Source organism: Wolffia australiana, chromosome 1 (genome assembly GCF_029677425.1).
Source record: "Wolffia australiana isolate 7733 chromosome 1, ASM2967742v1".
In the NCBI taxonomy this organism is placed as follows: Eukaryota; Viridiplantae; Streptophyta; class Magnoliopsida; order Alismatales; family Araceae; genus Wolffia; species Wolffia australiana.
The window spans coordinates 22,983,746-23,055,834 of NC_135835.1; the positions used below are offsets into that span (position 1 = coordinate 22,983,746).

The 72,089-nt window shown below is 36.4% G+C and overlaps 4 protein-coding genes and 1 long non-coding RNA gene across 5 annotated transcripts; 4 read left to right on the top strand and 1 right to left on the bottom strand.

Annotated features, from left to right (window-relative positions):
* The first annotated feature begins 20,981 nt into the window (after positions 1–20,981).
* On the top strand, positions 20,982–24,094 carry DBE1 (debranching enzyme 1). Its single transcript, XM_078585446.1, has 2 exons — positions 20,982–21,272; positions 21,526–24,094. Exon 2 carries the CDS (start codon positions 21,537–21,539, stop codon positions 23,997–23,999), a length of 2,463 nt encoding a protein of 820 aa, XP_078441572.1. The 5' UTR covers positions 20,982–21,272; positions 21,526–21,536; the 3' UTR covers positions 24,000–24,094.
* Positions 24,095–27,309: 3,215 nt separating this feature from the next.
* Positions 27,310–30,461, top strand: LOC144711444 (putative serine/threonine-protein kinase PBL7). The gene is made up of 6 exons (XM_078585456.1): positions 27,310–27,827; positions 28,230–28,403; positions 28,715–29,106; positions 29,178–29,310; positions 29,822–29,911; positions 30,154–30,461. Exons 1-6 carry the CDS (start codon positions 27,531–27,533, stop codon positions 30,301–30,303), a joined length of 1,236 nt encoding a protein of 411 aa, XP_078441582.1. The 5' UTR covers positions 27,310–27,530; the 3' UTR covers positions 30,304–30,461.
* Positions 30,457–32,124, bottom strand: LOC144708515 (pentatricopeptide repeat-containing protein At5g66520-like). Its single transcript, XM_078581919.1, has one exon. It carries the CDS (start codon positions 32,122–32,124, stop codon positions 30,457–30,459), a length of 1,668 nt encoding a protein of 555 aa, XP_078438045.1.
* A 12,799-nt stretch (positions 32,125–44,923) lies between these two features.
* LOC144716774 (uncharacterized) lies at positions 44,924–46,304 on the top strand. Its single transcript, XR_013584989.1, has 2 exons — positions 44,924–45,281; positions 46,005–46,304. It is a non-coding gene; the product is annotated as an uncharacterized LOC144716774 (long non-coding RNA).
* A 19,555-nt stretch (positions 46,305–65,859) lies between these two features.
* On the top strand, positions 65,860–67,880 carry LOC144711454 (uncharacterized). Its single transcript, XM_078585464.1, has 2 exons — positions 65,860–66,265; positions 67,649–67,880. The coding sequence occupies exons 1-2, from the start codon at positions 65,956–65,958 to the stop codon at positions 67,672–67,674; spliced, it is 336 nt and encodes a 111-aa protein (XP_078441590.1). The 5' UTR covers positions 65,860–65,955; the 3' UTR covers positions 67,675–67,880.
* Positions 67,881–72,089: the final 4,209 nt, after the last annotated feature.

Consider the following 72,089-nt stretch of genomic DNA (forward strand, 5'->3'; position numbering starts at 1 on the left):
GCTATCGATCAGGTTGTTTCATATCACAGTTGTGTAAGTAGTCCTTTGACAGTGACCTACGATTCTCTAATCATGGAATTATAAATAGTCTTAGTTCATGTGCATAAAGTTTAGGAGGAGGACCGAGTGGTCAAGAGGGGATCGTCCACCCTTGACATAAGACGAGACAGCTCGAGGAAGTTGATGGGATGAAGTCCTTGGCCAAGGTAGTGAAATGTCAGAGAAGAGTTCTCTGATGATTTTCGAGCACATCAGTACTAACTTTGATGACCACTAGGGTTTGACATTTTACCATACCCTTAGTTATCATAGGAACGTCAAGTGGATGAGGGACTATACGTACAGAAAACTGATGACAAACAAGTTGCATGAGTATGTCGGTATACGCTCCTTTGTATCTTCTAGAGCATGAGATCTAGCTTCGCATCCCAAGTGTTGGACATTGAACCTATGGATTGGGTTAAATGGATCTGACATTAATTAGTCTATATGATGATATAGTTAATTAATTTGAAAGGTCAATAAAGGTTATTGGGCTGCTCAAGTCATTAACTAGACTGATACATGGGCCTAGAGGGTCGCACGCAAATGATCTTTCGGACATCGCAACATATACTAAATTTTGGAGGTTTTTATGAAACATACACACATAGTATGAATAGGGGAGGTCCCTGAATGAAATTCATCCTGGCTAGAATTGTTCAGGGGCCTTCCTCTTTTTCTCCCTTCTCCTACAGCTCGACTCCATTCCTATTGTGATCGAGATGGCGTAATGACGGTGACGAAAGTTGAAAGAAGCTCGTCAAAGTGGAGGAGATTCAACGAGATGAGGATCTCGTGGATACTTCTAGAGGCTGCTTAACTGAGCAACTCCACATGACTCATTCAAGGATCCAAGGAATCATAGATGTGATACATGCCGAGGTAATTCATTTTATGTTTTGCCAGTGTCATTATGATTCTGTTATAAGTCTTTCACTATATGGAATCCTTATTGTTTATCCAGATCAAGGTCTCTAGAACTGAACATTACATTATCCTGACATGAGTGAACCTGATTCATGTTTAGGTATATTACCATTTAGGGACTCATACATGTAAATTTAATGAACTCTTTCCCTAAAAAGCACCCATTACTTGTATTTTTTGGCTCTACACATGGTCAAAAGATCAATCATACTTATCATTTAAGAGCAATCAGAAAATTTTATTATTTTAAGATAGTTAAATGTCCATATTGATTATCCTTTACATAGGAATATTGATAATCTGTGTTTGAACACTAGTGACCACAATATTAGATTCTAAAAGAGAGTCAAACCGTAGGTCTTGAAAGTTGCGTGAATAATTTAGGAAGAAACAAAAACAATGGGGTACATTAAATTCTTATTTATGACATTATCATTAAAGGTTTTTCAGCATTTTTATTATTATTTCTATTTTATCCAGTTTCAGCTTCATTGCCATTTTCATTTGTTAAAGTGATATGGGACAATTGATGACGAATATATGATCTAGAAACTTTGAAAAAGATTAAAATGCACTTAGACTAAAATGAAATCAACACCTTTTTGTTGTAGACTGCCAAACCCTTTCTTGGGCGATATTTCTTTTCAAATATATTAATATAAAGATAAAATCACTATATAAAATACTTTCAAACTGCCTTATGACATCTCTGATGAACACTAAGTAAGTCATAAAATTAAACATATTTTAAGGCTATTTTGGGATCATTTTATGTGTATTATCTGCATCTTTAAATTATTTTTATATCATGCAGTAAACAGAGCCTTTGGTAAAACAATGCATTTTAATGTATTTTTTACATATTTTACTTTTTTCAAGTATTTCTAAGTAAAATGTTTTTAAAACATTGTTAATTTTAATGACATTAATGCTCCCTCTAGAAGGCCAGTTTATGCTTTTGCAGAAGGAAGTAAAAGTTGAAGAATGAAATAAAAAGAGATATATATATATATATATTACATAGTTTTGAGCCAAGGTGCAGCACTGCCCAAGCCAGCCATAGGTGGGCAAGCATCGGGCGCTCAAGCCTACTCGTAGCCGGCAAGCGCGAACCCGAGCACAATCCACTAAGGCGGCCACCAAGAAGCTAACATAGAGGCCCAAGCATGAAAGTTAGCCCACATGTGTACCGGAGATGTCATTCTATTTTTTTTATCATACTCTAGTCAGATTTATATAGCTCTCACTTTTTGGACATCTTCTAATATGAGATTTATCTGATTATTTCTTTCAGCTCCGCACTGGACTGGGCTAACAAGTGATGAGATGGATCGCAACACAAGGAGCCGCGATCCTAAAAACAAAGATGAAGAAAACTTGATTGGGTTTCGAGCTGACCAGACCTGAAGCTGCGCTAGAATTATTTTTAATTCTTTACTTTTATTTCTTTTGCAGCACTCTGATTGGTCACAACAGTTGGCGAGGACAACTGAACCTTGAACGATTAATCAAGAGGGATAAAATGGCTAACGAGGCTAATGAAAGGTCGTTAATGGGCATTGATGTGGCATCTGGGTGCACCAACACCGTCGCCGTCGTCGAACGAGGCTAATGAAAGGGCAGTTCCATAAATCTATGCCACTTGTCATCAACATCGTTGTCGAACGCCGCTTCCCAGCCTGCACGGGGAATTGCCAGAGCAATCTGACAGCCTGGGAGGACCCCCAATGCCATCCCACTACATCGACGTGCATGGGAGTTTCTAGCCAAGCCTTCAAAGGGGCTCGACGGCCCCTGGTTTGTTCATCTTCCAAATCAGATCTGAAGCAATGGCGGAGGACCCTTCTTGTGGCATTATAAGTTAGAGAAGGGGCGTGACACCCCTCCCATTGCTCTTAGTGCTCAAGACGGTGCTAGAGAAAGCTGAAGAAGATGAAAAACTCTGCCAGCACGCAAGAGGAAAAAAGGGGAAATTGCAAACCGAAGTTAAGGGCCGACAATTGGCATTCTTACCCCCTGATCTTTGATTCGGCACAGATTTGGTACTCTTCTTAACTTCATCTAGATGATAAACAGTTAGGAACTTCCTTATTCTTAAGGATTGTGATTCAGCTTGGAGATTGATTGAGTTTTGTTGATATTTGTTATGGCAGCCTCTTCGACGTATTTTATCGAACACCTGCCCTACATCGAGAGATTTTCCCTGATTTTTCACATTTCTCTGATGATTTCATACAATAAAATGTATAAAAATAGATAAAAATAAATAATTATATATTAAATATCATACTTACATAAGTCGTACCCTATTATTATAATATGCCTATAAATCATATAATTTTCACTCTTAATCAGTGTTATAAACTTTAACTATTCTTTCTGATCATCCCCCTTTATACCTAACTAAAACAGTCTTATAAATTAAATATTCCCTTCTTCCCCTGCTATATATTTTAATGTCAATCTTAAACTCTTAACATATACAAATACTTCTCTATCTCACTAATCTATACCTACTAAAATAATTTCTCACTAACCATCAAAGTTGTACTCCCTTTCTTTTTCATTCTTCTTTTTCTTACCTTTTTTTCAAATAAATATTCCTATTAGTTAAATCCTTGCACCTTAATAAGAACAAAAAACTGCTTCACTATCTAACTAAATCTTAATATCCATTATTATTAAATCTATCCCCCACCTAATATATAACTTTCTGTTAATTAAATAAATTACTTCGAACTCCTATTAATACTATTTTATACTTCTTCCACTTCCTAAATTAACACAGCCTATTATCATAATACCATTAATTCATTTCAAATATCTTACTTCTTTATTATCTCTAGTATATCTATAAAAATATATAAATAAGATATTATATTATTTCTCATCTCTAGTTCTCTCATATCATTTAATATTCATTACTATTATAAATTATTTTTATTCTCTTAATCATTAAATATTTTCTCCCACCTATTAATTACTTATCTATTACAACATTTATTGTCTTTATTATTTTTATTACGTCTCTTTAACTGTGACTCAACTAATAAAGTCCCCTCTGAAGACCACTCCCTATGGAGATGACCTCTCTCCTACTATATATTTGAGTAAGCATCTTTTTTATCAAATTTAGTTGATTCAGGCAAATTTGAATTACAACGAGGACTTAATGATGCAGGATGTCATCGGAATGTCATCCGATCGTCACCGAATTGAGTTGACTCGGTGTCGATAAGAATACGGTATCGGACTATGGTGGAGCGTCGTCCGACGATGTATGCAAACGAGCGAATAATAATGGAATGCAAAAGCGGTAAACTGTGGTACGTGCAAGTGCCGACACGTGGGAATTTTTGACATCCGGGAAGTCGACGAAGTCGCTCGGTGAGGTTGGGTAGACCCTCCGAACCTCGTCCGAGAGGACGAAGACAGCTACGACGCCGAACAGGGTAACCCCGCCAGGCGTTGCTATCACGGGACGGGCAAACCCGACTCGTACCAAACAGGTAAGGCGCTCTTGAGTTTGACATAATTCACTCAACCTTTCTCACTCACCTATGTCTAACCCGAGCGCGGTGGAGGCAACCAAAAGTGCACTAGAAAAGATAAGAGACAGGGAGGAAGGGACGTACCTCGTCGGGGTTCACCCCGTCGTTCCAGGCTTCCAGCGTGCGTCCAGGGGCAGCAATGTGGGGGACGGGTGGGAGGCGTTCGGCTAAGCGGGCACGTGACGATGAAAAGTTGGCGCGTTCTGAAGTGCGGCGGCGGGGACGTCAACGGTCCCGCGGCAGGCACAGGCACGCAATCAGGCCCAAGTGAAGTTGCTGCGGGAGCGCCGGTTGCCACGCGTGGTTTGGCAGATGACAGGCGCGGAGTTGGCAAAGGCGTCGAGCGCTAGTGGCGGTCGGTGCAGCCTGTCGGACGCCAGCGGTTTAAGAGCGTGAGGTGAGCGCGAAGAGGGGCCATATGGGCGCGGTGGCATGGAGCGGATGCTGCGTAGGCGTCAGGCAAAACGGAGCACGTTTTGCCATGCGCGCAGGGGCGGTGTAGCACGACACCAGTGTAATGTGATACACGGTTTGCGACAGACGTGTGATCGTGCACTCGGGTTGGTGGCAGACGCGTGCGCGCGAGGTGGACGGTGAGCGCGGGAGTCAATGGGGCAGGGCACCAGAGGACGACGACTGAACGCGGGGGGAACCAGCGGTGAGAGGAGGTGCGCGGAGGCGGCGGTCTCACAGACTAGCGACGACGCCGCATCACGAAATGGAGAGGAGGAGCGGTGGCGGTAAACGACCAACAACGACGCCCTCCTCTCTCCTTCCTTTCCTGTTCTCCCCTTTCTCCTTTCCCCTTTCTCCTTCTCTTCCTTCTTCCTCTTCCCTCTTCCTCTTCTTCTCCTCCCACGGATGTAAACGGTGACCCTCTCGTTTCCTGAACAATTCTCTTGAAAACACTTAATCAAAAAAAAATGAGGGTGTGTGTTTTAGGGTGCCATCCTGTCCCTTTTATAGGGGGGAATTGGATGGGCCTTACATACAGGCCTAAGCCCACAAAAGAAAGGAAAATAAAAGAAAGGGAAGAAAGAAAAACCAAAGGGGAAGAAAAGAAAAGGATGAAGAAGGGGAAAGAAATTGTCTACTCCTTTTGTGGTGGTGGAGGGGAAATCCTTATAGGATGGATTTCCCCTCACTACAGCATGTAGGGCGAGATAAAGAGGCGCAAGACGAAGATAAAAATGACAGAAAAGAAAAAATGACACACCAATGAAGTCCGAACGAAACAACGATTGGAAATACGATAAAGGGGCCCATTACCCGGTATATTTGAATCCGGGCGTGCGCGTCGTCGCTTTAGCTTGTCATGCGGGCTGGATGCGAACTTGCGGTGTGTCGCTGGCAAGGTTGACGTCTCCAAAGACAATTCTGGAGCCTCGGGCTGCGTTGCGCCATCACTTAATTAACATACGCAATTTTTGTTCATCAATCTGTTCCCCCAAAGTATTGGTAATTAAACAGATTAAATTTAGAGTGTTAACTTCTGATTGGTGATTTACTTGATCCATAAAATTTATAAGTCATCAATTCAAAAAAAAAAGATCATGATGAGGAAGGGTTTTTTTTCATAGGGAACATATAATAATGAAGTAATACCTTCTAAAAAATTAGGTGAGGGGTGAGAAGAGATACTTCATATGGTAAGAAATATTGTGGAATGAGAAGGTGACATAAAACTATATAATACAAGTTTAAAGATACAAATTTAGTTGATAAACAAGGGACAAATTGCATTACTATGAAGGAAAGACATGAATGGTGATTCAGATAGGTATACATAATAGTGTATATAAAGTGGGGCCATGAAGGATGAAGATAACGGGTGAATTAGATTTGGATGAATGGATGATATAGATGAGTATGTGTATTAATATGTGTGGATGGATGGTTTCTCAGAATTAGATAATAGATTAACTGAACAGAATTCTCAGTATATCATTATATTTCATGGGAATAATAGACTTCACAACAAAAGAGAGCATATGGGAAATATATGTCGCTTGAAAGCATATGACATATTCCATAACTAGTTGAGTGTTCATTAATGCACCATATTTTGTATAATTTTCATGTGATGTTTAAAAATGTATTTTGTATAGTTGAGTTTTCATTAACACATCTTATATCATACCATGATAATCACTTATCTTTTTACATTATTTTAAATACTTGTATTCAAAGAATACTCAAGATGGAGATTAAAATATCCAAAAAGAAAAGCAATTTCTATTATTGCTCATATTTTAACAAGGGGAAGCTCTCAACCAATGAAGAAAAAAGAGGCAAAATGGAAAGAGAATAGAAAATTCCCAAAGGGGTATTTTAGTAATCCTCCCAATGTATTGATACACTTTTCCTCCCTCCTTTCCCCTCATTTTGGATGTGCTCTAGCAAGTAGCTGGCCAGCAGGACAAGGCATTTTTCAGAATCTAGGTTGTTCAACCTGCTTAATGTAAGTTTATTTTAGGGCTTGGTAAACTTGCATTGAGGTTTTAGGAACCTAGATTTACATTTTCCTGTCATTATCCATCCATTTACCCTTAACTCTATGATTTTCTCACAGTAAACACTCATTTTCCCTACTTTATCTCTCTAGAATCATTTATTTATCTCTCTAGGACTTCATCCATATCCCTAGTTACTCTCCTAAAAATTTCCTACAAAACATTCTTTATTTGCACCTTCAAATTCTATCTCGAACTCCTCCACTCGTTCCTCATTTTCCTGCCTTGCAGCACTTGTGCAGTAGGGACACCCCTCTGTCCGCTGGTCCGCGCGTGGGCAGTGCATGCAACCGTAGGGCACAGGAGTGCTTTGTGGAGGACTTAGCCAAATCAGCTATGTCCTGACCATATTAGGTCAAGCCAAATACGTCTTACCCCATTTGGCTAAGTCCTGACTTAGCCAAATTGGGCTGAACATTCTTGGGTTGACCAACTAAGGCCAGCCCTATACAGGCCAGACCAGTCTTGCCAACCCATCCGTTCCTCCGATGCCACCGCCGTTGCCGTTAGTGATTGCCAGTGTAGGTAAATTCTCTATTTTTAGTATTTAAAAATTATATGAAAATAGGAAAAACCAAAAAACTAGGAAAAAATATTTTCTGCATTGAAAAAATTCAAACAAAATATGGAAAATCCCTAAAATTAATATAACCAATTTTCGGTGATTTTAACATTTAAAAAAGTCTTTAAAAAAAATCTTACTCTCATTTTTAATATTTCTAGTGGTTTTTGGTGTAAATTAAATTTCATAAAATTCTAAAATATTTATTTTTGATTTCTGTTGTTAATTAAAATTAGGAAAATAAGTGTAAAATATTTTTTATGTTTTTCTTTGTATTTCTGCTTCAATTTAAATCATAGGAAATTATAGCAATTAACTAAAAATCCAGAAAAATCCCAGAAAATGTATTTTTCATTTTTAAACTCATTTTCTTCATTCCCAGCTTGAGAAAATTCTGAAATTAAATTTCTGCCTCTCTATGGATCAAACCTTTACGTGCCCTATATTAATTATAGGGTATTTAAGTGGAAATTTTTATAAATATCGTTGGTTAAGTCTGAATTAAAACAACTATATTAAACCCCTATATTTGGACTTATCATTCCTTACACTTGAGACACCAAAGATAGCTTCTAAATGCATAGTTGTGTTTTGACTATGACCAAAAAGTTTCTAATCATGAGATTTGAAAGTGTCCTTTCAGGGGCTATGGTAGTGGACATATCATAGAAGGATTTTTAAGAGATTTTCTAAGGGACCTTAAACAGAGTACAAATATAGGAGGCAACCTCATTTGATTTCCCTGAGAGTCATTTTCAATACCCTTCCTTTATTCTCATCCTTTCTGGGGTTTCCAATGAGAGTAGATGGAGTTGAATTCAGGTTTCTGGTAGTTTAAATCAAGGAAAATAAGATGAGATCCATCACTTTAAAGATCTTATAAATATGTCAAGAGGCCAGAATCTAAACGTATTGATGATGCGCATTTAGGCAACCAAGAAATCACAAGTTTTATCTATTTAAATGTGCTTTTTTGGGTACTATGTATGTTTCACTTTGTAGATCTTTATTCAATTCAATATTCTGTTGTGGAATTGAGTTTGGATAAAGTAGTTCAAAAGTCATAAATCCCTCTAAAGCCATCCACTTCTATTCTACCTTGATTGTGTTGGGTTCTAGACGCCTTGACATGAATGAATAGAACAAAATGAAGCGCAGCGGAAGACTTTTGCGAATCGAACGACATCAACAAAAAACCATTAAACGAAGTACCTTTGCACAAGTCTCATTTGTGATTTTTTCGATCCCAGAGCGAGACGAGTCAAGCGGCTCAAGTGTGCAGCCTCTAGGCGTATCCACACAGTCCTCGGCACGTCGGATCTCCTCCTTCTCGTTGATGAGCCCCGTTCTATCTCCATCAGTGTCGTTACGTCATCCCGATCACATCAAGGATGGAGAGGGGGTGTGGGGAGAGTGGAGAAGAAGGGGAAAGGCCCCTGAAAAATTCTGGCCTGGGTGAATTTCGTTCAGGGCCTTCCCCTATTTATACTAAGTGGGTATTTTTCATAAAAACCCCCAACACTTAAGTATATCTTCCAATGTCCAAAAGACCATTTGCGTGTGACCCTCTAGGCCCATGTATCAGTCTAGTTAACGACTCCAGCGGCCCAATAACCTTTATTGGCCTTCCAAATTAATTAACTATATCATCATATAGATTAATTAATGTTGGATCGATTTAACCCAATCAATAGGTCGAGACTCCGACACGTGGTGTGCCAAGCTACACCTCGTGTCCTAGAAGATACAAAGGAGTGTGTATCGACTCACTCATGGAACATATTCATCATCGGTTACCGTGTATGTATAATCCCTCATCCACTTGATGCTCCTTGGACAACTTAGGGTATGGTCAACTGTCAAACCCTAATCGATCATCCTAGTTAGTACTAATGCATTCAGAAATCATTGAAGAACTCTTCTCCGATATTTCACTGCCTTGGCCAAGGACTTCGTTGCATCGTCTTCCTTGAGCTGTCACCTCTTATACCGAGGGTGGACGATCCCATCTTGACCACTCAATCGCCTTCGTGTACTTCTTGATGCACCCTAACTAAGATCGTTTAGAATCCCATGATTAGAGACTCGTTGGCCATAGCCAAAGTACAACCGTCCGTCCACAATACGTTTTTGGTGTCTCAGGTCTAAGGACCACTTACACAACCGTGACGTGAATCAACCTGATTGACAGTTCAGCATAATACCATTCAGGGATTCGTACGGATCAATTCAGTGAACTCTTTCCATTATAGAGCACCCACTATCTACCTTAGTTTCGCCACACTAATGGCTATGGGACCATACTCATCATATGAGTGAGGCTAGATAGTGCTTTTCTATCTGGATACTTCGATGTCCTTCTCGCGTATCCTTCGAATAGGAATGTTTAGAACACATGCCTAAACACTAGTGATCTCCGTATTATGATCTCATCATAATTCACTAAGTCCGATCATGTATTCATGGACTTCATTATACGCATCACACGTGCAATATAATGAATATGTTCTATTAATGAACATGGAATGCTATGTGGAATGTGTGATTGGCTTGCCGGCCACATATATTTCCATCAGATTGTTCAATAAATGATTTTTTACAAAGAAACTCAATTGGTCTAAAACACGATCCTAGTGTGCCAATGGAATTCTCAAAATTTTGAAATATTCTGCCATGTGTTTTGTATATTCAAATAACGCACCCAAAGATGATATTCCAAGGTGGCATCTGATAAAGCAAAAATGGGGTGTTAATGTGTCGTTGTTACTATTTTCAATCAAATAAAATTTACGAATTAGTAATCTTACTCATAAATGTACAGCTAAGAGTAAGGTCATCTTCCCAGGGCTTGGCTCTTATTTTTGGAATTAACTAATGAGTCAGGGAGTAGAGAGAAGGGATTTTAGAATGATAACAGTAATAAGGAATTTTATGATTATTAATACATCAATACTAGATAGGAAAATGTGGATGAATTTTCTGAAGATGGTTGACAAGAATATTAGAAGGGATTTAAGGAAGAGGGAAAGAGTAAGAAGTAAGAAATGAAGCACATTAGAGAGGATGAATAAACACCACTAAGTGTTTGTGGAAATGTCCAAGAGAGTCAAAGAGAATTTATAGGTGATTTTATAAAGAAACTTTACTCTAGGAATTTTATTTGGAGCTCCAAATTTGTATATCGAAAGTGAATATTAATTGGTGAATTTAGGTAATCTTTATAGAATTTTTTGAGGACTTTTTTGATGTAGAAAATTCAAAGTCAACTTTCGGAAAAGACTTGATAACTTGCAAATTTACATGTTTAATTGATGAATATTGCAAATTAACATGTTTAATGACCATATTTGCATGTTATCATATGTAAATGGAGATAAATGATATACATTTTGATTTTATTACTGTTTGTAATTTTTTAGTATTTTTTACATGGTATTTAACCTCATTGCATTGAAGAAATATTTTTTACAGGGCTTAAAATACTTGGATAAAGGTTGGTAAGTGTTTTCATAATTTTTATGGAATTTTTCCATATTTTTTAATAATTTTCTGACCAATATTTAGCCAAAAAATGATTTTACGAATTTAAATAATACATATTTTATTTATTTGACATTTTAAGAAAGCATTTTATAATTTATTTACATATATACCATGTGGCATCCACGTCATTCGCCCAAAATTTGGGTGAATAACTGGATGCATTTTTTAAATAATAATTATAAGACAAAGAGAGAGCATTATTTGCTCATTATGGCATCGCAATGCGCAATGCCATAATGAGCGAATAATTTGCTCAAAAGGAGTGGTGTGGTTGGCGAGGAAAGGGTATGAATCGATCTCCGCGTGCATTTAACACATACTTCCTCGTATGTGCAGTCGGTTAGCCGTGTGCATTGATTGCATGAGATCACCGACCCACGTTCATTAGTAAGGAAAAAAACCCCGTGCGCATTATTACTACGTGTATTAAAAGAATGTCCATAAGCTCACCACTTTTTTGATTTTTTATTTAAAAGGGCGCTGGCGAGGGCTACGTGGCATTTTGTGAGCCATTTTATTGAAGGATCATTCTCTAATGATTGCGCACTACGGACACGCACAACAACGTGTCAGAGCGCGATCCGAGAAGGGGGAAAACGAGAAAATAAGCGCCAACCAATCAGAAAATGCCATTTTATGAGATATTTTTAAGAGAGATAAACGATCCAATGGTTGAGATCAAACGCTAATAAAATGGTGATATCTTGGGATCTAGACGTCCGATTGAGCCGAAATTTTGAGGGCATGTTTGTCTTTTTACCTTGGTTGGATCTTTAAATAGAGGTCTGGAAAAAGGCAAAATTCACTTTTTGAAGCTCTCCCCAAGAATTTGGCCAGGAAGGACACAGGAGTTGCTTTGGAAGTTGACAGATCTTGATTCTGCATTCAATGTTGTAAGTTTCTGATTTGTATTTTGACCTTCTTCTTGAGAGATTCTAAAGCGCCTTGGCATGGGCGAAATGTACATGCCCTAGAAGTTGTTTTGAATGAAATTAGCATTGCAATTTGAGCCTGATTCGAGATCTGATTTTTAATCTTTAGTTTTAAATAGATTTGGAACCATTCTGCATTTTTAGATTTTTTTAATTAGGGTTGGATTTCACTCTTTCCCCAAAATTTTCACTTTCTCTCTCTAGGTTAAATTTTCTACTTTCTCAATCTAGATCTAAAAATTGATTGTTTAGAAAATTAATTCAATATATAAAAAGCCTATGTATAACATTTCATCCAAAAATTCATCCATCTGGAAGTCCAATTTCAAGAAACCCTTTCTTGATTATTAATTCCCAATTTTCATTCATAAAATTTTTCTTAAAATTTTATAATAATTGGGAAATTAGTAATCCAAATTAATCTGATCTTATAATTAAAATAATCCTATCTTGAGTGTTTTGACGGAAAATATTTAAAATCAAATTTAAGTTTGTACTTAATTTTGATTAATTAAATACATAATTAAATATAATTAAGGTTTATTAATTGAAAAATTAATTCATTCTTGAATTAATTTATTTAAAATTGGATAAAAATTCTTGCTTGTTGCCTCCCTGTGGTTCGATCCCTTGCTTGCTCTATACACAGTATTTAGTGATTAAGGGTATTTATAAATTTATTGTATGAGTCTAAAAGCCCAATCAACAACGTATTTACACATCATTTTTAGGCTTATCAATTGGCGCCGTTGCCGGGGAGGCATTGTTAGTATTTTAAATTGTTCATCGGGAATATTCTGTTCTAGAGTGATAAACCGTTTTTATACATTCTTGAATTGAATTTAATTTTGTATTTATTTTAGGAATTTTAAACGCATAGTGGAAATTGCAAATTGTCATTTCTCTCTATCTTATATTTGATTTTTCTTGTTCATCTAAGCTGATTGTCTTTACTATTTGTGAGATTGACATTGCATGAACGGTAAGAGATCCTTAAATCCCTATTTAGTGAATCTCGAGACGATCAGCAGAAGTCCTAGCCTTGGTAATATTTTTGAGAGCTCCAAAGGAGAAAATCAACAAATCGGTGAAAGAATGGTGGATAACCAAAATTGTAGAGCTGTATAAGGAATGAGAAGAATGATATTGAGAGAGTATTCTGATCCTACATAGAGTGAAACTTACACTAAAATTTCTGCTCCTCTACCTGAAAATGTTAACTTTAGGATTGACCCAAATATGATCAATCAACTACATACATTTTATGGACGATTCAATGAAGAACCTTATGAGTTTTTAGAATATAACCAGATGTGTTCTGCTTATAGCTATGCAGGTGTTCCTCAAGAAATTCTCAAACTTAGGCTATTCCAATTTGCTTTGAAAGATAGGGCCAAAGAGTGGTTCAAGGAGTAGGTCAAGAATTTCAATCATGGAGTGAGATGCAATCTAGTTTTTTAAAGAAATTATATTATTATGGGAAGACTACTTCAATTAGGAAGGCTATAAGAGATTTCTATCAAGGAACTGATACCCTTGGGAAGCATGGGAAAGATTCATGGCCCTTACAAGAAAGTGTCCACATCATGGATTAGTTCAATTTTTTTATGGGGGATTGAATGATCAGGAACGACACCTAGTAGATATATCTAGTGGAGGAATGTTCCGTGATACTCATGCAGATGAATCCATGAAACTTACGGAAAAGTTAGTGCAAGATTGGACATATTGACAAAGTTTTTTATACACTAACTGAAATGCAGGTCCAAAGCGTGGAGGAATCATTGACAACAAAGCAGTTTAACCAGAAATCAGAATGGATAAATTGGAAAGAGACATGAGCAAGATTGGTAAAACAATGGAAGATATGAATAATAATTCTAAATAGTTGCAGGAAACTAAGGGAAAGGCAAATGCATATGATGGAAACAAATCTTCTAACATCCCTTGTTGTTTTTGTTCTAGTGAAGAACATTGTGATGAATCTTGCCCATGGTTGAACAGGTTAATGCATTTGGAAGACAAGATGCAGGATACGCTCAATGGAATGCAAGACCTAATGTTGCCAATCAGAATTGGAATAAAGGAGCAAACAACAATTTCACATCAAAGCAATTTGCCTAGCAACAACATCCACACAATTTTCAAAACTACTCTAGACCTTTTTATTCTCATCCTAACAACAATAATGAAAATATTAACTCAAGTTGAATGGATTTTATTAGGGAAATGCAAGAAGAGAGAAAGAGCATGCATGAAGAAAGGAAAATGTTGATGCAAACTTTAGAAGAGCACAAGTGAGAGATTGAAATGCCCAAGCGAGGACAAGGCGCACAAGCACAACAACCTGCCCTCAGAATGAAAGGTAAATTTGAAGAAATCCTTCTAAGAGAAAGCCATCCAGGTCAACTCCCTACTCAGTCTAATATTAATCCGAAGAATATCATGTTGTGTGTAGATAGGAATTTAGAATTATAATGTTTTTTATCTTCTGAAAATATAAATGAATCTTGCATTAGTGAAGATACTAATTTTGTACATGCACTAGTTTTATGAATAATTTTTTGCATATTTTTGAAGAAGATATGAATAAACAAAATGAGGATGAGCAAGTGCATGCAATTTCAAAACTTAGAAATGGAAAAGTTCTACTAGATCCTCATGGAAAAGGTGTAGAAATGCACGAAGCTAAAGAGAAAGGAAATGCATAAATGGAAAATGATCAACAAAATGAGGGTTGCCAGGATGAAGAAAGGCATCCAAAAATGGTAGACCCTAATCCAGTTCATTATAGACCACCCATTCCATTGCCTAATGCATTAAATTTGACCAAGCAAAAACCAGAAAACCCTCATTTGCTTGAAATATTTAAAAATGCAACCATAACTATTCCCCTTACCGAGGCAATACAAAACATTCCTTCATATGCAAAATAAGTGAAGGAATTGTATACCCCTTCTAGGAAACAGAAAAGAGTACAACTTTATGAAAATATCAGTTCAATTCTATTGAATGATATTCCTAGAAAAAAAAGAGATCCAGGGGCTCCGCTAAGTAATGTGAAATAGGAAGAATGGTTTTTAGGCTTATCAACTATGAACATGAAGTCTGATGAATTGCCTAGAAAGAAGGAATGGAGTAATGTGATGTGTTTGTGAAGAATGAAGAGGAATGTTTTATGTATTTTATGGCTACTAAATCAGTAGAGATCAAAGTGTAAATTCGTATTGCTATTAAATATTTTGGGATATTTTTAATTGGTTTAGGAATATTAAGAACGTCGATTAAGAATTTGTTTAGAAATTATAGATCAATTGTTCGATGAAATGCTTACAAGATGTGTGTTTTTTAAAGACTGAGATCGTGCGATTTTGATGAGTTGGATTGAGGATGAATCCTCAATCTTGTTTCATATTCTATAACATATCAAGTAAAACTATCTAAAATTTGATTGTTTGCCTGAATTCCTCGCTGTTCGGGGGTCGCTGATGGCTTCCGATCCTCGTCCCGCGAAGTCTTTTTTAAGGTACAAACTCAATCCTTTCTTTGTTTCTGAACTTCTTGTTTTCTCCTTTCAGGTCAAGAAACTGTCACTTGTCTTGACCAAGAGATCTAAGAAGCTTAAAAACAGTTTTAAGGATTTTTTAATCTTTGATTTGTTCTGAAAATCGAGTTCAAAAATGGTCTCTCTGAATACTCTGTCTGATGAGTTAAAGGGCTTTTTATAGGTTAAGATTTGTCCAAGGATCCTCCTAACTGGTATCTAAGCATCTCCCCTTCCTCTTTGCGGCGAGTTGGAGGAGATGCACATTCTTGTCACGAGAATGACTTCTCTAGCGATAGAGCTAGTGGCCAGAGATAAAAGAAGGTCCCAACTTTTCTTGAGCTGTTAGATCCATGCTTTGGGGGTTCAACGGCTATGATTAAATTGTAACGTGGACCCCCTTAAGTTTCTGAGGTACATGCATAGTCAGCAAGGTATAGTCATCCTTTGACTCCAGCTGGCCCTTCTTCATTCGTCCATATCGCCGCCCGCTGCCACATCATCACCTAGAATAAAGATTAAGAGATATTAAAATAATCATTGATTTAGTCTGACCGTTCGATCTTCTTAGAGAAGATCAAAGGTCAGGATTAGATTGTTTGGTTTAAGAAAAGCCCATTCGGACTCGGGCTTCATGGAGGGTTAAATCAAAGCCCAATGTTGGCTTTCACTCCTAATCACTACTATGGCGGCCCGCGGGCCCAGTGAATGCTTGTCAAGCCTGCCTGCCCCGGCCCGATCTGCTATGAACTATGCTAACTTCTTAATCCCACATGAAAAGAACTAGAATCCTACATTTGTATATATATTTTAAAACATTATAACTATCAAATTAAAAGACAGGGAAGACAAACATGCAAGCGCATATCTGAAAGGCTACCATGGGAAGCTTTGACTCACCTTGACAGGTCCTTAAGGGGCCGCAATCTTTTTAATTTATTTGATATATACTTTTTTATACGTATTTTTCTGATATATATTTTTTTGATTTATATATATAATTTGGTATATATATATATTTAAAATTATTTTCTTGATATAATTTTTTCATATTTCAATATATATATTCATTTATAACTTTTTTGATATATATTTTATGAAACTTTTTTGATATATTGTTTGTTAATATTTTTTTGATATATTTTCAATCTAAATTTTTTGATATATATTTTTATAAAACTATAATTTTCATATATACTCTTTTGATATAATATATACATTGTTGTATTTTCTAATATATAAAAATATTTTTAATATTTTTTGATATACTTCTTTTGAATATTTTTTGATATATTTCTTTTATATATTTTTTGATATATTTTAATATATAAACATATTTTAAATTATTATTTAATATTTTTTGATATACTTTTTAAAAATATTTTTTCGATGGCTTTTCTGATATTTTTTTGATATTTTTATACATAATAATATTTTTTGATATTTTTTGTTTATATTTTATATATGTATTTTATTATATTTATATATATGTTTTCGATATTTATATATATAGTTTTTTGATATTATATATATTTGATATTTATATATATATTTTTGAAACATTTTTTGGGTATATTTTATTTATATATATATTTTTTGATAGTTTTGATAAATACATTTTTTATTTTTCTTCTTTTTTATATTTTCTTTCTACTTTATTCTTGAGTTACTTATTATATCATATTTAGGGTTGGACATTTAGGACTGAGGACCATTTGACTGGACCGAACCGGGACCGTAGGTCCTCCATTTGAGGGTGGACTGGTTTGTCAAATAGGTTTAGGTCCACGAGTCAAACCGGACGGGAACCGGAAGTATATTATTTAGTATCTATTTGATATCTTTTATAAAATCTTAAAAATAGCAAATCCAACTCGATGGAGAGATTTCTATTGAGCTCAGCGTAGACACACATATATTTCACCATCTGTGGGCAACCGCTTGATGTAAAGGATATTTAACATAACAATGAACATAATTTTTTTACCTTGACTTTGGCATTGAGTCGTCAACCTGACCAAACCGGGACCGGTCCAGACCAAGACCGAACAAGAACGGACTGGAATCAGACCAAAGCTTAGGTAAGGTTTAGGTCTATGCTAAAAATCCAGACCTGACTGGGACCATCAAACCCTAATCATATTCATGCTAAATTCATTAAAAATAAGAAAGTTCCAGAATGTATGAACAAATGCATCAAAGGGAATTTATGATGCATTACATATACATCATTTATTTTTCGAAAATGTGAAATTGCAAACATGAATTTGGATACGTCAGCATCCTAGGGGTGCACTATCCAATTGAAAACATCATCAAGGACAGCCCTTGTCAGGGACCATGTTATGATAAGTTGTGATAGACATCTCATAACCTTGTTTGGGAAAACATCTCATAAGTAAGTGGATGACTAAGTTATAGATAGGTAACATTTTCATGCATGAACTATGTGAACTCCATCGTCAAGTATTATTCTCTTCGATCGCATCGAAAAGTTTTCATATTCTTTCAGGTATGTAGAAACATACATCCCCATGTATCAACTACAAAAACTCATTGACATGTTCTCCACTTCATAAGTTTGGAGGCATGCGTACTTCACCCAAAAGGTACGATAAGCATCTAACAAATGATTCAAAATCAAATGCGCTAACTATGCATCCCATGCATCTTAAGTTCTCTACCTTTTGCCAATACTACGTATGCTCATAAAGATGAGCTTTCTTCACATAGTTCTTGCTCTTGTTAGGAGCAATATCACTTTGAGATAATGGTACGAGCCATCCACTAGAATTACTCCCTTTCTATCGATGTTGTTTTGATTATGTTACGTGTCTTCCGCTGCGTGGAATCTTCGTCTTCATCCAGATCTAGGCCTCTATAACCCAACACTAGGGACTACCAACCATTGGAGATTTATCATCCAATGACCCTTCCCATTGTCTCAAAAGGTATGCAGGAAACACATGACATGTCTCACATCATAGGGCACAAGTCGTACTCTTGAGATATGGGGGAGTTAATTTGCCAAGTCCCTGACCATCTTATCCTTGTACATGTGGAAAATTGTTCCTAGGTTAGGGCTTTATTCCATTAGATTTAGATGTGGAAGTTGTATTGAGGCTGGTAGGTATCCTATTGTATTAAAATATGTCCATTCTTGTCCTTGACGATTTCCCACAACTTATCTATGAATATCCCAAATTCTTTCACTTGCTACAAAAAGATTGAATATTTAATGATGGTTTCAATATCAAATTTGATGCTTAATTTAACTTCTATTGAGAGTTCAAGCCACCCCCTATTATTTATTATCACTCTTCCATATCATATATTTTCCTTCAGTTAATCTCCATCCTTAAAAATGAATGTTGATATCCGTGGTGTTTAGTAATTACCGAAAAATCCATAACTAAATTTTCCCATAAATGTTTTTTTTATAAAACATATTTTAATCATATTTAATAATTATTTTAAACTAAATTAAAATTTGTACTAAAATTACATCATAATGTACCTAGAACATCATGGTTTGAACACCATATCTTTTGAAGTACACATCTTTGCTCCTGTAATTAGTCTCATTTATTTCATAGCACTGTCTTTAGACTCAACAGACAAAGTTCTGTCAAGGCTTAAAAATTTTGTTCCTTGATGTGATTTTGAGAAGTCATGTCACTAAAGTTCAACTAATCCTCATTCTTCACAAAAATCTTTACCTAGGTCATGTAAGCCGAATATTAAAAAAATATCTTAGATGTTGCAATTTATTTTAGGTCTTTGTATGATGGTTAGAAATACATTTAATGGAACAATTTGCTTCAAACAAAAACTTGTTACCGTATGCAAGTTCTTTAGGGTTCTGAAATCGTTAAGCTGAGTAAATTAAATAAGAGATCCTGCTTTTAGTTTGCACTTTGAAATCTTGATTTATATATCATACCACAAAACATCTTAGACAAGTGTGTAATGCAAGTATGAATCAGGTTATATAACGGTGGTAGGAAGAAATTGAGTGGTTTTTGAACACTATCAAAGTCAATATTTGTAAACTTACATACTATCGCTTATAATTATTCATGGTGATAAATTATCAGATTATCATTTACAAATATATAATAAAAGAAGCATCCAGACGAGGCATCTAGTCTGGGATGCCGCATTTTACACCATATTTAAATTCATTGAATTTACCAGATTGTTATCTGATCACTATATTGAGTGTATGATGGCGTTAGGCCCCTAACTAGGTGGCATTCCCTGCCTAGAGGCCTGTGTGCTTATTGGGAGGGCGTGTCTGCGTTACCGGTTCACGACATTAAAGGACTGAGTCATTATCGGTAGCAATGCCCAAATACCTAATCTTTCAGGCCATTAACCCTGTACGTGGTGATACACTACAGACGATGCACGGGCCCGTCCACGCCCAAGGCGAGACGGATCAGGTTTGGTCCGCGCGTGCTGGGCGTGTGGGCTGATAGGTGTGTGTGTGCGCGCGCCAAGCGCCGCGTGCCAACGCCAAGCGCCATGCGCGGGCACCAACGCTACGCGCAAGCGCAAAGCGCCACGCGGGAGCGGGAAGCGCTGCGCGCGGGTGCGGGACGCGCAAGCCGGGCGGCGTGCCGCGGGTGCAGCGCGCGGAGTTGTGCTGGGTGCCGCGTAGCGGCCGCGCGGGCAGCGTGCGCATTGCGTGTGTGGGGCGCTGGGTTGGGAGACATCCCGCCAGTAGACTAAGGCATGTGGCGCCTTGAGAGCGCCGAGACGGCACAGAGAGCGCGTAGCGCTCAGCTTGGCGCGTCAAATGCGGCGGCGTCGTACAGACTGCGCGCGAGGGTATTGACACAGGTGCTATTGGCGTGTGTGATCGTCGACGCAGGGGTGGCGTGTGTGATCACCACGCCCGCGGCACGTGGCGCCCAGCCCGACGCACTTGTGTAGTGGCAGAGCGGGCGCGCGCGCGCGAAACGGCGGCCCTGAGGCAGTGCGGCGACACTACCTTGGCACAAGGCGCCTCGTCTCGTTCATTGTATCACCCCTCGTCTTCCCCATGTAATGGTCCCCACAATGAGGTATTATTTTATGATATTAATGCAATGACCCTATTCCTTGACGGGGCTACGTCACCACCATCTCCTCTAACCCCTTCTGTGCGATCTTAAGCATTTGCAAAGCTTCCGCTGCAATAGATCAAGGCTGCTCAGTATTGAGCAAGAAACCTAGCTCGAGATTTGACAGTGTGAGAGATGGGCAGAGTGGAAAAGAAAAATAAATTCTGAAAAAAATAAACGCATTTTAATTGGTTGTTCGGATCGACAACGTCGATCGCCGAACGGTGCTATTTACAGGAGAGATATTTGAACACTTCAATTGTAAATCTGTCTTTTTGCAAGTTGTGCGGTGGAGAGTGCTGATCGCTTGCCATCTTGGAGCGATTTGTAGTCTTAATGGTGCCGGGTTTGCGCTAAATTCCTTTCTTGATCCGGGTCATTCGCTCTTCACTATGGAATTTTCAAGTACCCTCTTCAGTCTACTGTGTATTGCTCTCCGCCTTGTGTCTAGTTCAACGATCGGATCCCCAAATCCTATTTCGTGAAAGAAATTGTGGGCAGAAGTTGGTTCATACAACGGATCAAGCTACCGGACCATCGCGATTTTAAGGTATGTAGATTGAATTAAATCGTAAGATTTATAACTGTTGAACATGGTAGCTTTGATTCCGGATTTTTGAAACTGTCGAACATCGGAAACTTTTCCCAACTCTATCCTTCGGACGTGCCGATAATTGCCTATGCTAATCGATTACTAAAAGCTCTTCTGGAATTTTTAGATGATCATTTTCCATACCCAGATTATGCATCTGTTTTAGTATTTTTTTTCTTCTAAGGTTTTGATGTTTTACTTTTGTCGGCAGAAACCTATACAATGGCAAATTCATTTGCAGTATGTCCGGGGAAAATATCCCAGAGATTTTCATTTTCTTGGCGGCCTCCCTTCCTGAAGCAGGCCAGTGAGGCGAAGAAAAAAAATTCGAAGTTTATAAAAACTGGAATTTTCACCGGAAGAAATTTCGGTGCAATCAAAGAACAACGATCAGAACGACATGGTTTGAGAGTTGTCGCTGCTGGTTTGAATGTCTCTGAGGAAAATCATGAAAGGAGAATGAATTGTTATAGATTCCAGACTGAAGGTGGAGGAAGTGTAAGTGTTTCGGTTGCAGAGAAACAGTTCACACACACTGTAAGCATTGAGGTGTCGGGCTTGTCTCTGCATTTCTATGAACAGAACTTATCATTAAGTTGGCAGATTTCCAGATTTGGTTCTTTGTACGACAGTCATAATAATCAACTTCCTTTGGTTCAAGAATCTGATGGGAGGCACACACTGGATATGGAAATAGAGACTGGCGAATTGCCAACACTCTTATCATTTTTAATTCATTCTTCATTCTCTGGTGATGAGATAGCAGTGAGAACAGCTAAAAAGTCGAGCTTTCGGGTTCCTTTAGGATTTTCTCCGGGGAAGACAATGCCACTTGGTGTCTCCTTTTGTGGTGAAGGGAGGGTGAATTTTGCTCTTTTTTCCAGAAGTGCTGAAAGAGTCACTCTGTGCCTTTATGAAAAAGATCACTCAAATTTGCCTTCTTTGGAGATCGAGTTAGATCCGTATATGAATAAAACAGGCGATATTTGGCATGCCTCATTGGAAAGCGTGGCCAATTATGTCAGCTATGGGTACCGATGTCATGGAGATCTTGTACATATGGATCCCTATGCCGTGACAATTAAAAAGTTAACTCCTGGTAATCATGATTTATCTTTCTCTAGCTTTGTGGGTGGTCTGCAGAAGTCGCCATACTTTGATTGGACCGGCGATGTTCGTTTACGGCTTCCGTCAGAAAAATTGGTTGTTTACCGGTTAAATGTCGGTGATTTTACTGGGAACTTTTTGGGCATTTCTGAAAAGATGAAATATTTCAAGAGCTTGGGTATAAATGCAGTATTACTTGAGCCAATTTTATACTTTGATGAGAAGCAGGGGCCGTATTTTCCTCACAATTTCTTCTGCCCAATGGACATGTATGGTCCCGATGTTGATGCAGAGTCATCTATAAATTCTGTGAAAGAGATGGTTAAATGTTTACACATGAACGGTATAGAAATTTTACTAGAAGTGGTCTTTACCCACACCGCAGATAAAAGCCATGGTTTCCAGGGAATCGACAAGTTCTCTTACTGTCCAGAGTCTAGAGATGAGAGCTCTCTGAACTGCAACAAAGTTGTTGTCCAGAAGTTGATCATTGACAGTCTCCGTCATTGGGTGATTGATTTCCACATTGATGGGTTCTGTTTTGTGAATGCCGCGCAGCTGGCTAGTTTGGATGGAAGTATTCCACAGTTTTCGTCTCGCCCATCACTTATTGAATCAATATCTTTCGATCCAGTTCTCTCAGATACGAGGTTTATCGCAGATTCGTGGTCCCCACACGACTTGTCGTGCCATGAGTTTGACTTTCCTCACTGGGGGAGGTGGGCTGAGATGAATTCCAAGTTTTGTAGGGATGCAAGGAATTTCCTGAGGGGAGAAGGTGTGTTGAGTGATCTCGCCACCCGTCTCTGCGGCAGCGGTGACATGTTTTCAGACTCTCGGAGCCCTGCTCACTCCTTCAACTTCTTTGCCAGGAATTCCGGGCTCTCTCTTGTTGATTTAGTGAGTTTCAGTGGGGAGAAGCTCTTGCAGGAGTTCAGCTGGAACTGTGGAATGCAAGGAGCAACAAGCGATCCTGGAGTACTTGAAACAAGGCTCAAACAGATTCGCAACTTCATGTTTCTATTGTTTGTATCTTTGGGAGTTCCAGTACTCAACATGGGCGATGAGTGTGGGCTTTCGAATGGAGGGAAAACTTCATTGTTTGACAGGTCTCCATTTGACTGGGACTGCATCGAGACGAACTTTGCTCGACAAATTATGCAGTTTGTTGCCTTCTTAACATCGCTAAGGAACAGGAGAAGCGATATTTTTCAGAGGAAGACCTTCTACAAGTCTGAGAACATACTGTGGTATGGTGCTGATTACTCCGAGCCCAAGTGGCAGGAACCTTTGTCCAAGTTCCTGGCTTTGAAACTTAAGGCGGAAAATGATGAAGAGCTACCCTGCTGTGAAGGAGATCTTTTTGTTGCCTTCAATGCATTTGATGTGTCATCTACTGCGGTTCTTCCCGAGGCTCCAGAGGATTATAAGTGGTTCCGCTTAGTGGACACGAGCTTTGAGTTTCCAGGGTTCTTCTCGGATTACAATGATCCAGACTGTTTGCAGTATTCACAACTTCAGTCCTATGAATTGAAGCCTCATACTTGTTGTCTATTTGAAGCGAGAGTGTGCAGTTGAATAAGTCAATACCCAGACTGTACATGTTTCTTATCTCTATTTCAGCTCTTCTTATTTTCACTGGTTTCAGGTATTCAATGGAATTTTTTTAGTTATGTTTCTTTCTTTTCAGACATAAGTCGTGTGAGTCAATAAGGTAATGAAAATATTTGAACATTTCTTCCTCAAAACTTGTACGTTGTTTACTGAAAATAAGCTTCCCTAAACATCAGACGATTTATATATCCATCCCAACATTTACAACTTCTTTATCCTACCAATATTTTCAATGGGTAATTTTCGTTTTGTTTAAGATCAGTGAAGTATCGGGCATTTCACAAATTGACCAAAAAAATGTACGATAATTTGAGTACATGTAGGATTTCAGTAAATTCGGCTCCTCTACAATATCTGCCATGTAGGATTAAACAGGTTTCTATTCGCTGAATCATTATGTCATAGTCGCGTCAATGCACAAAAAACATAAAGAAGAATGAATCAAATGGGAGAAGAATTAATTAATGGTAAAGGGTAGTCCATGCTCAACATGTATACATCTAGAAAACGTGGCCTTTAATCGAAGTACATACAACACCTTAGGCTTTCACTTTTCTCTAGGACTTGTTTATATGAGGCTACTTCAGATATATACTCCAAGAGGGTAATGACGTGCAAGTAAGATAATATATACGAATCTTAGTATGAACGTCTATGAAAAATAAGTTTTAAAAGCGAAATTCCTACTCGTCAGAAATTGCTATTTTTGTAACGAGAAAGGTTTATTATGCATTTACACGATATGTGATACTAAAATAAGAAATGGGAAGTTCTGGCGAAAACTTAGAAATAGGCGAAAACTTGGAAAATAGTTGAAATTGATATTAAAAGAATATTTTACGAAAGGTGAAAAGTTATACTTTTGGCTGGAAATCTACTTCATGTGCGCGGAATTCACCAACATGTTTAAAACTAAATGAAATCCAGAAGATTGGCACATCGTAAATCATCCTTCTGGAATGATTATGATTTTAACTTGATTCAAAGTCATTTGTGCAGTGAATCAGAGTATCAATGTAGAAATAACATGCGCAGTCCACATCCACATCACATGCTTCCGGAGAGGGAAATAACCACATGAAGATATTGCATTTTTATTCAGAAAATGGTCATTTTGGTTTAATGTTGCATTGGGACTAGTATTACTTACCCATACGTCATTGTATTCAACCAAATAGTGTGCCTTTAAATTTGTAAAACTTAAATAAATGGCTTTAAAATAAATTGGACTAGCTACTTTATGATCTTTGGTAAGAATTACAAGGCAGCCACGTTTTTGGTGGTAGTACTTGAAACGATTAATGGATCTAAAATGGGTCAACTATTAATACCCTCCAAGGATATTTAGATATCCTAGAGATATAGAAACATGGGATTGTTGACTTATAATAATGCGGAGGCTAGAAAATCGGAATTTCCCATTATTCATTGAGTTTCTTTGAAGTATTTACACTAGAGTTAAAATATACTTTTCTCTGTCATTTTCCAATAATAATGACCATTCAGATTCTGGTTGAAATCTAATATTCTTGAAGAATTAACGTTTCCTGTGCATACAGCTCCATGCTGCAACTAGGAAATGCCCCTTTGTTTGCGGATAACACCCTCCCCTGCTAAGCCAATTTTGCCCATAAATATAAGTCACCAATCAAATATTCTGGTTGAAATCAAATTAGCCAATTTTGGCCATAAATATAAGTCACCAATCAAATATTCTGGTTGAAATCAAATTAGCCAATTTTGCCCATAAATATAAGTCACTAATCAAATATTCTGGTTGAAATCAAATAGCCAATTGTGCCCATAAATATAAGTCAAAAATCGAATATTCTGGTTGAAATCAAATATCCAATTGTGCATATTTGGCCAGTGCCGGGTTATTACGCTCATTTCGTCCGGCATTCACGATCACTTAAGTGGTCACTATTATCACGGACCTGCGTTGAATTCTCTGGCCATGAAATCCACTAAATCCCAGAGTTTCAAACTCCCCGTGAAAAACTGTGCTTCTCAGGCATGCACTTCAAACGAAACACAAGTCGCAGAATCTAGAAGATCGTCTGAAACCTGCCCTATTCTAATCAGAGAGATAGAGAGAGAGATGGAGAGAGAAGGAGAGAGATAGAGACTGATCTCGCATATACGTAAAGAAAGAGCAACCTTCGGCGTCATCGAAACAGTGTTAGATAGATTGGTATCGCATCTACGTGAAGAAGTGGCAACCTTCGGATGATTTCTTTGCTTTATAGATTGAAAGAGAGAGAGATAGAGAGATAGAAAGAGATAGCGAGAGAGAGAGAGAGAGACAGAGCGAGAAAGAGATAGAGAGAGAGAGAAGGGAAGAGAGAGAAAGAAAGAGAGAGAGAAGGGGGGAGAGAGATGAAAGATAGAGAGAAGGGGGGAGAGAGAAAAAGAGAGAGAAGGTAGAAGAGAGAGAGAGATAGAAAGAGAGAAGGAGAGAGAGAAGGTAGAAGAGAGAGAGAGATAGAAAGAGAGAAGGAGAGAGAGAAGGTAGAAGAGAGAGAGAGAGAGAGAGAGAGAAGGAGAGAGAGAAGGTAGAAGAGAGAGAGAGATAGAAAGAGAGAAGGAGAGAGAGAAGGTAGAAGAGAGAGAGAGATAGAAAGAGAGAAGGAGAGAGAGAAGGTAGAAGAGAGAGAGAGAGATAGAAAGAGAGAAGGAGAGAGAGAGAAGGGGGAAGAGAGAGAGAAAGAGAGAGAATGTAGAAGAGAGAGATACAGAGAAAAGAAAAGAGGGAGAATGAGAAAGAGAGAGGAGAAAGAGATAAAGAAAGAGCGAAAGAGAGAGAGAAAGAAAGAGCCAAAGAGAGAGATAAGGAGAGAGAGAGGAAAGAGAAAGGGAGAGAGAGATAAGAAGAGAGAGAGAGAAATAGAGTGGAGAGAGAGAGTGAGAGAGAGAGAAAGAGATAGAGAAAGCGAGAGTGAGAGGAAGCTGGTGCTTAAGTTATTATTCGAAGAGAGAGAAAGAGTGTTACCCTTCTGCCGAGATTGACCGGCAAATACTCAGATACTCTGTCCCTACTCTCCCCTTGTTTGCTTCTCTCCTTTGTCACCTTCCTCTTCCATCCCCTTCCCACCCTCCAATTCAACCCCTCGCCTCCCCCCCAACCTATCCCAACACTCCCACCCCTCTCTCTTTCTCTCTCTACCCCACACAGTAACTCTGACCCCTCCGTCGCCACCCGTGCACGCTATTCCCTGCTCAAACTCAGCCCAGAAAGGCGTCGATAGACAACTTAGAGAGAGAGAGAGAGAGAGAGAGAGAGAAAGCGATTTTGATACAAGGAAGCCCGTGGAAGCACAATAAAGCCTTGTCTCTCAGTTCACGGGACGATAGTAGATACACAGCCTCGTGACTAGAGAGAGAGAGAGAGGAAGAGTGGAGGAAAAGGCGAGGCCTTGAATAAGGAAGCGGGCAGCGGTCGGTTTATCCGATAGAGGGAGGAGAGAGCGAGCCGAGGTGGGCTTTTCGCGCGATATGGCGCGTGAGCACCGGGCCTTGGACCGGCACCGGCACAGAGTTTTGTTCGTGGGAAGGCCCACAGCGGCGGCGTTTCTCGTGCCGGCAGCGCTCGCGGCGGCGCTGGCGGTGCTCACGGTGGCGCTGCTGCTGTTCCTTATACGACGCCGCCGCCGGCGCGCGGCGGCTAGCGACGGTCCGAGCGGCGGTCTGCGCCAGGGCTCCACCCTTAGCGAGCCCGGCCGGCCCTTCGCTCCCTCTGACGCGGGATCTTGCGACAAGGACATGAAGAAATGTAGAAGAAGAGGCGGGCAGGTGCTCACTTAGCTGGAGTTCTTCCGGATTTTTTTTCCGTCGCGTTTGGCATAGTTTTTTGGGATTTATTTTCATTCAGAAGCGGGCAGATGGTCACTTAGTAGTAGTTTCTTGGGAGTTTTTTCTCTCGTCATCTACCGTATAATTTTTTATCAAGTGGGCGATCAGAAGCAGTATCCTGGGATTTTTAACTTTGGGCATTCGCCATTGTTTCTTGCGATTTATTTTCGTCGAGGGGCGGGCAGAAGGTCACTTAGTGCTAGTTTCTTGGGGGTTTTTTTCTTGTCATTTGCCAGATTATTTTTTATCGAGTGGGCGATCAGGCGTAGTATCTTGGAAGATAAACTTTTTAAAGGGATTCGCCATAGTTTTTGGGATTTATTTTCGACATGGGTTGGACAGGTGTTCACTTACCGAGAGCTCGAGCTGGCCACGGATGGGTTCAGGCCGCAGAACGTTATCGGCGCCGGTGGGTTCGGCGTTGTGTACCGTGGCGCGCTGCCCGACGGCACCGTCGCCGCCGTCAAGATGCTGAACAGGCAAGGCAGGCAAGGCGAGCGAGAGTTCCGAGTAGAGGTATCTCTTCTTCTTCTTCTTCATCTCCGCACAATTACAAGGAAAAAATGGGGAACATAAATTCTATTTTTTGGTGACAACAGTCGGTCTTTAATGAAGTTACTGTTTCTTCTTAAATTGGGAATCTTTATCATTTTTCAAAACATGGGTATGGCAGATATTTTGACGAAAATACGAACTCTGAATGAAGAGTTTACTTCATCTGACTTCTTGTCCGAGAAAAACTTACTTCATAGAACTGCCGAGGAACTCAAGAACCCTTTTATGAATGAATAAAAATAAAAATAAAAAATTATCGTTTTGGCGTGTAGGTTGATCTGCTGAGCCGGTTGCAGTCACCCCACTTGGTGGGTCTACTGGGCTACTGCGCAGACCAAAACCACCGTCTTCTTGTCTTCGAATATATGCCCAACGGCAGCCTGCAATACCACCTCCACCCCAGCTCGAGGAACAGCCAAAGCAAGCCGCTTGACTGGGGAACGCGGCTCAGGATAGCGCTAGATTGTGCCCGCGCCCTCGAGTTTCTCCATGAACACACCGTCCCTGCCGTTATCCACAGAGATTTCAAGTGCAGCAATATACTGCTGGACCACAATTACAGAGCCAAGGTCTCCGATTTCGGCATGGCCAAGATCGGATCTGATAAGCTCAACGGTCAAGTCCTTACCCGGGTCCTGGGGACTACTGGATACGTCGCGCCAGAGTATGTTCGGTGATTTTCTTAGACTTTTCGTGTAAGTTAAGTAAAGAGTTATTGATGGGTTGGCGGTGCAGGTACGCGTTAAGCGGTAAATTGACGACAAAGTCAGACGTGTATAGTTTTGGGGTTGTTCTTCTCGAGTTGCTGACGGGCCGGCTGCCTGTTGATGTGAAATTGCCTCCCGGGGAAGATGTTCTTGTTGCCTGGGTAAGTAACTTTCTTTCTTTTGCCTGGGTTGGTCTTGGCGTCGAGCTTAACTTATGTTCTTCCGTTCAGTATTTTCTTAACTTATGTTCTTCCAGTTTGATTTTGATTTTCTTAAATAATGTTTTTCCGGTTAGAATTTTCTTAACTTATGTTCTTCCAGTTTGATTTTCTTAACTTACGTTGTTCCAGTTTGAGTTTCTGAACGTTATGTTCTCCCGGTTTCCTTTTCTTGATTTAAGTTCTTCCCGATTGATTTTCTGAACTTATATTCATCCAGTTTGGTTTTCTATAATTCATGTTCTTCCAGTTTGAGTTTCTGAACTTATGTTCATTCAGTTTCATTTTCTTAATTTATATTTTTCCAGTTAGATTTTCTGAACTTCAATTCATTCAGTTTGGTTTTCTTAATAACGTTTTTTTTCCGGGTCGAATTTTCGTAACTTATGTTCTTCCAGATTTATTGCGAGAAGCTGAGGCTGATGGGTTTCATATTCTTTCTTTAATTGCAAAGGCGTTGCCGAGGTTGACGAACAGGGAGAAGCTCATGGCTATGGTGGATCCTTCCTTGGAAGGTCAATGCTCAAAGAAGGAACTGATTCAGGTCTGCATACTAAAACTGTATTAACACAATTAAAACAAAATAATAAAAAAATTACAAAACTATTGTTAAAAAAAATAAAATCACAATTTTTAACAGATGACGAGATGAAATCCTCATCTTGTCGCATATGATGACAGAAACGATGACTAGTAGTCATTGCTCTCTATTCATCGTCATCAGTAAGATTGAACACTATCAGTAGAGTAATTAAACTAAAAACTTATGATTTATTATGATTGCAGATAGCTGCAATTGCTGCAGTGTGTGTGCAGTCTGAAGCTGATTACAGGCCTCTAATGACAGACGTAGTGCAATCGCTTATTCCTTTGGTGAGAACTCAATCTGGGACTTGGCCTCCCACCCCGTCCAGAGTTCAACACGCACTACCATGACGAAAGAAACCCTTCAACCGGAGAGATTAACTTTCAAAGTCTAATTATTGAAACCCGGTGAAAGAATTTCCATCATCGTTAGATAGGCACATTCTCAGATAGGGTTTTGTATATTTTCATGAATCGCGAATACACAGCTAAGTCACGTCACGATTAAAGTACTTGTGCATGATCCATGCAACGTGAAATACTCGAGCGTTGGTTTTCTCCTGCGACGAACTCGCGAACGACGCCATTAACCTCAATACAGCTAAGTCCGGGAACTCTTTCAACGATTTTTCTTCGCATTATCGCTCTAATTCCTTCGGCTCTGCCGCTGTTCTTGCACTCTGCGAAGATATTAGAAAGAGAAACGTACCGCCCTTCGTTATTCCCGTCAGATTCGATCAGAAACTCCCCCACTTTCCTTCCAAGCTCAGCGTTTCCGTGAATCCTGCATGCATTGAGAAGAGCTCCCCAGACCACGTTATCCGGTTCCAGCGGCATGGCAGAAACGAACTCCTCCGCTTCCTTCAAACGTCCCCCGCGGCCAAGAAGATCAACCATGCAAGCGTAGTGATCAAGCTCTGGTTCTATCCCATCTTCGCCAACCATCCTGTTAAAATACTCGAACCCTAATTCGACGCAGCCGGCGTGATTGCACGCAGTCAAAACCGCGAGATAGGAAACCCTATCCGGCTTCAAGCCTTCTCTTCTCATCTGCTGGAACAGGTTAAGAGCTTCCCAGCCATGGCTGTTCACCGCCAAGCCGAAGATAGCCGCCGTGTACGTAGACTCGTCCTTCTCTCGCTGCTTCAAGCTTCTGAAAAACTGCATACCGAGCTCAACTCTCCCGCAGTTTGAATACATTGCGATAATCGCTGTGCTGAGAGAAGGGTTCTTCTTAATTCCAAGCCTTTCAGCGTAAGCGTGTATCCATAACCCATGGCTGAGAGAAGGGTTCTTCGTAACAGCGAGAAGAGCACTCACAAGAACAGCGGTGTTCAACTCCCGGTGGGCGCGCTGCATCTCTTGGAACAGTCTCAGAGCTTCATCCGTCCGTCCGTTTTGTACATACCCGGATATCATCACCGTCCATGAGACAATATTCCTCTCTTGAAGTCCCTCGAAGAAACTCCGAGCCGCGTCCAGCCTCTCGTTCTTGACGAGCCCGGCTAAAACGCTGTTCCAGGTGACGGAGTTTCTCTCCGGCATTCTATCGAACAGAAGAAGCGCGCCGGGGACGTCGCCGTTGTTCAGGCAGCCATCGATGATAGAATTCCAAGAGACGACGTCGGACACGCCTTCTTCGAAGATTCTTTTGGCTTGCTGGAGAGCTCTTGAGTCGGAGTAGAAGCGGATGAGAGAGTTTCTTACGCAGACGTCGGTGAGAAGGAAGGCGGTCTTGACGGTGATGCAGTGGAGTTGTACGCCGAGGGAGGTCCCGGAGAGGAGACAGGAGGCGCAAGCTTGGAAGAGGAAGGTGAAGGTGAAGCTGCTGGGAGGGATTCCTTGAAGAAGCATGCGCTTGTAGACGAGAGAGGAGATTGAGAGAGGGAATCGGGGTTGACGGGCGAGGCCGCGGATGAGAGTGTTGTGGAGGAAACGGGAAGCGGCGATGAAGCGGGGAGGGGAAGAGAGGGAGAAGAGGAGGAGAATGGCGTAATGGAGGTCGCCGGAGGGGTGGAGAGCGGCGTGGGAGAAGGCGGAGCGGATGAGAGAAGGGGAGGAAGCGGGAGAGGGATGGCCATGGACGAGGAGCGCTGCGTGGGTTTTCTTGAGCTGCTGCGTGTCTTGGCATCGCCGGAGAGCTGCCGAGGTTGCGGTGTGTCCGTTTTTCATCGCCGGGGAGCTCCATCGTTTACGCACTTGCATGCTGAGTCTTATTTATATGGAACTGAAGAATAGTGTTCATTTGCTTATCAAATTGGAATGAATACACCATCTTGTCTATTTTCCTCAACTTTCTCCTAGAAGAGACTAGTTGATGAAGTTCCAGAGAGTTCACCCATCCCAAATTTCCCCAACATGTGGAGTTTCTTACTCCTGGTATCCAGAGTCTGGCAAGCTTGTGGATCTTGAGACTGTAATACTCTTGTTAGATTGATTTTGGAGTTGATCTGAGTACATAAAAATTTCTTGGAAGAGGATTAGATAAATAGTTGATGAAGTTCCAGAGAGGTCACCCATCCCATATTTCTCCAACTTGTGGAGTTTCTTACTCCTGGTATCCAGAGTCTGGCAAGCTTGTGGATCTTGAGACTGTAATACTCTTGTTAGATTGATTTTGGAGTTGATCTGAGTACATAAAAATTTCTTGGAAGAGGATTAGATAAATAGTTGATGAAGTTCCCCTCAACCTGTGGAGTTTCTTACTCCTAGTATCCAGAGTCTGGTTGGCATGTGGATCTTGAGACTGTAATACTGTTGTTTGAATAATTCTGGAGATGATCTGAGTACATAACAATTTCTTGGAAGAGGATGAGATCAATAGATGATGAAGCAAAACTAGGTGTAGATTTATGTCATTATAATTAATTCCATCTTAATTAAGTAATGTTTATAAAATTTTAATCTTACTCAAAGACGTCAAGCAGAGCGAAAGGTGAGATAGAAGAAGAGGCATTAAGATGAAATTACAAATGAAGAAATGTATTGTTATTAGATGCTAGATAAAGAAAATGTAGGAAGATATGTTTATAGATGGATTTTCCTCCAGAAAAATATATGTTTATAGATGGATTGAAAGACAATCAGGGGATAGTTAAAAGGAGGAAGGATTGTATGCAAGGAGAAAAAGTGAGTGAAAATTGAGAGTGAATGGAAAGGGCCTTTTGAATGTTTGTGGAAATTCCTAAGCGAGATCAATCCTTTGCTTCAATTTTTTGCAATGAAATCTGATTCATTTAATTTTATTAGAAGCTAAAAATTAATAGAACGAGATGATTCCCTGAATCGAGAATTCATATTTTTAGTTTTTAAGCAATTAAAAATGAGAAAAATATAACAAATAGCTTGAAAATGGGATGGGCACTAAATCTCTGATGAAATGCCTAAATGTAACAATATGACTTTTTTGTACGAATCGTAGATTTTATATATATATGTGTGTGTGTGTGTGTGTGTGTGTGTGTGTGTGTTTTATGGTTATTAAAGTATGTATGACCTATGTGAATATAGCTGAGTTACTAGACAGCGGTGCCATTTGGAGACCATTGTTGTCTTCAGAGCCCAGTTATTGGCGGCCTACACATCCCACACTGCATTCCCAACTCCACTTTCTCTTCCGCTCATTTAACACCCTTCCGTCAGGAGAAAGGAGCTGTCAACCCCTCATTCTGAAGGGTCAATGAATGATTAAGAGTACTCAGAAGATGATCCTACTCCATATAATATTTCAAAGCTCAAATTTTGAGTATGGCATAAAATATGCTTCAAAAATTACGAAATTCACATTAGATTATACATATGAAAAAAACTGTACAACTCATATTGGCAGAATACAAAGCTCTCTAGTGACTTTCCTTCACCTTCTTTCTCCTTCTCTTCTTTCCCTTTCTAATTCTTCTTGCTTTCCTGGAATAATTTTCAATTCATTTTGAAATAGATAGATAGACAAACTGGTCCCGCATTGGTCATCACAGAAAACAAGTGGGCATAATAATTTCAAATCAAACAACACAACTCAATAATCTACTTATGGGATAAACATAATGAGCCCAGAAGAATTCCAAAATCAACCGTTCTATTTAGATTATCATAAATGATGGAATAAACTTCAGACCCAACACTAATCTATTTAGATTACTGATTCTGCATCACAACACTTCAGACCCAAGCAATGAGAAACTCCTATGTCAAACACCATTTGGAAAAGTATTTCTTTAAATGGAAACATATGAAAAAATAAAAGACTTGTTGAACAAGAAATATAGGAATTTTCATGGAATATATGTATCTATGGCACACTCAATACCAAGCATTAAATTATATAAAAAAACTATTTTGTGAAGTAGACTGGGCCCATAAAATTTGGGATTGATTTCTAAGGAAAGAAGCCTAAAAATGTAAAAATTACTGTACCAAAAATAACAATCCTGAAATAGTATATTGTACATATAATAAAAGCATTAATAAATGGGTGACATAGCTATTTTAAAAGAAAGTTATGTTTTTAGTTTTATTTCCAGTTTTTTTGTTAAATTGAAAATTTTTAATTTTAGAGAACTTTAAAAAATATTGTCAACTTTTACTGATGACGTTTGACCAGAGATATTATACACGAATAGTATGTTATTTTCCATGTTGATGAATCAAGAAAAAATTCTGAAGGATAAAAAACCTTAAATAATTACTATCAGAATTCCGACATCAATGATGTTGATGCACACGTGGGGCAGCAGTGGAAAGCTGTAAGCATCAGCCTGGAAACAACATAACTAAATACAACAAGTGCAAGTGTGTTAGGAAACAGCTGACAAACACAAGACCCCATCAACTAATAGATGCTTCTAGAAGTACTTGTGAATAATGAAAGATCAAGGATCGTATTGAATTCATGCAGCTAGCATCTGTAAGCTATTATCTCCAAATAGCATGTAAGCACAGCATGCCAGCACTATGTAACATGTGGCCAACAAAGATAGTAAATTCAAGAAGCAACATAATGGGAAATAATACACTTTAAAAATCCCACCAGTATAAGCTATGATAGGAGTTTTACTTGAGGCATCAGCCTGGTCAGCTATATCACCGATACTGGTTATGAGATTATTGGTTGAGATTCAATATAAATAAAAATTTATATGGCTACAATTAAATATAGATGCATGAAAGTAGATGGTCATTAATAATGTATACTGGGACATTAGAACACCTATGAATAAATAGGAAAATGTTCTGTTATAACTAAATAAATAAATTTAGTACGAGCATCACTCATAAGTAGGGTTCTCTCTGGCGGAAACAACAATTTCACTACCTTGTCTGTATCTCTATTATTTTCTTCTCTTAAATTTTTTTCTTATTTTCCTTGAAATATCTTCAAGTTCTTTCATAGTATCGAAGCTACATTCCAAGAATCTTAGGCAAATATTCTGCTCTGAAATTCATTGTTGTGAATCAAGCTATCATGGCTTCCACTGAACAAGTCCCGGTGAACGTTTCTACAAGAACAATAATGTCATTGAAGCTTTTAAAAACATCCAATATATTGAAGAAAATTCTCCACCATTATCCATCCCAGATCAGCATGGGAATCTCATAGAGAATTCGGGTAGCAGAGTGTGTTGGAAGGTAGATCAACAAGTTCTAGGTCGTTCATCCACAACATTAGCAAACCAAAGTAATCAAAACAAGGTTGGGAAAAATTGGAAAATGCACACTCAAGGAGGAATCATGGAGTTCCATGTGAAAATCCATAATGTGAACAGAAGTGCTCTATCTGCGCATGAATACAAATCCCATTTTTGATCTATTGCCTAATAACTTGACTTAACTGGTCAAAAACTTGATGAAGTTTCTTTTATGTTTACCTCTAAAAGAGGTGCCACACCAATTTTGCATATTTTATAGTTATTATTATTGTAAATATCAAGCGCATGAACTTGAAGAGAGTGTCACCGGTCTTAAAGCTCATGATGTTTACTTGGTATATCAACAAGGGATAAATAGAAATTTTCTTCTTTCATTGTCCAATAGTTCCAAATTCAAGGATTACAGAGTCAAAATCTGGTTTTGCTTAGGGATGGGGAATATACCACACAATATTATACACACATTGATGATGAAAAAGTAAGTATAAGAGATTTCAACGTCGACATTAACTATGCTCTGAGTTTGGACATATAGATACACAATTTCATGTGAGATTCTATAGAAATAATCAATGTTTGAAATATGCTTGTGTAAAATCCTCAAGGACTTCAACGATTACTACCATCATCTGAAACTAAGCTTATATGATCAATTCATTTGATTCTTCAATAACTGAGTCATGCTATACACAGAGTTTTGCAATATACCATGTCACCTCCGAATAAAGCATAATGAATCTACCAACAAGTTATCAAGGAACTAATCAGCCCTAGCAAGTAAATGCTTCAGATGTGAAATTTTCATCCAATGGTTTTGATAGAACTTAAACTCGTGACAGAATATCTGTGTGAAAGGTGTTCTTCATGTGCCTGAAATGACTAAAAATATACTTTTCTATTCACATATTGACTTTGGATAATAAGATTAGGTTTAATTTTATCAATATTAATGTCTTCTGATGAACAATAAAACATACAGTATTCTACTTCAAATTACAATCAAGATTGTCTTTATTGTCTTCAAACTCATTCATGCTATCTGACAACATTTTTTTGATAAACTATAAAATAGGATTAGAATACTAATTTGAGGTTCTGATTTATGTAAAAAAATTTATAATACTGTTGTTACTAAGCAAATGATGGATAAGGGTTGATTTCATAGATAAAGTATCAAAAAAGTGAATTTTCATTTGATATATATTGATTTAAAATTATTATTATTATAATTTGTATTTTTATGATTTGGTATGAATTACTTTCAATAAAATGAGAAAAAAATTATAATTTTATTTTTTGATATTAATATTAAGAATTATTTAATTTTATAAATCACACTGGAATTATCATATTTTTAGGTAAGTATTATAATTTTTGAGGAAGAATTCCGTTTGAAAATCAATATTATATATTCATTGGGCCCTGGGCGACGAGCATCAGATTTGAAGTGCAACATGGGCTGTAAAAAATACATTATTTTAGAGTATAATTTTTAATCATGGTTTAATGCATTGGAAATATATGAATCTCAAACATTTATCTCAATAATACCCGAGCAATAAAGGCAGTTGAAGTTCAAGAATAAAAAATAATGCACAAACACTTTCTCACATAAGCTAGAGCCTAAGATGATATTCTTTCTTATTCTTCTTCCCATGATCAATCAAATTGTATCACTGCTCTCACAATCTTTTACCATTTAGAAAAGAGTGCAACTCTAAAACTTGATACACTAAGGCTGCCATAAAAATATTGGGACAGATTTTTTAACAATTAGAAATAAAGAGGGGTAAAGAGAAGTTTATGAAAATGATGCAAAATGATTTCAGCCCTTGGATCTGCTTCTACGGATTTGGGAGGCTGTTACATATTAAAATCAGTCCTTGATAAATAAATTTCACCAATATTTTAGAAGCTTCAAGATTCAAATTTTTAGGTACAGTCCCACCAACCATGACTCCTTTTGACATCACCACGAAAGAGGGCTAAGTTGGGGCTTTTTTCCTCCTTGAATGTTGAGTGTCCTATTCTAATCCAGGTCAGGGATAATTTTTACTCTCATGTCTGATTTTCATCAACAACTTAATATATTTTTTGTCTAATCCTACATTTCAAAGAAACTAAGAAAAATAAGATAATCTAGATGATTTAATAAAGTGAAGTGGGGTTATTCTTAAAAATGAATAAATAGAATACATTAGCATTAAATAGGAAAGTTTTTTTTCCTTTTTTAATTATAATATATATGGATAAGTAAAAATTGTACATGGTATAATCATACATAAATATCATTTTCTATTTGGTGTTATCAGCCTTATAAAATAGGCTACATCAGATACTGTACACACTTAGTTTGGACACCTTTTATTAACAAGTCTACATTATTTGGTAAAGAATTATGGTCTACCTGTTTCTAATTTTATAAAACACTTTATGTGTGAATATTTATGCATTTCAAAATCACATAAACTTGATTTTTTATATGATTTATAATTCACAAACTCTTGAAATTATTCACTTGAACTTATGGAGGCCATCTCGTATCCTATGAAATTAGGGTCTTTTACATAATGTACTTTTTATTGATGATTCTGGAAATTTTACCTGTCTTTAACCTCTGAAAAGAATAAAATCATTTACTCTATCTATTTGCTAAATTTTATAAATGAGTGGAAAGCGAGTTTTATACCAAAATTTAGCTTTTTTCCTATGGCTTGTGGGGTGGGAATATGAGACTCCTAAATTAATATTGAAAAAAATGGTATTTTTGATTGAGCATCTAATCCACACAGCCCTGAACAGAATAGTCCTGCAGCAAAAAATAAAGACATATTATTCAAACAGATATACTGTTGCTTCATCAAGCTAGTATGCATAAATGTTTTTGGGATGAAGCCTTGGCAACATCTATTTATCTCATACATTGAATGATAACCCGTTGAGTTCAAAAATATATCACCTTATGATGTTCTTTTTAAATTTTCACCTGACTATACCTAGATAAATATATTTGGTTGTGTGTATTACCTAAATCCAAGGTCTCATACTAAGCATAAATTAGAAAGAGATTGCAAAAGTTTATTTTAGTGGGATATAACTCTATGAACATTGTTTACATGCCCCTTTTTCTTCATACAGAGAACTTTTATAGTTCCCATAATTATAATGTGATTGGCTGTTAGTTTGTATACAAGCTGAAATATCAACCCACTGAAAAAATCCATATGTATAATACTAGACTCATATCTAAAGGGCACAACATACAAAGGTTTTGATTTCCTAATGACCATTAGTCCTGCAACATAGGACTTGTATTTTCTATGACATGAAGATACACATATTCTTTAAAACTGTTCAAATATTTGTCTGAATTTGACTTTATTTTATTAGTTTAATAAGTTCTTCAAATTCCTGATTACTACCTTCCGGTATCTAAGACTGAATTTATTGATGATTAAATGAATTAATTACATGAAGATATTACCATCCAATGGTGTAGCAAAAATACCTGAAAGCTTCAGATTATTTTAAATTTGAAATCCTTGCCATAGAGGCTATGTTTTACTCTTTACACTTGAGAGGTATTTTGAAATTATAAAAAATTGTAAAATATAAAAATTGAAATCAAAATAATTACTGTTTTATATTGTCTAATCATAATCAATACATATGACTATTGGGATGTTCAAAAACTACCATTATGCCATTTCATATTTCTATGTCCATATATTCAGTTTTGAGCCCTAATTTGAAAGTCCCCTGATCCACACCCTTTTAAAATTCCAGTCCAAAAGCTAGAGAGATCTTTAAATCCCTAAAGCAACTTTCAACAAGTTTTTGAGCATTCTTTCGAGAGAATATTTGTTGATTAATCAGTCCAAGTACATATAACTTGGGGTCTATGGTTTGCGGTGTAGGGTGATTCAAGATTCAAATGACAGAAGGCTGGGCTCCAAAATTTCCACATCCTCAACCTTGTGATAAAGTTTACATCTTTAAAATAATTTTTATATTGATTTTGAGCTTTTGTTCAACTTATGGATAGTTGGTAGCATGAAAATAGATAGAACTTGGAATTGCATCTTTTGGTTGAGCATTGAAAGAGTTAAAGAGGTTTTGATTTGGGACATGGAGGGATTAGGGGGTCGATTAATAACGTGGACGGATTGACGTCTAAGGATTTATTTGATTCAATTATGAACAGATTGTGTGAAATAACAGTTGTGCAAAATTGTGTTTAAAACCCTTCTAGAGAAAGTCGACTCATTTGGTGTAGGAATGAAAAAGATATTTGAGTTTTAAGCACCAAAGGGCAAACACAAATCAAGGAAATTCATACAAAGAAAAACATGAGGAGAAGAGGACTTATGGAAAGTACGACAAAAATATATTTATGAATTTTTATCTTTGAATCAATAAATTTCTCATCTAAAACTTATCATTTGAAATACATGAAATTAGGCCGTGTCTTGAATAGTACTTAAGGAGTTTTCATAGATATTTGTGGAGAAGATATTGTTTAGCAATTTATGATTCTTGCTAGATCTTTGTGGTCCGCCAGATTAGGTTTGGGGGCCATAAAAAGAAGCTTTTAGGGGCCAAGTTGAAGTAGGTCAAGCAATGTCGTTCTGTGATAGACTTTGAGGGTAAGGATAAATGAGCTTCATTGACTTTTCCATTTCTTGGTATCACTGTTTTGCCCTATTTCATTGTGGTTTTTTTAAAGGGCACATCATCACATTGGGACAAATACCCTCGAACAGCATTAAGGATTAGCCTACGCTGTCCCAAAAAAAAATCGTGTCTCCCATTTTGTCTACCTCATTTAATATTAGAAAAATCCTTGGTTAATTAAAAAATAAAAATTAATATGACTAGCCACAAACTATTTTACCATCCTATTAGGTTATTCCTTAGCCAATTAAACTAAGATTTATGTATCCTATAAACCCCGTGCTATTCATCATATTTTTATTCTAATCAGTAAAGATGATATTTTATGATTTCTCCAAGCTTTTATTCAATTAAAAATCAACTTCAAACTATATGAGAAATAGTTTTCATGAAATATATCATATATGCTTAAACCACATAGTCAAGGATACAACTTTAATAAGTAGTATGGCGAATTGCAAACCACTCTTCAGCCCTGGTTTATTGTCTTCAAAATCTACTATTATGTATTCATAGGTTGAAAAATCTCAATATTGAAGCCTGATTGGAGCTATAGAATATAGAACACTGACCATACCGGACGCAGATTATGTGGTTAACAACACCGGTGAGAAAATGCACAATCCAAATTCAGATGATTGGCAAGGTTTGAAGCATTTACTAGACCAGTTAAAAGGCAGCATCCAGTGTGGTCTTCTTATTCATCACGAATCAGATCTAGCTATAAGTTCTTTAACTGATGTTGATGGGGCAGGAGATCAAACAAATTAAATATTTAAAGGGAGTACTTAATTTATATTAGATGAAATTTGGTATCTTGTAGTTTACAAACTAGCCGACAGTATCATGAGTGAGTAATGAAGCTGAATACATGTGTGGCCAAGGCTGCATCTTAAGTAATCTGGATCACGTACCTTAAAAAGGAAATTCACCTCTCAATCAGGAAACTAACACCTCTATCATGTGAAGACGTAATTCCAACTTATATAGCAACAAATGCAGTATACAAGCACCTATGAACCATATTAATTGAAATCCATTTTTTTTGGGATTAGCTTGCATCGAAGAACATAGTTATCAGTTTTGTAAGCAGCAAATGCTAATTGGCTTATGTCTATGTCTTGACAAATCTCTTTTGAAATTTCAGTTCATCAATTCTGTCACCGCTACTTATGAGCTTAAAGAGGGTGTCAAAAACTTTTACTCAAGTGATCAACCATGTCAGCTCCGTCAATATGCTAAGGGTTTGAAGTAGCATAAGTCTAGTAATAATTTAACAAGTACCCTAATGAGCAGTCTGAGATTTTTTTGTTAAAATTCAAGATAAATTAAAATATAGATGGCTATAATTAAATAAAAAGATGGAGAAAGTAGACAGCCAATATTAAATATAGATAGGGATATTATAATTGGTATATGAAATATAGAAATAGTCTGCTATAGCTAACGAAATTTGTTATTATATACACAAACAATATGTACTATTATCTCTGGTAAAATATAGTGATTTAACTACCTTGTATTTCTCTCTCTCTTTCTCTTCTTTCTGTTTTTTTCTTCTTGTTTATAAAATCTCCTAAAGTTATTTATGTAGTGAAAGCCCTCCCTGTACAATTCACTTATAGATGCCAGTTGTGGCACCCTGTGATGCCCAAAGTGAAAGTGGAACAGCAACCAAGAGCATTGAACAACAGTCATTACCAACCAAAATCATTTATTGAATAGGTTGTGGAAATGAAACTCACACAAAATTTGTTTGATAAACTATTTGATATTCAATACAAATACGGGAAAATAAATTTGTATGCCCTACATTCATCTAGGATGAAAGATAGTGGAGGTGTTTGATTCTAAGTAGAAAGCCTTGAGCGCGACTGTCTATTGAGGGGTGAGGCTCGTCTTTGAATGAGTTGTGTAAGATCACTTCTGCTCAAACCATCATACCCAAAAATACAAGTAGATTTCCCCATCTAACACCACAAGCACTTTCTAAAGTTAGAGGAGACAATTTACATGACTTGAATGAGCTAAGTACTCAAAGATACCCCACATTAAGATGTAGATGGTATTTATACAACTTCACTCATACCTTTCTTGCATACAAGAATAGTTTGGATACTCAAGTATAATTAAGAGGCATTGCTAAGGGACAAGAAATTATTTAAGTTGGGGGGCATTTGATGACATCAAATATGTAGTGATAAATATTTGTTTTCATGATTTAAATTAATATTTATATCAAGAATGTGCACAAAATTTATCACTACATATTTGATGTCATCATTAACACTAAGTTTTGAAAATAAACTTAACACTAAGTTTTGAAAATAAACTTAACACTCAGCTTTGTAAGTGGTCCTAACTAATGGGGTTGAACAATTTATGAACTAACCCAACTTGGTGCCCTTGATCAAGTGGTTTATTTTTCTCATTATTTCCTCGGAGCTTCATTTATAACAGGACGTAGGTAATTGGAATATAAATGGCGGAGAAGAGAGGGACCTAAAGCACAATGAAGCCCACTATGGAGCAGACACAATCTTGATCCCAAAAAAGGAGCTTAAGCCTAGTCAAAGGAGAGGCCTATTTTAAAGGAGAAGTTCAAGTGAATGGTTGATGTTTCTTCCTTGTAAAGGGGGCACGAAATTGAATGGAGAAATCGCCAAATCTTGGCCACACATTCTAGGTTTCTCACATTGAAAATCTAGGATCCTTATTTATATTCTTTTTCTCCCACATTGTAACTCATGGAAATATATGTGGCCGGAAAGCCAATCACACATGGCGCACCTCATTCCTTATTCATTAAAAGAACATATTCATTATAATGCACGTGTGATGCTTATAATAAAATTCCATGAATACATGATCTGCCTCAGTGAATTATGATGAGATCGTAATACGGAGATCAATAGTCTTAAAGCATGTGTTCCAAATATTCCTATTCAAAGGATACGCGAGAAGGACATTGAAGTATCCAGATAGAATAACACTATCTAGCCTCCTTCATATGATGAGTATGGTCGGTCCCGTAGCCATTAGTGTGGAGATACCAAGAATAGATAGTGGGTGCTCTTTAGTGGAAAGAGTTCACTGAATTGATCAGTATGAATCCCTAAAAGAAAGTATAATGAACTATCAATCAGGTTGATTCATGTCACGGTTGTGTAAGTAGTCCTTAGGCATGAGACATCAAAGACATCTTGTGGACGGACAATTGTACTTTGACTATAACCTACGTGTCTCTAATTATGGGATTCCAAACGCTTTTAGTTTGGGTGCATCAAGAAGTTCACAAAGACGATTGATATGGTCAAGATGGGATCATTCACCCTCGTTATAAGAGATGATAGCTCAAAGAAGATGATGTAATGAAGCCCTTGGCCAATGCAATGAAATATCGAAGAAGAGTTCTTCAATGATTTCCGAATGCATCAGTTCTAACTCGGATGACCGATTAGGGTTTGACAATTGACCGTACCCTAAGTCGTCCTAGGAGTGTCAAGTGGATGAGGGATTATACATACACGGTAACCGATAACGAACAGGTTCCATAAGTGCGTCCGTACACACTCCTTTGTATCTTCTGGAAAACGAGGTGTAGCTTGGCATCCCACGTGTTGGAGACTCGACCTATCAATTAGGTTAAATCAATCCAACATTAATTAATCTATATGATGATATGAATAATTAATTTGTGAGGTCAATAAAGGTTATTGTGATGGCGCACGCCATCGAGAGTCGTCATCGACGATGGAGACCGGGTAAAGCTGCTCGATTTACCCTTTTGTTCCTCGTCAATCTCTCTCGTGTTTTGTCTCTTCCGTTCCGTTCGTCTCTTTTTCATCATGTTTTGTCGCGCATGCGACGTCGTCGTTCGTCCACGTTTTGGCGTCAAGGGGGAGCAGACCGTCCGTTGACTTCCCCCCTTTCTTTCCCCCATTTCCTTGATTTCCCCTCTATTTCCTTATGTTTTTCCTTGTTTGTAATAGGGGGAGCCCATACAAAGGCTCCCCTAACGGACTTCCCTAAGGCCCATGTAAGGGCCCAACTCTTCTCCCCCTTATAAGGGAAGAGAGGGCGCCCTAACTTGTTCAGACCAGTTTTTTTTTTTCGTTTAGACATTTTATCGAACACTTAGCTGGTCTCCTTCCTCATGCGTGAGAAGTGAACAAGGGAAGAAGAAGAAGAAGAAGAGAAGGAAGAAGAGAGAAAGAAGAAGAAGGAAAGATAAGAAGAGGGAGGCACCGCCGCCACGAGCCGCCGCCGCCGTCTCTCCCTCCTCACGATCCCGCGCCGCGCCAGCTATCTCCCCGCGCCGCGCCAGCTACCTCCCCGCGCCGCGTCGCCGCCCGCGTGCACCGATCGCGCGCGAGAGCACGCTGCCGCCACTGAGCGCTGCCGCCGTCGTCATTCTCGCTCGCCCTGCCGCTCTGTCAGCGGCCCCTGCCCTCGCGTCGCCCCTGTCGCCGTCGACAAGCCGCCTCGCCGCCGTCGCCAAGCAGCCAAATCGCCGACACCGACCGCCGCGAGCAGGCAAGGCCGAAGCCGGTCAAACGACCGGACGAATCCGAACGGTCAGTCCTACCGTTCGGCCAGCCTGACCCGTTCGACCGGTCGAACGATCGGCGATCCGACCCGATCGACCGGTTGACCGATCGACCGGTTTGACCCGTCCGACCGACCGACCAGATCGACCGCCCCGGGCCAATCTGACCGAACGGGCTGGTCCAGTCGGTCAAACTGACCTCGGCAAATGACTCCCCCGATCTGGTTGACCCGGTCAACCGAGTCTAGCTCGTCGACCGTGCAGTCCCGTCAAGCCGGACGAGTCAACCCGTCGAACCACTATCTCCTTCGACTCCACCTTCCCTCCGCCGCCCCTTCGCATCGCTCCGGCACATCCAGTGTGCGTCGAGCCGCCGAATCTCCTCCGGCGTCCCCCACCCCACCCGCACCGACATGCCATTGACGAAGACGAAGCCCTGCATTATGAGCCACGTCGACGAGGTACGCCGTCTTCTCCATCGCTCGTTTTGTTATTCTTTGCAGTATTTCTTTCGTCCCGTCTCCTCCGCGCTCGGGCTAGGTAGGTGAGAGAAGACAAACGAGAGATAATTACGTCTTTGAGTTTCTTACCGCTACGGACGAGTACGTCCGTTACATGCGAGCCCAATGGATTGAATCCGTTTGGCCGTAGACGCCTTCGTCACTCCGACGAGATTCGAGAGGCCCCCGTCGCCGTCGCCCGGCGACTCCGGTCCAAGCTTGGAGCTCGGCGCCTCCCTCGAGTCGGGGCATGCACGTACAACATGTAGGGCATTCATATCCACGTAGTTACATACCCGTTAGGGTTACCCGTCGGACGACGACACAGTCGTCTCCCGATACGTTATCACTTATCGTCGCCGAGCCATCATTCTCGGTGACAACGGGACGTCGTTCTTAACGTACGTCCTGCATCATATTGGGCCACTAGAGTCGTTAACTAGACTGATACATGGGCCTAGAGGGTCACACACAAATGGTCTTTTGGACGTCAAAAGATATGCTTAAGTTTCAGAGGTTTTTGTGAAAAATACCCAGTTAGTATAAATTGGGGAAGGCCCTGAACAAAATTCACCTAAGCCAGAATAGTTCAGGGGCCTTCCCCTTCTTTTCTCTTTCCCCACACACCCTCTTCACTCCTAATGAGATCGGGATGACGTAATGTTGATGACGGAGATTGGATAGGGCTCGTCAATGAGAAGAAGGAGATTCAAGGTGCCGAGGACCTCGTTGATACGTCTAGAGGCTTCACACTTGAGTAGCTCAACTCATCTTGCTCTGGGTTCCAAGGAATCACGGATGAGATATGTGCACAGGTATTTTGTTTCATGATTTATCGATGCCCTGTGATTTCACAAACGTCTTCTGCTGCATATCATCTTGAATTTTCATGCAGATCTAGGCCTCTAGAACCCAACAGTAACTATCTGAACTTTTTTTTCAAACTCTGTTTTGGCAGCCTTGAGTGCAGAAATGTTTATTAGATCCACTCTGTTAGAGTTTCACGTTAAGTGAAGAAACAAATCAGATCACCAGGTTTAGAGGAAACTAAAGAAGAATGCATCTTTGGCCCAAAAGGTAGTGACACCAGAGGTTTGTGTATTTTAGGTGGTTCCTATCTAACCCAATTTATTTTTATGCCTCGGTTATTATAGGAAGCCAAGACCTAGGGCTTTCTAATGCTACAAACGGTGCTCACAAATTCGTCCTAAAGCTCAAGTCATTGAATTTTTACTGAACCAAACAACCGGAGACTAACAACACATTTTTTATTGCTGACACATCAAGTTCAGGGTGCTCCAATGGGCAACCCTGGTGACCTGTGCCAAAATAAACACTATAAGATATTTTAGGTAGTTATTCTTTGATTTCATAATAATACAAGATTGAAATAAAGTTAATCTTTGAGATTATTGTCCATATTGATTCTCTTAGAGTTAGTTTTTTTATATAAGAAACTATAAATATATAATAAATTGGAAAAATATTCTAACAGTTTTCTTGCACTCTATGGTTTGACTCATACTTAAATCTATACTTAGTAAGGAAATATTATAATTTTTAATTTAATCCAAGAATTAATTATGACCTATACTCTTTTTTCTGGGTTAGCATCATGTAGTGTTATCACTTACGGAAGATAATGATTTAACTACCTTGTATGTCGATCTATCTCTCTGTTTCTCTTCTATATGGTTTTTTCTTCTTTTATATGAAATCTCCTCAAGTTATTTATGCAGTGACAGAATTCTTTGTATGGGTAGGGAAGGAAGATATTTACTAATCACATAAAGGGCAAGCTATGGCGCCTAGTGATGCCCAAACAGAAAGTGGAACAGAAATCAGCAACCATGAGCATTTTACAACAAGCATTATCAACCACCAGCCTTTATTCAATACGTTTTGGCAATGAAAACACACAACTAAACCTTGTGAATGGGGTGGACTCACCCATTCCAAGAGGGTATGGTATAAATCCACAGGACCACAAACAAAGGCATAGTTTGCTATGTTAATGAACACCAGCTTGTCGGCACAAGCAATGTCACCTAATAGTGTAGGTTAGCATGTGGCCAGCATGGCCAGTAATCGAAGCCAACAATAAATGCAAGCACCACATGCAGCTATTCAAGGCCAAGATGAGAACATAAAATTTCAGTAAAATAGTGCTCTATTTAACATCTCTAAAGCTATTAACAATCTAACAGGGAAGCCAAAAAAATAAAGGGAAATCAGGGCTCATATCATATCATCTTGAGAGGGTATACGAAATGGAAGCACCTCCATTTAAAACATGAAGTTTAGGGATTCATGTAATATATCCCTAGTATAAGAATCATTCATGGAGTCAAGTCAAAAAGATTGTAGAAACAGAAAATAGAGAGACAACAGGTTGTTGTCAAGCTAAAGTAGCCCAAGAAGATTGCACATTCAAAATCCAGCCCCTTAATGGATTTTTTTGTTTAACTTTGACGTCGAAGACATTACCCATAGTTTATGCGCCAAAAATTACATTTCATGCTGATATCAAAATGATTCTTCTAATAAAAAAATGTAGACAGATTATTGAATTGATAGATAGACATACAGATATGACCATTTATATATAGACAGATTTGTGTTCACAACAATATAAAAAAGGCATAGAGACAGGTTTGAGAAGAAAAATGGTATTGACAGAAAGAATAGGATGCAGAAGAAAAGAGGAGAGGGTAATGTTCCGAAAGGTAGCCATGCCTACTATTGTGGGCCAATTTCCTTCAAATCTTGAAGCTGAAGAAAACAAAACAAAAATGAGACTGAAGAAGAGTGAGTCGAAATCGGAACATTTGAGCATGACATCAAAAAAAAGATTTCATTCATCAAACGCCACTTAATAATTTAATCAAATGGGGCCTTACAAGTCATGCATTCCCCTTGGTGGATTTCCCATATGGTTCTTAATATAAAACAAGTTAGCACGATTTCTGCCTTTCACCAGTTCATTTATGCTTTGAATCTTATCTCAACTTTTTACTTTGTAGTCTACTTGTGAATTCTTTAGTTATTTTTCTGTAACACCTCAATTTATTGCTTCCTTAAATGATCTGGACCACATGAAACACTGGGCTGAAATCATCATGGGCACATCAAAGGCCAGAAAAAAAGTAAAAGATAAAATATAATGGTATTTAGTTATATGTATCATGGGAGGGAGTGAGATAATCAGAAAGATGGATAGGAAACACTGCTTCAATAAAAACCACTCCTTTTCTTCTGACGTCTGAAAGAAGGACTAGAAAACACTAACAAAAAAAATTGGCTAATTTTTTATGACTATATTATTAGTATGCAGGGCAGATTGTCTTGAACCATGAGGCTAATTCAGAAAAGGACCATTTCAACCATAGCCATTTGAACAGAATTAAAACTTTTGCTAAAACTTTGAAGGGAGCACTTGATCTATTTCAGAGCCTAATCAAACATTGGTGGTCACTCTAGTTTGATTAGAATATGTAGCCCTGAGAAAATTTTGATGTGACATTCACTTCGATTGATGAACATAATTTTTTCCAAATCCAGGTTGAGTCTAATCTCAAATGGGAACTATAAAATATTGCACATTTAGGAAAATCTGATTAAACCCTAGGTGGAACTGAATGATTTAGTCACAAAATAAGTGTCTTTAAAACATGGTGTGGGTCAAAATAACTTAAAAATGGAACTGGTAGAATGGGACGATGTGGTTCTATAATAAGTCAGCACAGTACACTTGTGCTATTGGAAACACCAGTTCAGGACATCATATCTGATGGTACTAAAGTGATTGATAAAAAATAAAGGGGTATAATAGGAAGGAACCTATTAATGATATTTTAGAGGTGAAGGATGAAGGCTCAAGGAGAACTATATGCATGTTAGATGATAAAAAAGTAGCAATGGATGGCGAAATGCAAAATTAAAAATGAGAAGACAAGCTCAAGAAAAAATAATATGAAAACTAGCTCAAGGAAAAAGAGTACTATAAAATCATCAACAGTTGACCTATGGTCCTCAGAAAAGAATACCCCAATCAAAACTGCCAAAACATCTCAAACATGAGATTACAAGAATTATATAACATAAACCTATCAAAATAATATAAATTTCACCGTCAAGATACAGATAGAATTCAAAACCATTGGAAATTTCTTTAAGGAAAGTGACACTGAAAATGAAACAAAATGTTTCCTAAGTGGTTATGTTTTTAAATGAAACTCCCACGGTCCCCATCCCAAGAAATTAAGTTTATAAAAGATGGCATTAAGGATACCAGTCCTGTGCCTAATCTGAAAAATCAAACTAAATCATGTAAAGAATTTTTGTTAGATTCAAAATGTAATATTATGTGTAAAGAGTTGGAAAACCAAGAAACTGAGAAGAAAAGACAAATTGAACCCTTTTAACTCCAAAATATACTAATTCAGTTCCCAAATAATGAGTTTCGATCATGAACAAGTGAGTGAAATTGCCTGACTAATTGAGGATTTTTTATTGGTAAATTTTCTCATTAAAGACCATAAAGATATTTCATTCATATGAAATAAAAAAATAATCATGTGAATTTTGGAATAAAGTCTTTTTATATGCTCTAGTTTCACAACATATAGTCATTGTATTTGAAACTAAAAAAGATTTTCAAAATAATATGGTTTAATAAATTTAGGGAAATCAATACTAATAAAATTTTGAAGTAACCAAGTTGTCATCGTAAAAAATTCTACCAGCCTTTATTTGGGTATGTTTTCAGTGAATAAGTCCTCCACTCAATAATATTAATGTGCTCAAATCCATCAGGTTTATCCTAGAAACTTTCAGATTAGAAAATTCTGGAGATCTGGATATGTAGGGGTATGCATGATAATAGATGTATTTTACCATTGAGAGAATATTTCATGTTCCTAAAATGGCTCAATAGAATCTGTCGAGCAAAAAGTGAGGGTAGATTGATGTACCTTTTTGTGAAAATTGTCTGCTGGTCGTTGATAACAGAAACTATTTTAGATAGAAACACCATTATAATTAATCCATTTGACCATCTAATCTATACTTCAAACAGCGGTGATAACATATCTTGCGTTTATCAAAATGAAGTAAAACCTTTATGCTAAACTATTATTCACCAAAACCTAGTTGGAAATATATGTGTGTCTTGAAAGCTAATAGCACATTCCACATCTAGTGCAATATTTATTTTTCAAAATATAATCATAATAACAGATGTGTGTGAGCATAATTTTACCCATGATTAAGTTAATTGAGTTGAAATGATAATACGTCAATCACTTAGTCTCAAAATATGGGTTATAAATATTTCTATTTCAGGGTTAGCAGAGAAGGATATCAACAAATATGGATAAAATAGCATTGTGTAGCCTTGGACATATGATGAGTATGGCTGATCTTGTAGCCATAAATTCAAAGACACTACGGACATATTCTGGTGAATTAAATTTTAACTTGAAATAGTAATTAATATGGTCATTTAGCAAAGGTTATTGACCTACAGAAGTTGTGAACTAGAATTATATATCAACAAAGAGAGTCACACACACTATTGGTGGATATAATCTAAGTTCATGTACTTTTATTTAATGCTCTCACAGACAAGAACTTGATGAAGTTTTCCTTGAGACATAAAATTTTCTTACAGTGTGTAAATAGGGGGTACCCATTTTGTTTTTAACCAATGGATCAAATGACCTCTTAACTACTCAGCTTGTTATGATTTGGGCTTTGTGACAGGTTGGCTCCAAGATCGATAATTATTTCCTTCTTGTTTTCCCGGTATCATGACACGTTGGCCCGCAATCCTTGTCCTCCATTGGTTGCTCAGCTTGGCACTAGGCTGAAAGAAATCCATTAGAAGAATAACTCATATCAATCAATTTAGGAAGCAATAGTCGTATACGAATTTTGAGTTGGTAGGCTATTGAATAAAAACAAACACGTGAGCTCTCTCATACCTTTCAAAAGCTGACCTTGGTGAGCCTTCCATATGCGACAACAGCTTGTGGGCCAATTGGGCTTTCCATACATGTTCTAAAGGCTCTACACTCATTTGCTTGTGACTGGCTCAAGCACTTTTGTGCCAAGCTGGCTTGGATTCTTGGTTCAACCTAAAGATTTATTTATATATATTAATTAATCATTTAAATATACAGAATCACCAACTCAAGAGAAGAATGAAACCCATTTAAAATGAATAATATTAAAAACTTAAATGAAAATAAATGGACCTTTTTGTCAATTTATTTAGGACTTTTTAAAAAATGGAAAATAAGTCAAAATCATAATAAAATGTGTTGTTTAAGTGAAATGAATAATTACTGCATGATTTTTAAATTCAGCTTAAGGTGTGAATAATATCAACAAAAACATAGAAAAAATGCCTCAAATTGGATTTATCAGATTTCCATGCGAGTCATTTTGAATGACATCCCATATCTTCTCAAGGTCTTCCTATGTGTTGCATCCTTTGAGACAAGATGTAGGGGAAGTAAGATTTCTTATAGCAGTTTTCAAGGGAAGAAAAGGGCATCCAGTAGTCTAAATACTATGTGGATATTTCTATAGTCTAGAGATCTAAACGGATTTAAAAAGGCTGACTAAAAGAACTAAGAAATCAGGAATTTGATTCATGAAATGGGGATATATTTTTTTTTCTACATTCCTGTTTTCAGATCAGAGTGGGATTCTATCTTCACAGTTGATTTTAAATTGAGCCAATGAAGGGCATAATTCCCAGTAATTCTTACCAAAAATGTAGAGAAAAAGAGAAAAATATTTAAAAAATTAGTAAGGATGAACCTAAACTAAATGATGAACCTAAAAAAAGGCTGCCCCAATTTAAGGTAATTACCAGAAGAAATTACCGAATAAATATTAAAAGTCTATCTATGTCTAAAAATTTTAAAAATGACAAAATCATTTGGAAATCCAAACTAAAAAACGGTCATGTTATTTCTGAGAGTGAAGATAATTGAACTCCACACAATATGAATAATGAAATGTAATCTCGGAGAATCTAAACAACTTGAAATAAGATCCATTGGAAAAAACAAAACACTTCAAAAATTCATAGGAAATGTTACTTTAGATGAGGGTTAAGGAATATTATCAATGCATCTAAGAGTATAAAATCATACGTGCCAACACATGAACGAACAAGCTGGAAAAAACACATAAGTTCATTATTTATAAATAACATGACAAATTATTAGAAATTGTGACACTTCCCCCACTAGTCAAATATTATCAAAAATATTTAAAATTTTCAAGGGATTTTATAATCAACAATCTGTCTTAGATTTAAAGATATGATCACAGCAGAAAGCCAGGACTCTAGAAATCCTAGAACAAGTGGCAAATAATCCTTGTAGTGAATGTTATAACAGATGATATATCTATATATATTCCAATCAGGAACAGAAGAGTGGTAAGATCTAGATTATCTTGTCTATGGATAAGGTTCAAAGAATGGTCCATAGATACCTCATAGTGTGAAAGTCGAAGTAATTATTACGGTTAGAGAAGTGCTGATTTTTTATGCTTCATACCTTAGGAAATTTAGAAAACATTTATGGGATCATCTGAATCTGCAGTTCTGTTTACCAAATATTTTGTAGTTTTTTATGGGATATTTCAATGTAATTAGAAACTAAATGGTAGAAAAGGAGGCAATGATTAAAATATAATGTACATCAAGGCCTTTGTTTCTGCAATCATGCAGCTCAATCTAGTTGAACCGCCACACTTATGAGATATTTTGTCACAGAGTAATGGAAGCAAAAGCCAATACAGAGTATACAAAAAATTGGATCCAATTTTGATGAATAATATCATTTTATGAAGTCAAATTACTCCCATTAAATTATTCTCGTGTTGTTGATCTTCACTTCAGCAAATAAAAAAATAATGACAACCCCTTTCCAAATTCAAGGTCTGGGGATTTTTGGAACATTTTAGCATTTAATGGTATTGGAATACCATGACTGAATCATGTATTTTATTGAACATGTTATAGTGCTTGTAGATGGAAACTTGTTTTTCTTTTTCCAAGCTTCTAGAGATTTCAGCTAGAATTCTCCATATTCCCGAGCATTATGTTATAACTTAGTAAATCTTAAGTCCATATTTCTACTTAATATCTCAAGTGCAGAGATTGTATATTACTATGAAAATTTTGGGAAGCCTTGAATAACTCTATTTTTCTCTTCTGACAGTTTATTTTTTCCTTTAATTTACATGAAAATCCATTTATAACCATGATGAAACTGCTTGAAAAATATGAATTATCATGAGGATGTTAGCTCATACTATTAAAAATGGAACTTTTCCCTTGGTCAGATTTTTGAAAAGGGAAAACTGAACCAAATCATAACTTCATTTTGTATAGGGTTACTTGATCTCTACATGTCTGTATTATTCCATATTTATTTCCAATTAAAATCTACTTTATTGACCTTATACATCCTGCAAAATATTCTGATTCCTAATGTTTTTATTTATGTTCACACGATAAATTTTGATTCCATAAATTAATGGCACATTTATTATGGTCCATGAATATGAGGCACAAGAAGCAACATTTTTGAATGAATAAACTTACTAAAGCCACTCATACACTGCTCCAGCTAGATTCAAAAATTGAAAAAATCATGACAGGACATGAATGAGATATTTTAATGGAAGATGGATAAATGAGATATCAAAGCCTTGTACACACACTATACTTGCATAGGTCTCTCAGTTAAGCTCCCAAATATTAAAAAAATAAAACCCAATTTAAGTAATTTTTTATTTCCAAATTATAATTTTTTTTACTTAATTATGAAATACTATATCACCATAGTATCAGACATCAAAATAAAAATCACTCGTCTATTAGATTCTATAGATTCTGCATTTTCAATAGAAACAATTTAGGGAAGCCATTTCAACAAATTTGGCATGAAGTTTCCTACAATGTAAGCACTCCACCAGCTCCCTGGATACATAAATTTGGCATGCTAAGGTATCCATTAAATATGAATTCCATCTGTGGTGCTTAATATTGTTAGTAGTGAATAACCTTCCAATTGCCGGATGCATAAATAAGTTTGGAATACATATGGCATATAAATGTATATATTTTGAAAAGAATATTTTTTCTAACACTGATAGCAGAAAAACAAAATTTCAATCCAAATATAATATCCCTTATGTTTCCATTGGACATCTTGATCAAACATAGTCAAGTGAAATGGGATAATCAAAATTATGGATGAAGGTGAATCATTAAAACAGTATATTTCGTCTGAAAATATTTTAAAAATCAGTAAAGCCTAAAAAACATTATTCTTATTAAGACATGGTTTTAAAAAATGGCACATATATGTGGTTAAAACAGGTTCTATGCTAACAATTATATTATTATCTCAGATTACACTTGATGACACTAATGTGAAACCCAGTGTTGATAAAGCAAGAAAAGAAATTCCCCGGAAAATGTCTGGAGGGAATGTTCTAATATACTCCATTACCAAATGATTTCGAGCTTTTCTCTCTATTACACCTTCATGCCTAATATGGACGAAAAGTATCAAGTTCTATTCAATGGTCTTGACATATATTGCTAGATCGGCTATGACAAACGAGTAAGAACTGATTCAGCAACCCTTTTTCATGTCATTAAATGTAAGTATATTCTGTATGGAAACTCTAGAAGTTGTTGAAAGAATTCCCACTTATCTTCCTAAACTCATGAATATTAACCATTTAGTTAAACAAATAATTATAGTTCTAGATAAATTGGCTAACCATGCCATTTTTCAACCAAGAAATGAAATATTTTCAAGGCTCAAGAACTGAAATCAATTCCATGCAGCAGTAATCGCATTGATAAATTGGATGTACCTGGTATCATTAAAAGCAAATGGCTATGGGATGCGTAACACAAAAAGAAATTACATGGAAACAACTAGGCTGGCATATCCGTTATTTAGTGATGTAAAAACAAAATGACAGCTCATCCTTCAACTAATCACAGGATTATGCAAGAGAAAACTAATTATTTTGTTGAAGTCACAATTCCCTTACGCATTATGAGTCAGCTACCATATGGTGACAAGCAGTATAATTTTCATTAGATGCATCAAGTGGCTTCCATCCTTACTCCTCAATTCATGGAGGACCAATATTAAGGATAATGTAAGAAAACCATGACTAAGAGACATTGACATGTTTAGCTGCAACTGTTTCTTTAGACCTTGCTTCAATCTTCTTTCTGCAGATCATAATGCTCCTATAAAGGCATATTTTGAATATAGAGGAGTGAAAGTTCCCAACAATCCACGAGAATCTTCTACCCCAACTATGAACCATACGAGCACATCTCTTTCACTCCCACCGCTTACGGCTATATACCCCCATCGTAACGTAACCTCAGAACCTTGCAAAACATTGTTATGTAAACATAATCTCGGGTCCTCCCTCATAAACACAATACAATGTGTCACTCTCAGAGCTGCATAGTAAGGCATTATATTTCTGAAATACTTTGTCCATCTCATTTTATGCTCAGGAAAGTTAAGCTTAATCATGATACATTCATTTTGCATTTCAGGTTCATGATATCAAACATTAAGGTACTTGGATATCCTTCAACAACTGTGTAATAAAATATCAAAGGCAGGAGAAGCTAGATCTCTTGAGGTTTGGCATGGATACTTATAAAAAATTTCCCTACAGCTCAGCCATGTACAAAAATTTGCTATCATTTGATCTGGATAGTGTAAACTTTTATCTCTTGAGTTTTTTATCAGTTCAGTTGAAAAGCAACTTCGGAAACCAATATTTGTAAATTTTGAGAGAGGTAGGAGTGTGTTATGACTCTATTATGTGCTTAACTATGAAGTCTTCAGATGCAAAGCTATTGTAAAATTCATTGAAAAGGCCCCAAGCATAAATTATGATGCATCAAACCGCATAAAATATAAAGCACAAAATATATGATCCACAATTTTTTGATGAGAGAAAAAAATTATCAAGTTTATACATTTATGATACAATACTTAACTTTGATCATCCAAATGAAAACTGTGACTAGCCCTCGCCAAATTTAGATTTTTCTCGAACTGGCTCCAACGGAACATGCATGAACTCTATGCAGCTAGTCCTAGTGTCTGTTATGCCAAAGGTATTTCATCATCTAGATTTTTTTTGGCACTTTTTATGGCTAGTTTCTAGATATTTACATCATAGTGTTACTGGTTACACTAATGAGAAAGGAAACGGGATGACCGATAATTATAACTTAAATTTGAAATTCTTAATTTGTAATTATTTGTTTAATCTAAGAATGTATATTGATTGTCATAATTTCCAATCTTAATGGCTTAGTCCATCTCTTCCTTGTCATGATCATCCATTGAATCTTTGACTAGATAGATGCTATCAAGACCTCATGAAACATGGGTGGATTCCATGTCTCCCTTCTATTAGTCCAAACAACTCCACAGTAGGAACTTACAGCAAGTGTATCCAAATGTGGATATCCTCAAATGACAACACCCACATGTTCACCGGTAACATGGTTTTAAAATGACCAATGATCCACAAAAGTCACATTTGTGGTACGATAATAGCTGGGGAGGAATAAACTTTGAATGGTTAGAAATATATCAATGATGTTGCACTTTTAAAAAACAAACAAATAAATAACGATGGATATTTTTTATCTTGCAAACAACCCACACTGTAATGTTTTATTGAAGTTCATTGAAATAATTTTTTCATTAATTATTCTCATGTGATGTTTACATTGATATCCTTGAATACATACGATGACTAAGGACATTACGATAATATCAGAATAAAATCATTACTAGTATTTAAACATATGTTATAAATATTACTGTTTGAATAATACTCGAGATGGACATCAAGATATGTAGATATAATTGCACCATTTAGTCCCCCCTCATTTGATGAGCATAATCAATCCTGTAGTTATTTGTGTGGAGACATTAATTATAGATGAAGTGTTCTCTTCGGAGAAAGCTTTTGTATTGTTCTGTAGAAATCCATGATTGGTGTTATACCAACCTGTCCATCAGTTTGATTGATGTCAGTGTTGTTCAAGTTATCCTTAAAGATGAGACACCAAAGACAACAGCCAACCATTTGCTAAAGATAGGACTCCAAATGGCCTTAGGTCGAATACAACAATAAAGCCATAAATATGATTTTCTAGCAAGAACAGGTCACTCAAAGAAAGATATATTTGAATAAAATGTATTTTCTTATGAGTTATGTTATACACTAATGGTTGCTACAATAAATTACTAGTTGATGATTAACCGTACCAAAAGCCATTCAAGAGTCTCATATGAATAAAGTATTATACATATTTGATAACTGAGGAAGGTAAAGGTTCCATGAGAGAATTGATATACCCCTTTGTATTTTTTAGAGAAGAAGGTGTATCTCGGAACCCCTTGACCAAGAAACTCAACCTAGTGGTTGGGTCAAAATTGACCCTTGAAGAACGAATATACTGGTTGAGATAGGTAATGAATAAACTACACCAATAAATGTTATTTGGGAGTTAAACTTGTTAACTAGACTAATCCATGGGCCTATAGGGGCCCAAGTGTAAGATTTTCTCAATGTTGATAATATATTCAAAATTGATGGAGTCTCTTGAACAATCCCACAATGGTATAGTAGGAACACCCATTTTAAGGTGCCCATGCAAAGAAGACCCGCCCTCCTCCACCCCCAAGCTTTCTTTTGTTTCTTCCTCACAATCCTAGATTGTGAGGAGATACCTCAGGATTTCAAACATCGATTTTCAGGAGATCAATCATGAGATCCAAATTCCTAACTATCATGTGGGAACATCTAGATCCCAAGCACATGAATGACTCGAAGAGGCTCACACACGCAGCCTAGTGACAATGGAATTTGACTTTTGGTTATAATCTATTTTAATTCTTACAATTTTTGTGCAAAAATAAATATTAGATTATCTATCCAGCCTATAAAACGCAACATATGCATAATAGATGAATAGATATATCCATATATTGGTGGGATAGATAGGAAGGATGTTGTTGAACTAAGAGGGGGTGAATTAGTTCCACTTCTTTTTATTTATATAGATTCCATGTTTTACTCTCACTTACTTCACTCAAGGGACAATAAATTTTTACCCTGCTTCGGGGCACTAATGTGCCCTTACTGCAGCCGCGCCTCACCCGAGGAGTCGCCCTGACTCCACTAATCACTTTGGCAAATGCAAAGTGAGAAAAACTGTTTGCGATGTACAATCGCTCGCACTGATCTCAAGTAATCACACACTAAAAAAAAAAAACACTTGCTCGGTGTCGACGTCTTCTTCGACCTCAATCGAGTGCCTTCTCAGCTTCCGGCAACTTTCTGAGCCTCTCCTCAGTCCACTCTGTGCTGATGAAGTCCTCACGTCTCAGGCCACCTTCCCGTGTTCAAGTGGATGTGATCTTTCTCCTGTTAGTGCACTTCCGTGAAAAGCAATATAATGACAATATCTTTGTTGACCTTAAGTCAACTTTTCTCCTAACACTAGTTCTCTCCTAAATTCTGTTTTTCCACTTTCAAGTCACAAACCGTGTATCAAAGGTCCATCGATGTCAACTACTAATGGATATAATCAAATGCAGTCAAAATCTAAACTTATATCAACTGGTAATAATTCTGCTCAATTGTGATAAGATAGTCCAATGAAATCAATTGATGTTTACTAATATCAGAAATATTCAAAGTAGACAATCAGATCAATCAATATTAAAGATCAATTGTCTTAACTCAAGTTAAATGTGATTTAACAAATATCAATTCAAATAAAGTAATTATAGTGAATCTGATCGAATGTGATTTAGAAATCTCAAATTAAATCAAACAATTTCACTGTGTAAATCCTGATCGAATGTGATTTAGGAAATATCAATTCAAATCAAATAGTTATATCAATTTTGATCCAATGTAGTTAGATGATATCAATTTAAATCAAACAATTGTATCAAATCTGATCAGTTATAACAAAGATATATCAATTCAAATCCAATAGGTATTTCAATTATGATCGAATATATATATGGGAGATATCAAATGTATTTGAATTTGCGAGTTAATGCATTAAAGAAATCGATTTAGATAGTTATTTAAATTTCATCCAATCTAAAATTCAAATTCAAGTTTACAAGATGAATGAATAATTTTCGAATTGAATTTCTTATATCTGAAGAAAACTGAATTTCAAGAACGTTACATAAATTCAATTAGAATTGGGACGCCTAAAATATTCCAATATTTTGAAATCGAATTCAAATAGATTTAAAGCTGTCAATATATTCAATAATCAAGAAGTCCAAGAAAGTTAGTTATATGATTTCAAATAATTGCAAACATCAAAATCGAATTGAATTTTATATCAATTGAGAATGTAGTAAACAGCGATTTAATGTTTAATCTTTATCGATCATGATTTCAATTAGATTTTATGTTTGATTTCGCATAATCAAGAAACCGAAAACAACTTGTTATTTAGATTTCAGAAATCCAAGATCAAAATCAGTTTTTCAAATTATGAATGTTCAAATTTCGATTTTAGATTCTAACTTACGAAAGTCAATGAATTTCAAGAACCTTCAAATTAATTTCAACAGAAATCAAGAAATTGGTATCTTGAATTCAAGAAATCAAGAAATTGGTATCAAGAACCTTCAACAAGATATGGAACAATCTAACCAGGATTTTCTTGAAGAATCAGTAATCACAAACATGCAGATGATGACGTCCACCAGTCTTGAATTTCCTCACCACCAGCCAGAACTTTCAGTTGAGAGAGAGAGAGAGCGAGATCACAATTTTTCAAGACAAGAGAGAGAATGAGCACCAAAGGAATACCTTAAAAAAAAGACTACATTGGATATTTATAGCCTTCAACTGTTATTGGGCCCAATTTTCCTTGTCTTATTGGGCTTCTACCTTAATTATAAACTTATTATCCCTAATATACTCCATCACATATTTATCTAATAATGTTTATATATTACTACTATATTCAACTACTTAATTAATTTCATTTAATATTTATTATATTAAATCATTAAAATCCTTTTCCTAACATATGTGAAAATTAAAAAAAGAATATTTAAGATGCTATTTCGTAATGGAGAAAAAGTGGCTACCTAGAATTTAAATAACATGGTTACTGATGCAAATATTTGACTACTATGTAACGTGAAAAAATAAAAAACTCAACCTATTGATTAGTATTTTAAGGCGAAGGCGGGTAAAGCACTCTTCTTTATCTTATCTGTTGGCAAATCAAAGGGATATCTAATCTTTGATTGAAGCTGAAAGAGAATTGTTTAACGTTAATTTCTTTGTATTAAACTTTTCTGGTGAAATTATGAATATTGTTAGAGGTTTACTTGTTTTCTAAAATGAAGAAAAAACTTAAACCAACATTTTCATTTGAAATATTCAAATAAAAGCTAAAAATCTGCATCAATATATTTCAATACTCTTCAAATCCTTTCTTTTCAAATCTGCCTCTTAAATTTTTGTTTACAATTTCCACTATTTATTAAACCATATTGTGAATTAGTCATCTTTTATATCAAATATTTATTCTATGATATAAATATTTAAAATACTATCTGGGTAATTTCCAAAATATATTTTATGTTTCTCTGAAAATCTTTTCTACAAGTAAGTACGTTCTTGAATCTTAAACCACTCTGCAACTGTTTAGAATCTTTTATCATGTTACGTACCGCCCAAGGACATAAAAGGCTAAAGAAAATTTTCAAATGGAAATGTGTGATTGTCAACATAAAACCATGTGCCCTCAATAAAGGGTGAACATATTCTACCTGAAGTTGCTGAGGCGTCTTGAGATGGAAAGGAGATTCTCCATCCAGAGCTAGAGTCAACTGATGTAGCTTGGTTCTTCAACCCTGTAATCCATACTACTTTTGGTCTCCCTTTTGTATGCTTCTCCACTTGTGTTTTTCCCCTTCTAGTGGTTAGCAAACTCCCAGATCCACAGATATTGTATAGTATTCGTGTTTTCCCAAAAAATTGATTGAATATCCTTATTGACAGTGTACCAAAATCTCTACAACTCCATTCATTTTTTTCATCTGAAATTTTCCTGTAACAATATTTATTTGTCATCTCTCTTTAAAAGTATTCCTATACAACTGTCAGAAATTTACCTAAATTTTTTATCACATCAATAATTTAAATCTCTCTCTGCTCAAAATTATATATAGTATGACTAAAAAAATTCTAAAAACTTGACAGCAGTCAGCAGATAACATTCCATCTCCCTCTGCAATGTTTTAATGGCAATTCACATTGAAGCCTTGGGAAAATATGGGCGGCATATAGAACCATCTGTCCTCAATTTTATACACAATGGATTCTAACACTTACCTGTATTTCTTATAGTAGTATGAATGTTTTATCAATATAAAGCTACTGTGAATGTTTTATCCATATCCAATTCAAATTTTCTATTGAACATCTATAGAGAAAAAATATGATTCGAAATATTTTACTTAACTCCAAATTTTGGAACCATTTATACAATCATCAAGTACTGGAAACGTTTAAGATAAAATTTAATTGTATTGTAGGATATTACAAGGGAACTTACCTTTTAAGTTCATACATGGAGGTTGAGAATATATGTCATGGAATGTCTTATAGGGGGATTGTGGACATAAGATCCTAAGAGACTTTTTGGCTCATCAAAGAGTGAAAGTAGCAGTTGAATATGTTAATGCATAAAGTAAAAGGGAATACCTGAAGATGTTCTCATATCTCCAGTGACTCATATTTGGTAGATAACAGAACCAATTGGGTCAGCTCCCAAAATATGTTAAAATATATTATGAAACTGAAAATAGTGGGGAGTGCTCCTACAGGAATATAACAATGAAGTTTATATATAAAACACAGTTGTATTTTAAATTACCAATCAAAACTCTTCAGTATTTCACTAGCTCATACAACTCGAAAAGCACAAAAAATCTTGAAAATGTTAATCTAATCAATTACCTAGATGCACAGATAATATCTACATGTTTCTCTAGAAAACTATCTATTAGTTCTCATTGCATACAGATAAGGCATTACAAAAAACATGCAATTTGGAATGCACTAGAGTATCTACCAAGAGGCTCTCTAACATCATCTAAAACCTATGAAACTTTTCAGCTCTAAATGAATTTTTTACTATCATCTTTTAACAATCTGATTTAAGTAAGCCAAGGCAATTGGTATTAATAGGAAAAAAACAACAAATTTGTGGTGATGATGGCTCAAACGAAGATGTTTCATTGTTGTCACATAATTTTTGAGATCCATGGTTCACATGTTTTGTCAGGTGCTTTCCAAATAAGAATTAGAAGCATACAAATGGATGAGAAACTCTTGAAAAATTACCTTGTTGTGGATCCCTATGGAGAGGGGAATGATCACCATGCTGCACACTATAAAATATCTCTTTGGTCTACTTCTGAAAAGTCTAATACCATGTCAGAACAAAAGATAATGGCAGAAAAGTATCAGATTATTCTTGGGTTTGCGTGATCATTTAAATAGTAACTGTGGTGGAATGAATGGAAATAATATCAGATTTAACTAGAAATTCACATATGGTTTTATCAGCTTGGGTTGAAATTTCTGGACCTGCTCTTTGCTCCTTGGAAGACTCTCTTCAAGCCATTTATGTGCTTGGTCCATAGATGTATCCACATGATTGAAACAACATTAGATCTCCACTTAAGTTTCTCTTACTTTAGTTGAAGATCTAGTAGATATTCTTACCATTAAGTCTCACTAGTGTATGAAGTGGCTAAAGAGGAAGGAAAGAAAGGGGTTGAAGTGCATGTTTGGCTGGCATGCTATGTAAAAAAGGTGTCCCCCTTCTATTTATACTTTTTTTTAATAAATTTTAATAAAGTACATGTAACTTTAGTCTAGTCCCTGGATCTTATATGAGTGACCCTAGATGGCTAGGTATCAACCTAGTTGATTACTTTAGTGTTCGAATAACAATTATGCGTGAAGTATATTGATTACTTACATCCATATATATGTGTGTGTGTGTATGTGTGTGTGGATGGATTTGTTAAGGATTGGTTTAATCAAAAGGTTAAATTAAGTTTCTAGCCCCTAATATGCGAGGCTACCCCTTTTGCACTAGAAGATACATAGTATTTATTGAACTCTATCATGGAACATTTACTGTCATTAGTTACGACATATGGGTAGTCCTTCGTCTAAACGAGACTCTAATCTAACTAAGGAGGTAAATTTTCAATGCCTAATCCATTGTTCCAATTAATCCCAATGTATAAGATGGACTGTTGGAGAATGTCTTCGCCAATAACTCCACTACACTGGCTAAGTATTTAATGCATCTTCTTCCTCAAGATAATCCATTTAGTATATCCACTACATTGGTCCATTGACATATTTGAATCTCTTGATTAGAAACCAGTATATATTAGTCAAAACATAGCCATCCATCCATAAGATGTCTTAAGTATCTCCAGTCAACAGACTGTTTAAATAACCATGACATGAATTAGCCTGACTGATATCTAAGGATCCATAGGTATCAATTTAGTGACTTATTTCTCAAAGGAGCAGCCCTCATCTATCTTTAATATTTATAAAAGGACATCACAATTAACATTCCATTAGCCTAATAATGAATTAAATTTTGTTTCAAAAAACTTAAACATGAGATGGAAATGAGATTTGCTTTCATATTTACAAAAAAATTAATATTTTTAAAAAATTCATAAGCAAAGATGATGATATCCCGCTTAGTATAGAAGTCTCATGTTTATATAAGAGTAATGGAGAAGACAAAGTTCATATAAACATGTTAGTTAAATATCATTATAAGTGCAAAAGCATACAAATAATGAATGAATTGGTCACAGTTGTAAAAGCCATTCAAGAGAATAAAGATGGTGAAGAGCAGAAACTCACCCAAAAGTGATATACTCCTAAATTTATCAGCAGATTCCACAAAAAGAACACATCACACATGACGGATTTAAAGCAAATATCATTTTCCAACGAGGAAACCAAACAGATGGCTTACCCTTTCATAACATGATTTTATGGAAATTCACAGAAAGTATATCTGAAGTGGATTACATTAAACAGAGAATGTTTGATATGAAAATATTCAAGAATGATTTCTCAAATACACCACAGGGAAGACATGTCATTATGTTTTGAAAGTAGGAATTATTTAACATTAGCCTATATTAGATGAAAAATGCATGAATGGACAGAATAGATGGAAGTCCTGATAGATATGCATTGATCATTTATACACTTGGTTACATAGATTGATATTTCTAACGATGTATAGTTGGGTTATTGATTGACAGATAGATGGATGAACAGGCAAGTATTTGTTTGAGGGATAATAATCTACTGGTCCCTGTACCCCTCATCTATAGACATGAGACAGGACTAGCTTATGTGTTTTCCTAGTGTCAAGACAAAATTCATAAGGGGACAACTGACCTGAGGTTGAGTTACCCACTTGAGGATATGAGACGGAATTCATAATGGGATTAGCTATCTATCGTGACCATGTGTTGAGACCAAACATGTGATTAAGCTACTGGACCAAGGAATCCTATGAATTGGCCCACTAGGAGAGGACTTTTTATCTGCCCTCAAAACCAAAGACAAATGAGTGGACGAGAGGTTCATTATTTTAATGTTCATTAATTTATTCAATTTTGATAAGAAAAAGGTGTTGACACATTTTAATATCATTTTATAGGTGTAGAGAGAGAATATACATCAATAGGTAGTTAATATATATATATACGTATAAATATACAATAACATATAGATAAGTTGCTTAACATATATCAAATGATTTTGTCAGACTGGAAATCATGAGTAGGAAACTGCACAGTCTACTATGGTTGAAGAAATTTCAGGATACCCTCGAGATCCGGCAAGAATCTCCCAAGCTAAAATTAAAAAAAATATATGGATCACGTCATATATCATTACCAACTTACATTTAAAGAATTCTCGGAGAGTGGAATACATACGATGAACCCAGAAAAGAGAAAGGAAAAAATGGGAAATTATAAATGGGTAGTAGAAAGATCCGTATAAATTATAAATGGGACAGGTTCCAGAGTTGGGAAGAAAGCTGGGACTGGACGTACCGGGCCCTCCACAAGAGACGTCGCTGCCTTTCCTTCTGTTGATCAGGAGATAAAACTCACCTATCCAGCTCAAAAGCTCCCCTTGGCGTGCCCCACCCTTTGCCCCGCCAGGCCGCCACTAGATTTGTTTGTCCTTCTGTTGAATAACCTGCGGGTTCTGCGGTTATCAATAACGTGGCCGACTAAATTTATACAACTCTTTTCTCCCCCGCCACGCAACGCGCTTCCCATCGTGACAGATCCCAGACAGCGCCTATAAAAGCCTCAGACCAGCCTCTTCCTCTCCATGGGCGTCAAGTTATCTCTCTATCCTTGGCATCCATCACTCTCTCTAGAGCCCGGCTGTCTATCTCTCTAGAATTATGGCGCGGTGGGAGTTGGCGGCGTTGGCAATGGTGTTGGTGCTGGCGAGCGCCGTGGGGGCGTACAAGGACTGCGAAGAGGACGATATTTATGGGTTGCAGGGGCACTGCGGGGCGGCGGTGCTGGCGGGGGCGGCGAACGCGGCGCCGTCGGCGGACTGCTGTTACTTCGTGGAGCAGAGAACGAGCCTCGACTGCGTGTGCAAGAACTTGGTCGGCGCCGGCGTGGAGAAGGTCATCAGCATGAGCAAGATGGCGCGCGTCGCCGCCCTCTGTGGCGTCCCCCTCAAGCCTGGTACAAAGTGCGGAAGTAAGTTATCTCCTCCCCTTTCTTTCTAATCTGTGGTCTTTTTTCTTATCGTTGCTCTTTTCTGGGTGGGTTTCTTGAAGAGATGTAGATGGATGAGAACGGATAGAAAGTTAATTATCTTTTTTTTTAGACAGAAAGACAGAGAGTTAACTATCTATCTATCTATGTTTGTCCGCATATCTACCTGTGTATCTGTAGTCTAGCTATCTATCTATCAATCTATCTTTCTTTCTTTCTTTCTTTCTTTCTTTGTATCTCTATATATATCTATCTATCAACTTATCTATCTATCTATCTTTCTTTCTTTCTTCTTTCTTTCCTTCTATCTATTTATCTATCTATCTATCTATCTATCTATCTATCTATCTATCTACCTATCTATCTATCTACCTATCTATCTATCTATCTATCTATCTATCTTCTATCTATCTATCTATCTATCTATCTATCTATCTATCTATCTATCTATCTACCTATCTATCTATCTACCTATCTATCTATCTATCTATCTATCTATCTATCTATCTATCTATCTATCTATCTATCTATCTATTTATCTATCTATCTATCTATCTAGCTATCTATCTTTCTTTCTTTCTTTCTTTGTATCTCTATATCTATCTATCTATCAACTTATCTATCTATCTATCTTTCTTTCTTCTTTCTTTCCTTCTATCTATCTATCTATCTATCTTTTTTTTTTTTTTCTCTCTATCTATCTATCTATCTATCTGTCTATCTATCTATCGGTCTATCTATTTGTCTGTCTATCCATCAACTTATATATCTATCCACCTATCTATCTATCTGTCTATCCATCAACTTATTTATCTATCCACCTATCTATATATTTATCTGTCTACCTCTCTATATATTTATATCATATATATATATATCCTTATTATATATATATATTCGTATACCATATTATATTGATATCGATCTATACATCTCTATATATCCTTCGATATATATGTATATTTCTATATAGATATATCGATCTATACATTTCTATATAAATCAATCGATCAATAGATTTTAATACAAATCTACGAGGTGTACATCTTTATCGAAATCTATTTATCTAGTTATGTGTGAGAATGTGTATCAGTCAATCTATCTATCGGTATATGTTTACCGACGTATCTGTAAATCATATTTTTATAAATGTAAATGGAAATCTGTCGAGCTATTTATCTCCATGTATCTCTATCTAGATAACTATCGATCTCTCTATTTATCCGTGTATTAATCAATTTCTCAAACTTTTTAGCGTTCCATCGATTGATGAATCTGTTTATTCATACATTAGGTTATATATCTATCCATGTATATTGCCATCTGGTTTATGAACTCATGGTGTGTAATTCATGCGAACCTCAGCTTATCAAGTCCCGCGAACGCGCTGAGATTCCACGAGGAATGGCCGAGAAAAGGAAAATGAAGAAACAAAAGTATGAAACTCCTCATGGTTTATACGTGTCGGCAAAGTAGAGGATTTCCATCTATTTTGGCCGCTTTCCGTTTTTTAAAGCGACATGATACAACTTATTGTTTGATACAGTATTCTGAGGGCTTTTGACCAACCATAGTCAAAGGAGAGTTCTTTTGGCCATCTGATAGATTCAAACGTGAAAGAAACGCGTGTGGGGTAATTATGTGAAAAAGCCAGTCTGTCTGTCTCTCTTTATCTCTCTGGTCCATATCTCTGTCTCTAACATGGGTGAAGCACAAATTAGTGAAATATTTAAAAATGGGAAACATAACAACATCCTCATGTTTATTAGGTTTACGTAGGCATCTATATGTTTCTATAAGATTTTAAGATTATCCATAAATTATGTTTATACCTGGACGTATATAAAGATGTAGGTACTCTAATGATATGGATTAAAATATTTCACAAATGTATAAATACTCATAAAAGTATATGAATCTGTACAATGTATCTAAAAAAAACACTATGAATATAGGTGTCTATGATAATATAAAAGCTTCTAAAGGCTGCCCTCTCTTGGGTGCATTGTCTTTATCCCTCTTGGATCCCTTAATTACACGTATATTTCAAAGCGTAAACCTATTTATATATCTCTATCTATGTCAGTCTCTATAATTATATATGTATATGAACACCTATATTTGTATCTAAAAGCAATATCTATATCTCTACCTTTACGTTTACATTGATATCTATATCCATTTAACATATATAATTATGCCTAAAGTTGTAGAGAACCATAATAAAAACACAAATCCCTTTTGCTTTTCTATTTCTTCTAGAACTTATGGCTCTCTTCACGTCCTCCCTTTTATCCTTCCCCTTACCTTATTCCCATTCTTCTCCACCCTGTAACCCCTCTAGGTCATCGTCTCCCCTGCCCTTCCCTTTCCCTTTTGCTTTCCTTTGTCCCATCCTACTTTCATGATACCTCCCCACTTCTTCCCATCTTTCCCCCCTTTCCTCTCTTCCCTCCCCCCCCAGTCTTCTTCTGATGGAATTATGTATCATGCAAGTCAATCACACACTGTTGCCCAATTCTCAATTTATTGATGAAAAGGAAATTTGATATTATTCACATATGATATTTATAATGAAGTCCAAGGAGCAATGATGAATGAATAAAGATGATAATATGACTATGGTGATTAATTATCTTTAAACATGCATATTAAACAATCTTATACATGGGATATTTGAGAAGGAAATTAAAATTATCTTGATTTAAAAAACCCTATCTACTCTTGGCCAAATAATGAGCATGGTTCATGTAGTAGTTACTACAAAGATACTAAAAAACATTGTGAGTTTTATTTTTGAGAAAATAATTCATAAAATTGATCCATTTGAATCCTTGGATATTTCTAAACCTAACTATAAACCATTTTTTGTATGTTTTACCTAGTTATGAGACGCCAATGATATCTTTTGAATGCACCACTGTATTTTGACTATGAATTACAACCCCATAGTTACATGACTGCAAAGCAATCTTAGGTGGGATGCAGCAGGAAGTTCACAAAATGTATTCTGTATTCAAGATGCCATTGCTTTCCATCTACAAAACAGGATACATACTCAAGAAATAGTATGCAATGATTACCTGGCCAAGATAATCCAAAAATCACAAATGAGTTTTCCAATGATTTCCTAATGCCTCGATCATTACTAAAATTATCGATAATTATTTTAAAGTTTACCATGCCCTAAATCACCAGATGAGTGGCATAATAAGTTGATTATTATATTTATATAATAAATTTTTTTATGTTTATTAAAACCAAAATGAAAACATGTGTGTATAAAGCTTGAAATTATTAAGCCTAACTTTGAAATAATATTACAATTTTTGTTTTAATTTTTTAATAATTTTATGATGTCATATTTGGAAATAAAATAGTTCATCAAGTCAGAACATATTTTATTTTGAAATTCTGACATTTTATTTAGAGAGATATGTTTGAAGTTGAACATAAAGTTTTTGTACATTAATGAATGCAAATATATTTAAGAGTATACTTATTGAGAAAATATTCATATTTCGATGAAAATTTTGGGTTTTGAGAAATTTATTACGCATGGACCAATGAGGAGAGAGAATTCAGCAGTACAGAATGTTCAACTTTAAATTATGGTATCATGACATAGAAGATTTGTTGAGTTGAAATGTCTAAATGTGTATGTGTTAATGCTTTTTGGACAATGAAACATTATAATCTAATATTTGGAATCTTGATAAATACTAAAAGTGGTTTCCTTGTGATGGAGAAAAATTAGATGTTCTTGTATGTCGTCTTAAATTTAATTTATCTAAATCAAATATTTTTTAATTATAAAAAACTCACTCAAATATGTCTAGTAGTAGTGATGTGGTCTTCACAATGACTGGCCTTTATAAAAAGAATTAATAATTGACGTAGGGTTAAGGGAAATAAGATGACAATAAGGATAATAACATAAATTATTTATATGGTTGAATAATAAAAGAGATAATGGATATGAGCAGAGCATAAGTAAGTAGAAAGATGTATTTAAGGTAATGAACAAATTAAAGTTATATATTCATAAGTAATAATAAGTAGTAAAATAGAGAAGTAGGTAAATGGAGATGTAAGATAGTTACAAAATAAGATGTCAATTATATTATTTTTGGAATGATTATTTTGTAAATATTAGAGATAGTAAGTAAGTGGAAAATCAAATTTATTTGTATTATTGTAAAAAAGGAAGATATGACAATAAGTAGTGGAAGAATTTTTTTAGACTTTTAATTAATATGTAAGAAAAATAAGGTGAAGAGAGACTATTGAGTATACTATGATAAGTAATTAAAATATACTAATAAGGTTTATTTTTTAAAATAATCATCAGTTACATGTAAGATAGGAGGGTTAGTTATAGTAAATAAAGATATATTATGATTTAGGTATAGTGAATAGGAAAATTTATTTTAATTAGATGTAAGAAAAATAATGAATAAGAAATGGGATGAGAATATTAATGATGATAGGGAAAATTCACAATATATATTTATATATGTACATTAACTGGGTGAGGTGATTATAGATATAGACAATAGTGTAAGAAATATGATATGAGAATATGAGAATAATATGAGAACATTTTTAATTCAATCTTAGAGGATTTAGGAAATTAGGAGGGAGAGAGAGAATAATAGAAGATAATAGGGATAATGGAAGTAATTATTAGGTTAGTATTTATATTATTAGATGGTCTGGGATAGCTTTAAAAATATAATACAGCTTAAATAAGTATATCTACTTAATGAGTGATTTTTTTAGTTTTTATATGGTGAAATCAAGAGAAATTAGGGGGAAATCAAGTGAAATGCCTCAAAGAGGCCAATTTACTCAAATACGATATAATCTGACACCACATGTGATTTTAAATAAATCTATGAATCTCTAAAGGATAAACTAGCTATAAAGTACTGAGAGAAGAGTAGTAGCTGTGGAAATATATGTGGCCGGCATGTAAATCACACATTACATATCTTGGTACATGTTCAATAATAGAACCATCTAAGAATTATGATCAAGGACTAATGCAGTATAGAATTCTAACCTTCATGAAAATGATATGAACACTGAGTTATGGAAATTGACTAGAAAATGAAATTTTATGTGAACATTAGTCTGAGTAGAATATTATTATTCTGTAATTGAAAAAATCTAATATGCATAAATATAAATGAAATTAAACTCACTTGAATATGGAGATCTGCTTTTGTGTTGGATTGTGTATTTAATGTGCTGAATTATGAAACATGTTTATTGTGTTAGATTAATGAATAGAAATTGTTATTATATTATGATTCCATTGAATCTTATTCGGCTTTTATCTCGCCCTCACCCTTTTCTCTATATTACCCTCTCCATTTTTACTTATAACTGATCCCTAGACTACACCAGCCCTGAGGTCAGGTGTGAAGAGGAGCAGAGTAATCAGCCCCTTTGGTTGATAATATTTACCCTTATGGGAGTCCAAGATCAAGTATGTCAATCTCATGAGCCACTTTGGTCTTACCATGTGTTCAGTTGTGGATATCTCAGTTTATCTGCTCAGTGAACCAACTGACTAAACTAAGTGTGGTCTGGTATGAATCCAATACCTTATGTGGCCAACCAAACATATAATATAAGTGGAATGGACCCCGAAAGTTCTACATCTCTCCTGAAATTATTTGTCACTTCTAAAGTGGCCAATATTACTATCCATAATTGCATAATTCTCTATGACTATCATGTAATTGGCTTTGAAGGTCATCTGATTTGTTTCATTTTCTATATGACACTTATATGCTAA

Bases quoted from the DNA above. Each gene is read 5' to 3' on its own strand.
- DBE1 (XM_078585446.1), top strand. From the start codon at position 21,537: ATGGCAAATTCATTTGCAGTATGTCCGGGGAAAATATCCCAGAGATTT.
- LOC144711444 (XM_078585456.1), top strand. From the start codon at position 27,531: ATGGCGCGTGAGCACCGGGCCTTGGACCGGCACCGGCACAGAGTTTTG. The intron at 28,404-28,714 runs GTATCTCTTCTT...TTTGGCGTGTAG, and splicing joins AGCGAGAGTTCCGAGTAGAG to GTTGATCTGCTGAGCCGGTT. The intron at 29,107-29,177 runs GTATGTTCGGTG...TTGGCGGTGCAG, and splicing joins ACTGGATACGTCGCGCCAGA to GTACGCGTTAAGCGGTAAAT.
- LOC144708515 (XM_078581919.1), bottom strand. From the start codon at position 32,124: ATGAAAAACGGACACACCGCAACCTCGGCAGCTCTCCGGCGATGCCAA.
- LOC144711454 (XM_078585464.1), top strand. From the start codon at position 65,956: ATGGCGCGGTGGGAGTTGGCGGCGTTGGCAATGGTGTTGGTGCTGGCG. The intron at 66,266-67,648 runs GTAAGTTATCTC...TGCGAACCTCAG, and splicing joins GCCTGGTACAAAGTGCGGAA to CTTATCAAGTCCCGCGAACG.